General features: G+C 41.2%; 1 protein-coding gene across 1 annotated transcript; it reads left to right on the top strand.

Annotated features, from left to right (window-relative positions):
- Window positions 1-6,730: 6,730 nt before the first annotated feature.
- PPARG (peroxisome proliferator activated receptor gamma) lies at window positions 6,731-64,613 on the top strand. Its single transcript, XM_054640038.2, has 7 exons — window positions 6,731-6,838; window positions 41,063-41,290; window positions 43,776-43,945; window positions 46,856-46,994; window positions 51,605-51,804; window positions 56,382-56,832; window positions 64,026-64,613. The coding sequence occupies exons 2-7, from the start codon at window positions 41,071-41,073 to the stop codon at window positions 64,271-64,273; spliced, it is 1,428 nt and encodes a 475-aa protein (XP_054496013.1). The 5' UTR covers window positions 6,731-6,838; window positions 41,063-41,070; the 3' UTR covers window positions 64,274-64,613.
- The last annotated feature ends 1,216 nt before the right edge of the window (window positions 64,614-65,829 follow it).

The following is a 65,829-nucleotide window of genomic DNA, read 5'->3' as shown; positions in this document are numbered from 1 at the left end:
TCTACAGCATCATCAGCATTTCATGGGCAGGCAGCATTTCCTACGTCCATCCCAGCACCCTGGAGATTTGGGGAAAATATGTAAAAAGCAGGGGGTTTAAAAATAGTGCTTCAAATTAACTCCATCACAACAATGTATAAAAACTATAAAGCAGGACAAAGGTTATAGGAAATGGAAGTACCAAGAGATCTTCAAGCAGTCCTCCAAAAGAAACAATGGGAGGGGGGGGGATTAATTATTTTTTCACAATTATGAGGGAGTGAGTACCTTTCTCATACTCTTACAAGGAAAACACAATCCTCCTCGTGAGCAAATGTCTGATTGCAATCTGGAGGCAAAGTTCCCCAGGTATTTTGAGTAAAAGTTTGTACTTTAGAGTTTTTGGTCTTTACTGGAATCATTGACTTGCTGTGTAAGACAGCAAATTATCCAAATTAGTTACTTCAGGAATATAGCTTTATAACTAGATATATTGCTATAAATTTAGGAATATAGCTTTATAACTAGATATATTCCTATAAATTGAGGAATATAGCTTTATAACTAGATCTATATCTATACATATAGTAGTGATCTACTGATACAATTCTACACAATTATGAGAATGAAACAATTATATAGACAGCAATGACTTGGATCACAGTGCTTTAGCAATGCAATATTATTTCTGTTTTGTATATGAGTAAAATGAGCAGTCCTCCAAAAGAAACAATGGCGGGGGGGATTAATTATTTTTTCACAATTATGGGGGACTGAGTACCTTTCTCATACTCTTACAAGGAAAACACAATCCTCCTCGTGAGCAAATGTCTGATTGCAATCTGGAGGCAAAGTTCCCCAGGTATTTTGAGTAAAAGTTTGTACTTTAGAGTTTTTAGTCTTTACTGGAATCATTGACTTGCTGTGTAAGAGAGCAAATTATCCAAATTAGTTACTTCAGGAATATAGCTTTAGATATATTCCTATGAATTGAGGAATATAGCTTTATAACTAGATATATTCCTGTAAATTTAGGAATATAGCTTTATAACTAGATATACTCCTATAAATTTAGGAATATAGCTTTATAACTAGATCTATATCTATACATATAGGAATATAGCAGTGATCTACTGATACAATTCTACACAAATTATGAGAATGAAATAATTATATAGACAGCAATGACTTGGATCACAATGCTTTAGCAATGCAATATTATTTCTATTTTGTATATGAGTGAAATGAGCAGTCCTCCAAAAGAAACAATGGTAGGGGGGGATTAATTATTTTTTCACAATTATGAGGGAGTGAGTACCTTTCTCATACTCTTACAAGGAAAACACAATCCTCCTCGTGAGCAAATGTCTGATTGCAATCTGGAGGCAAAGTTCCCCAGGTATTTTGAGTAAAAGTTTGTACTTTAGAGTTTTTGGTCTTTACTGGAATCATTGACTTGCTGTGTAAGACAGCAAATTATCCAAATTAGTTACTTTAGGAATATAGCTTTATAACTAGATATATTCCTATAAATTGAAGAATATAGCTTTATAACTAGATATATTGCTATAAATTGAGGAATATAGCTTTATAACTAGATATATTGCTATAAATTTAGGAATATAGCTTTAAAACTAGATATATTCCTATAAATTGAGGAATATAGCTTTATAACTAGATCTATATCTATACATATAGTAGTGATCTACTGATACAATTCTACACAAATTATGAGAATGAAACAATTATATAGACAGCAATGACTTGGATCACAGTGCTTTAGCAATGCAATATTATTTCTGTTTTGTATATGAGTAAAATGAGCAGTCCTCTAAAAGAAACAATGGTGGGGGGGATTAATTATTTTTTCACAATTATGAGGGAGTGAGTACCTTTCTCATACTCTTACAAGGAAAACACAATCCTTTTCATGGACAAATGTTTAGTTGGAACCTGCAAGCAAAGTTCTCGAGACACTTTAAGTTAAAATTTGTATTTTTGAGGTTTTAGTCTTTAGTGGAATCATTGAATTGCTGTATAAGACAGCAAATTATCCAAAAGGAGTTACTTTAGGAATGTGGTTGTGATCTGCTGACACAAATTTCTTTTATGAGCACAAAACAATGGTACAGACAGCAGTGACTTGTCTCACAGTGCTTTAGCAATGCAATATTATTTCTTTTTTATAAATGAGTAAAATGAGACAGAGCTCAGTGACTCCAGTGACCCACAGGAAGTCAGTGACACAACCAGGAATAGAAGCAAGACCTCTCAGCAGCTCAGTCCCATGCTTTAACCACAACCCAGCCACCTCCTTCCCATCTCAGATTAGCACAACCCTGAGCCTTGGTTGCATCAGCTCCTCATTTCAGATGTCTAAGCATGTATAATTGTAGAAATCTGGATTTCTGAAGTTAAGTTACATTCATAAATCTGTCTCAGCTCAATCAGCCAAGAAATTCGGATAAACTGGTTTTAAATGAAGCTCAAAACGACCTCTTGGTTGCTTTAAAAGGATTCCTTCAGAAATGAATTTTGGATGGATTAACACATCTGACACATCAGTTTGTGCTTAAGCTCCTTATTCCTATCTTTTCTTTTGCCTGCCAGCTGTCTGTGATGTGCAGTTTGGGCCCATTTCATCAGAATGGGTCTGGAACAGCAATATCATATCCCACTGCAGAAGAGCCAGGCACTCCTAGAGAGGAAGTTATTCCCTCCAAGATGAAATCAGAGAAGAGTGGGGGGAGACTGAAGGTGAGGAAAAAAAACCATTACAATTAGAGGCAGGCAGGCTGGTGTGATCTTGGCTTTAGTGACTTTAAAGCAGGCATGGGTTGGATTTTGCTCTCTTTTTATCCAAGCCTCAAAGCTGAGGCAGAGGAGGCTCGTTTTTAAGGGGTTCTTGTTTTGACCCGCTCTGCAGTTATCTGTGCAAAATCTGCACCGTGCCTGCTTCTCTCCCTCCTGCTGGATCCCAGCAGAAACTCACCCTGCACTCTCCTCTGCCCCAGGAATGCACTTTCCACCCCAGCTTTTGCCATGGATCTGTGTAAAATGCCACTGATAGCAGCTGAAACTTGCAATTCCCTTCAAGAAAAGAGTGTGCAAGCTGCAGATAGGAGGGTGCTGTGATATTATGACTTGCTTTTTAAAAACATGCCTTCCCAGAGCAAAAAGTGCCAGTTAAGACAGAATGAGATATGCTGAGGCAAATAAGATATGCTTTTTATCAATAAAAGGCCACCAGATATATGAATTAAAATATTGCATTAGCCAAGAGACAGAACACGGGGTAACTTTAGAAAAAGGCAGCAATACAGGACATTTTTAACTTGTTTAAACTCCATTCCTTTAAAGCATTGCATTTTGCACAATCAGGGCTTGCTGCTCAGGCTGTCAGATTTCTGGCTGCACTCTCAGAGCAGGAGATTGCCCTCTAGATGTTAAAAGTTTGGCTGCTTCTCCATTCCATCCCAGAGCACCAGGATGGGACACACTGCGCGAGGGGTGATTTTAAACGTGAGTAATGCACCCAGAGACTGAGCACAAACCCAGGGGAAACATAAAAAGTCAGTAAAAGATGGAATTTGTGTCTTTGCAGAGATGGGAAGGGGTAGAAATCCTTGCAAGGTTGTCAGCGTGGTCAAAAAAAATTGTAAAAATCACAGCATCACCTCCAAAAAATTAATTTTTCTAACCATAAATGCCTACCTGGAATTCCTTAGGAATTGTTTCACAGAAATTCCTTCACCAAGATGGAAAAGAGAAATGAAACCACTCAGGGGAGGTTATTTTGTCATTGCTAACACCCTGATCCATCTGGAGATTCCACAAAGTCCTCATTTCAGTTTCTCATCTCAGTGAGAACTATTTTTGCCCTATGATTCAATTGAATCTACTTCAAATTTTCTGAATAATTGAAACGCATAATGTACAGTCAGTCAGTAATAACTGCAAGCAGAAATAATATTTTTTTTTCCAGATGCAATAAATGCTTCAAAAAGACTCACCCTGAAAAACGGGCTGATTAAAGTGAGTTTAAAATGCAATTCTTTCCCATGAAAAGAATTAACTAATGCTTTTATACCCAATAAAAAAGAAAAAAAAAAACAGAGTATAATTGATCTTGTGGAAGGCAAATTATCTTCTAATTTTAAAACCAGAACTGATGCTGAGAGAGTCTTTTCTGCTTGTCTTTGAACTTAGGGGAGCACTGCCCATGGCTCAGCAAGGCCTGAGCCTGACATTTCATTCTTGTTTCATAACTCTCAGAGCTCCCAGCCAAACTCAGGAATCCTCTCAGATAAGCAGGGGAGAAAGTCTGGATCATCAAAAACTGCACAGCCAAACAATGCAAACAAAAACTTACCAGAAACTGATAAATGTCTTTATTATGACCATTTCAGTACTGGATAAAGCAACTTGATTACAGAATAGATAATACATTTGTACCCTCTTTTATTTCTTTACCAATACAGAAATTATTGGCTTTTTCTGAAAAAAAAAAAAAAGCCCACTCTTTGTTAAGGAAAAAACCAAAAAAAAACAGATTAAAATTATAAATAAGGCATACATTTAATTACCAGAGAAAATGTATGGGCTTCTCATCTCTTCATTCTTCAAATTAAGATTAGCTGTCCAAAAGAAACATTTAATAGGATATCAAATCCTACCTAAAAATCCATGTTAAGCAGATAATCAGACTAAGTAATCTTTTCTTTTCCTATCTCAATCTGCAAAAATGCATATTTACAAAATGTAAGTAATTTTTACATAAGTTATTGCTTTATTTTTAATGAGTTCTGTTCAAAAGATGAACTTGCTAAAGAAAATAATGCTTCGAACAGAACCAGACTGACAGTGTCTTTGTACTATTTCTGTGAAAGCTGTGTTTGGCTGATTTCTCTAGACTGACAGAGATATCTGTCTCACCCATGCAATTTCATTAAAATCCAAACTGTGCTTTGCATTTCTGCCTTTATTAAAAGCCTGGGCTCGAAGCAGGACTGCACAGTCCCCACTGGATGTTATCAATACCTGCCAATTGTTGGAATGCTTCCAGTTGCATGGAGTTGGAAGGAGTTTGCAGGTTAAAACCTTGATTTTGGGGAGGCATCCCCTTTTTTCAGACACTTAAACTAAATGGGGAATTGTCCAGCAGCAGAGCAGCAGTTCTGCTCTCACCAGGGCTCAGTCAGAACTCTGTGAGGGTCCAGCTCAGATCCTTCTCCTTTTAACTTTCTATGGAAACTCTCCCTCAGCTATTGCTGTAAAGTGGTAGAAATATTAATAACCCAGGTATTTAAAATCTCTTTGTTAAGATTGTTTTACCCGCATTTGCCTCTTTGTTCATCCATGGTAATTCTGAGGGTTTGTTTTACTTGTTTTCAGGACCTGGCTTCTAATTCTGAGCCAGGGCATTACTGGAATAGGTTATTACTGCAGTATGTTAAAATAATTTTTAAAATACCCAACCCAAACAATAAAAAAGAACCACTTAAAAAAAATATTTCCACATTTCCAAGGCTAAAAAAATTCAGATGAAAGGGAAAAAGCAGGAATTGAAAAAAAAAAATCCTTGATCTGTCAAGGCAGAGGTAACACCTCAAGCCTATACAAATAGACAGATAATTCTCATAAAAATTAACACAAGGCTTCAAGCCTCTGCAGACAGAGAGATTGTTCTCATAAACAAAAGGCTGGAGGCAAAGTTAGTATCTGTAGGTAGTCCAGGTATTTTGACGTGTTCAACCCTAATCTATAAATTGCCTTCAGTATACAAATAATAAAGCAAATGTGGGCTCTCTTTCAAAACTCTTGATGACTAAGAGACATAATGAGGCAAATTTGGGATCCTCTCAACCTTGCAGTGATGTCCAAGGGATCAAGAGTTTTTCAAGATAAACTGTTGTGTCCCGGGGCACCTCGAGTTCCAGGATGACTCTTTAAAGCCTGTTGATCTTATGCCTTTTTTTCCACATCTAACTTCTTTTTTCAAAGCCTCAGAGGCTGAGATAGAGGAGGTGACAGGCTTGTTGGGGCTTGCTGCCTCTGGAGAGGTACCGAGCACAGCCTATACCGCTCGGCTCTGCATTCCTGGCACGGGGGGAAGAGCGCCCAGAGATTATCTCAAGCGAAAAAAAAAAAAAAAAAGAAAGAAAAAAGAAACAAAAAAAAGTGAAAAAGAATTTGCTTTACCTCCGTTACTGCTAAGAACCTTGTCAGAAAAGCCTTTACTCCTGTCACAGCAGGACACAGCCTGACGTGAGGCGAGCCAGCCAAAGCAAACCGCGCAGCGCAGAGCGGAGCCGGCTGCAGAATGGCAAGGCAAAAGAGAAAGCAGCCGGCAGGCGGAAAAAGTGAATTTTCAGTTACGGGAGATTACAGGGAGCAGAGATCAAACTCCAGCTGCGCTGCGGGGCCGCGCTCTGCCCTCGGCTACACGCGGCCGATTGCGCTGTGCGGGCCGGGCCGGGCCGGGCCGGGCTGCAGGACGGCCCGAGGGGACAGCGAGGAAGGGCAGCGCCTCCTCCTCCTCCTCATCCTCCTCGTCCTCCTCACTGCCCGCTGCCTCTCCCGTCCCGCTCTTCTTCGCCATCCCCGTGGCTGCCCCCGGTCCCCATCCCTATGCCCATCCCTGTCCGCGTTCCCGTCCCCAGCCCGGCCCGTCCCCGGCCCGGCCCCGCTCGCTGCCAGCCCCGCTCGCCGTGGGCTGGCGGAGGCGGCGCCGGGGGGAGGCGGGCCCTGCCCGGGAGGCCGGGCCGAGCGGGGGAGTTTATCCCGCTGGAAGGGAACGGCTTCTCCCGCTGAGAACTGACAGCGCCAGCTCCGTGCGGCTGCGGGGACCGGCCCCGAGGTGAGGGGCGGCGCGGGCAGCGCGGGGCTGAGGGCACCGCGGCTGTGAGGGCACCGCGGTCTATGAGGGCACCGCGGGCTGTGCGGGCAGGGCCGCCGGGGCTGCGGGGCTGCGGGGGCTCGGGGCGGGCAGGGCACGGAGCCCGGGGCCGCCGGGGATGCTCGGTGTGCCGGCCGGCCGGGCGGGCCGGGCCCCTTGGAGCGGGCAGAGCGGAGCGCTGGCGGAGCCCGGGCGGGATGCGGTGCCCGGAGCGCCCCGGCCGCGCTCCAGGCGCTCTCCCGGCGCTCCGGCCGGGGCAGCCCGGGCGCTGTGTCCATGGTGCTGCAGCGGATGGTCGGGGCCGCCCCGCTGAGTGAGGCTGTGATGGGCAGGATGGATGGATGGATGCATGGATGGATGGAGTGATGGATGGATGGACCCGCTGCGCGCCCTCCATCCCTGCTGCCCGTGGGGGAAGCACCGCCAGGGCACTGCTGGGCTCACCTGGCTGCTCTCGTAATGAATGAACAGCTCGTTTCTCTTTTTTTTTTTTTTTTTTTCTTTCCTTCAATTTCCCAATCGCAGAAAGTCGGGGAGCCTCTCACAGCCTGCAACAACTGAGATGCTATGTTGAAATATATTGTGTCTTGATGGCATGCCTCAGGTTCGCAGGAGCGTTTTGTAATCTTCCTGGTGTCATTTCTCCCCAGGGTATTCTGCAGCTAGAGAGTGCAAGTTCCTGTGGTGTTGTAACTTTGTGGCCCTGTGTACGCACGACAATACTATGCTGACTTCACAGGGATGCCTTATTAATATCAGTGATGTAAGGCTGCTATTTACTGTGATCAAAAGCTCGGGGAATTCTCAATTTCTGGATGTCCTGTGGAGTTTAGGTTCCTTTAAATCAGATGGATCAATTTTAATTCTCCTTGAAATAACCAGGGGTTTGAGTTGGATTTGTGGCTTGCTGCCCCATCTGTGAACAAGCTTTTGCTGTAGAACACTGTTACAATGTACCATTTTAAAATATCTATTTTCTGGTAGCAATTAGCCTATCATTTAATAAGTAATTTACCTTTTAAAAGGTTACTATGATTTGTTACTAGTTAACCAAAAATTCCCAGTGTACACCAAGCAATTGTGACATATGATACTGAGTGCTCTGCTTTGAAAAGAAGTTTCACATGGTGTGCTCCCGTTAATATCAGAATTTGGTGCTTCAAGTGATGTGTTTGACATCATTATTCACTTTGGCTGTCACAAAAGAAAAAAAAATTGCTGCAAAAATTGCTCAGAGATTTAATTATGAGATTACAAGAAATCACTCCTAGCAGTGTGTTAAGGCATGTGGCACAATATAAGCATGGGCTTGTCAAGGGGAGAGAAAGCTGAAAAAAATAGTTGGCACTGACTTTGAATGATAACCAATCAGAAATATAATATAAAGGTATTTTTTACACAGACAGCTTTTGAATTTGCATGTTTTTAGGCATCAGTTTTGTAAAATATCTCACTGACTTGTAGTGGTTCAGAGATTCTGTGCTTCTAAACAGCCTTCAGATGGTCTGTGTTTCTTAGAAATGCCAAATTCCTGGATAATACAATGTATTTAACATCAGCATTCAACGAAACATCCATTATAACACAGAATATACAACTAATATTTTTCCAGATATGAATTTGAGTTTCATGTAACGGATCTGAAGCGAAGGCGGTGAAATATTAGAATTTAATTGAAGGATATCGAAGCTATGCCTTTTAACCTTCCTTGTGGCACTGATAAATGCACCCCTTATCAACAGTGCTTCTGAATCTGACTCTTTTGTGGACTTTTTTAAATAACCAGAAGTCCATTTCTAAGTCAATAAAAGAAGTTTAGGCACTGTTTCAATCACTTTTAGTGTAATTTCCTCCTTATAGCAATGGCTAATAAAATGAATTTTGAAAACGATTTTATTGTAAGAACAAGAAAAATTTAAAAGTGGAATGAAAACTCTGTCTTGTACAAAGCCGGACCAAATAATGCAAAGTGAAATTAATACTTTTTTTCAACTTGATTGGTGAGGCCCTCTTCAGGTATTTTTTAAATATAATCTGCTCAGAGTGGAGTTGAAGATCTTTCCTTGCCCTTTTTAGTAGCCTAATAGTGAATCACTGATTGTGTGTGTTTGATATTCAGAATCTGAGTTTCTTTTACAAGCTTCTTCACGAGGATTGTTCCCATGTCCTCCTCTGTCTCGCAGTAAAAGTTTCCAGTGCAGTTACTCAAGAGGAATCATCCTACAATTACAAATTCTCCATGAGGCTTTTGAAGTCATGGCTCCAACACTTTCCATTAGTTATTGCTGCTGGTTTCATTTTTTAATCACTAATAGGTTTGTTAAATCCAGCATGATATTAGGTGCTAAGTGCTAATTATTTCACTCTGTATTTCCATAATGGTGTCGAGTTTGTAACAGCATTTAACAGCAGGATCTGGTTTTCAGGTACTTTATGCCAGATGCTCTTTGTGTGTCAGGTCACTTTTTGTGAACTAAAAGAGGAAGAGTTAGAAACAATCCAAAGCAAGAGAGCATTGATGCACTCAGTCCTACTCCTCACACCTCAGACAGAACTTGGGGGTTCCCAATAGCAGGACAAGTTAAAGGAGCTAATTTACAATTTAAAGGACTCCATTTACTCGGGGAAAAATCTCCTCCTTCCCCCTGTCTTTTTCCCTCTAGAGGCTTTTCCAAGGCAGAATGAAAAATGGAAAAGCTGTAAGATTTGTCTTTGGATTCTCAGGAATATGAAACATCAGTTGATTCCTACATTAAATAATAAACTTTTTCTATTTCTTTTGTCTCTTCCCCCTTCCACTTTTTATTTTCCACAAAGGGAAGAGCCCAGGGAGTTTTTTCCAGTTGTGCTTTGTTTTAAATGTAGGGTAGTCCACCTTTTTCCAGTGGTGCTGCTCCCAGGTACCAGGGACAATGTAGAAAATGCAGGTGCTAAGCAAATTATCACCCTGGTACTCAACCCTGTGGTGAGTGGGCTTGGGATACTCCCAGGTCTTGCAGGTACAAGGAAATAGGAAGGAGAAAATCAATGTGGCAACCATAGGAAACATTAAGTTTCTACTTCAGCATCAGCTCCTCTGCTGCAGCCTGCGCTTCCCTCTTCCTCCTGCTACAAAGTTGTCAGCTCCTCTCACACCGCAGGGCAAATGATAATAAATCTGTCGTGGAGTTTTGCTCTTGAAATTTAGAGGGGAAAAAAAAAAAAAATGAAGCAAGGCCTATTCTGCAGTCTTCCTATCCAGAAACTTTCGCAGAACTGAAGTCAATTTGATGATGTTCACATTTTTCTCCCACTCCACCCACACCTTCCATTATATTATTTGGCCTGTTTGCCCTCTCATAAACCACTCTATAGAACTGAACTAAACAATGACATCATTCCCCAATTAAAATTCGTGATACATGAACTATATAGATATTTTTAATTACCTGTGTTGCAGTAGTACCGAGCAGCCTAGTCAAGACTGGGGCCATCTTCTTACTCAAATGAAATAATTGAATAATTGCCCCTGTCCTCAATACTGTGTGATCTGGGACGTGAGAATGCAAAGAATTCCCCATTTGCAATGGAGAAACAATGCAGGAGTGAGACTGAGGCAAAAAATGAAATTTAAAATTTCAGTGTATACATTTATACTCGCAAGAGTAAATGATGCTGACAATGGTAGGAGATTCTAATCAGCATTATGACAGAAAAAGTTAAGGGTTTGTGGAATAAATCTCCAAATTTGCAGCAAAAAAAACCACCTCAACTTGTAAGCAGTATCCTCTTTTCTTTACTTGGCAGTTTTTAAGCTTTCCTTGGAGACAGGGGAATATCCCCCTTTGACAGGGAGGAGAAGGAAGCAGCTCCAGAGGCAGGCTGTGAATTTCTGGAATGGACTAGCAGGAGATGCTCTGTGGACTTGCATCAGCCACCCCCTTTCCTCATGACTAAGCAGATCTCCTCCATGCCATGCAGGCTGCACATTCAGGACAAAGTCTATGAATTCAAGTCTCTGAATCCCAAAGTCTACTCTGCTGGTTGATAATTAGCAATTTACAAAACACAAAACTGCCGCAGCTCTGGGGATGTACATGCAGCACTGCCTGGGGTGAACATCCCTGTGGGGTTCTGGACTTGCTTAGAGGGGATGTGTGTGTGTAGGGAAGGGATTAACCCTGTGTTAGCAATGGCTTCCTGCTAATCTCAGCAGTGCTGAAAGGCTCTGTGTAATTTCTGATAACCCAGGATAATAAATATTAGGTAATATCCCAACAGAAAATACACAGAACACTCCACGCCAGCAAAGAAACTTCTTGGTTTCGTGGGAGATGCATAGAATCTAAAAAATGGATCAAAATCCCAGCTTCCTTGAGGCCAGTGGTGGATGTGCTGTCTCAGAAGGATCAGGTTTGCAGTGATAAAAGTTCAGTCCTCAGCTCAGTTTGCTCCCTTGCAATTACTGCTGGATTCCTGCGTGGCTGTGGGTTTAGCATGCTCAAAATTGAGGCTCCGGCTCTAAAGGAATTACTGCTTGCCCTGTGAGACTAAATGCCTGAAATTAAATAACCATGAGTATGTATTATAGCCTAAGTCCTACATATTTTTCTTTAAAACTTGTGAGAAATGCCAGTGGAACAGGAGGAGCAGATTCATCTGCCTTTTATGTGATCGATTTCTTAACATATTTCAGCTCCAAATGAAAAGCCAACATTTTGGTGCAGACTTTGCAGTTGGTGTTAGTTTATTCTAGGCTTCAAATTAGGCATGGATTCTCCTTTTGGTCTTCTCACAGCTATTATTATGCCATTGTAAAAGAGTCTGCTTCGTGCTGCTTTACGGGCTGCTGGAATTTCATGGGCTCCATGGGGATTGATGTCTTTCCTCTTTATCACAGATCAGATTGGGACATATTTTAGATTCCCTTTTGCCAGAATCCCAGAATTTTTTATAGACCTCCAGTTCCAACTCCTCTAACTCACCTGTGTGTATAAAATCTGAAATATGTGATTTGCACCAGTCATACTTTCAGCTGTATGGAATATTTAGAGGATTAGGCAGAGCAGTGGAAGTTTTCTTCTTGCATCTCGTGTTTCCCTCCGAGTTTCAGCATTTACAGATCAGATTGGGACATATTTTAGATTCCCTCCTACCAGAATCCCAGAATTTTTACAGACCTCCAGTTCCAACTCCTCTAACTCACCTGTGTGTATAAAATCTGAAATATGTGATTTGCATCAGTCATACTTTCAGCTGTATGGAATATTTATAGGATAAGGCAGAGCAGTAGAAGTTTTCTTCTCGCATCTTGTGTTTCCCTCCGAGTTTCAGCATTTATAGATCAGATTGGGACATATTTTAGATTCCCTTTTGCCAGAATCCCAGAATTTTTTAGACCTCCTGCTCCAATTCCTCTAACTCACCTGTGTGTATAAAATCTGAAATATGTGATTTGCATCAGTCATACTTTCAGCTGTATGGAATATTTAGAGGATAAAAGGCAGAGCAGTGGAAGTTTTCTTCTTGCATCTCGTGTTTCCCTCTGAGTTTCAGCATTTACAGATCAGACTGGGACATATTTTAGATTCCCTTTTGCCAGAATCCCAGAATTTTTACAGACCTCCAGCTCCAACTCCTCTAACTCACCTGTGTGTATAAAATCTGAAATATGTGATTTGCACCAGTCATACTTTCAGCTGTATGGAGTATTTAGAGGATTAGGCAGAGCAGTGGAAGTTTTCTTCTTGCATCTCGTGTTTCCCTCTGAGTTTCAGCATTTACTCTGCAGAGAATTTCATATTTGCACAGAGCAGTCCTGCCCAGAGTTATGATCTCGTCTTAAACTTTTTACACAATACGTGATTACAGCGCGTTGCATAAAATGGGATTTTTTTATGTTATAATATTGCATGAGAAGTCCATAGTACTTGTGTGTTTGTTTAGATTTATTGAACAGAGAGGTTGTGTAACTGCTGTTAGTATTTGTGGCCGTGTAGCAGCAATTCTGAAGTTTGAGAGGCTTTGAACTCAGGTGCCATCTGTGTACAAACAGACTGAGGAACATTTTCACTCCCTGTGCTGGGGGAGTGTTTGAATATTGCTGTGAGCTCACCCATGGTGCTGTGAGAGAGATGTCAGCCTACCAAAAGACTCAGATTGTTCCACCAAAAAAAAGAACTATGGAAAGAAAAATGTTAATTACAGGCTTTAACACTCACACCAAGATCTTCTAGAAGGGGTGGTCAGAAAAACAGGTTTTACTACCTGGACCTGGTGCTTTGTGGTGCTATCTAATACGGGGGCTTGTGGAAAAATGCAGCCACTTCTATTTACTGCCTTTCATAATGTACATATTTCCTCCTGATAGGTTTAGGTCCTGACTTTTTATGTCTACAGTAAATAAAACTGAGAGTTTATCCTGCCATCTCGAATGTGTTTTCCTTGGAGTTGCTGTTCCCTACAGTGGTATTTCAGTATTTCAGCTACAGTATTTTATGCTGAATCTCAGTTTTTAAGCTTCATGGAAGCATGTTATTATGTGGTACGTTGCTAGATTGATTTTGAATCCTACCTATGAATGTAAAAAAAACCAAGAAACCCAAATTTTATTTTCAGTTACACCCAGAGAAATCTATAGATAAGCAAGTACAGAAGTACATGAGGGCAAAAGGTTGCTTTATTAACTCAGAGTTTATCTGTATTCTCTCAACTTATTCAGGATCATATTCAGGGAGAAATTTTGAAGAGGATGCAGCAGAGGGTCTCATTCCCTTCAGGATTAGGAAAAAATATAATATTTATTTGCTTTCTAGCAGTCATTATGTCTAAAACAAAATTCTTACACTGAATTAACGATGAATGCTCCCCTGAAGTTAACCAGTGCTAGGGGATGGATTTATTTCATGGAGTCACTAAAGTTCTGCAAGGCTTTCACTGTTTTTCTTTCCTGTTGTCACTCCCAGATGCCAACATTTGCACTTAAACTGCATTTCTGAGATGCCTTGTTTGTACATCAGGGCATGATAGCGTGTTTGAGGTTTGAAATTATTGGGAATACGAAGAAAAACAGGCAAGTGTTTTATTTCTTTTAAATACCCCATGGTATTGGCAATATAAATGAAGTTTTACAAATGGGTGGATATTTGGGGGGTACTCATATGGAGGTGCAGACTTTTTGATTTTGTCCTAGAACAGGATTAGAGAATGTGGAAACAAAAGTTCTGCAAATGTGCTTTCACTTTCAGAATTTCCAGCTGTTGCTGAAGCTGGTTTGAGATGATAAACAAGATGAAACTTTAAGCCTTATTTCAAACAAAAGGATTTCACATTAAATCAGCTCTCTGAATGAAATAAGCACCGTTTAAAAAGTTTCTTTTCCTGCATTTGGTTTAGATGGTTTTGCATTTACATTACAGCTATTGCCAGAATTGCTGAATTGGCCTGGAGTGGATTCTTTAGTAAAGATCTCATCTAAATAGGAGTTGTTCATTTGACTACAGAAAACAATTCTCCAAATTTCTGCTACAAAAGTTTCAGGTCTTGAATTTACAATAGGAAAAAAGCAAATATTCAAGAATTCCATTGGAAGGTTCAGGCTTTTTTAACAATGGTTTCAATGTATTTTTCATTAGTAAGGCAAGGCAAAATAATTTTTAAAAATCTGATGGAAGCTCAATAAGTTGTTCCTACCTTGCTTCTTTGGGTTATTATTGTTGCTGCTGTTATTAGTATTATTGCTATATTTAATAAATGCTACTGGAAGCAAATGCCAGCCCTGCTTTGCCAGCTTTTGGAGCATAATTTGTGAGGTGAGCTTGCCAGTTGTCTCAAACTGGAATTGTTTTTGTCACACAGAACATTAGGCCATGATGAACAGGAAACTCAAGAGGGTTCCTTGCACAGCTTCCTTTGGGCACTGCCCAGATTTTGTTCCCTGACCCTCGTGTGGCCAACTTCAGCAGGATATTTGTGTCCCCAAAATCTGCTTCAGTGTCAGGCTTTTAGCAGGGATCCCAGCCCTTGGGTAAAACCCACACTTGAAATCCTTGCACTGCTCCAGCTTTTCAGACAGGGTAACACATCAGGTTATGCAAGCTGCATTCTGACACAGGTAATGACATTTGAGGAATTATTTTCTTAGATCAGGATTACTGATTTATTAAGAAATAGTGATTACAGCACAGCTGGCGTGGGCAGGAACTCTTGACAGTGCTTGAAGTGCTGGGAAACCCTTCAGCACCAAGAACCCACTTTTCCTACAGCTGAGATATTTTCTCCTAGACATCTTCTCGAAAAAATTTTGGCAATGAAAATCATAATCCAAAAATAGAATATTCAAGATCCACATGCTTCATTTATATAAAAAACCCACTTAGCAGGGGAATGTCAGAGTGCACAGCAGCAGGTCCCATGATGAAATGAGCCTATCACTGTTTTCATTGGTATCTGTCAATTTTTTCATGAGTCACAGTTTTCTTGAGAAGGGCATTTTTTATGCAAGGCAAGAGTTGCACACAGCACAGCAGCTGTGCTGTACACTGTGAGCTGTACACAACCTGCTGTTTCATCCTTCATGATGTAACACTGAGGATGTGGAAGTCATGTGCACTTCTTGCCATTCTTCATTTTGGTGCCAATTTCGAGTAGGTGAGAGATCAGACAAAAGCCCAGAAAACTGCTCTGTGTTTTCTCCATTCTGCTTCTAAAAGATGACAATATCACCAGTGCCCTCTTCTTTTCTAATATTCATAAAACAGAATTCATGCAGAATAGGTGGAGTAATGGGTGATGTTAAGATTGGCTCTGGCTTTTTTAATCTTGTGAAATAGCAAGATTATCTTTAATCTTAATGGAGGCTACTGGTGTGCAGTGTGATTAGATTAATTGCAGTGGTGGATTAGGGCAGGGATTGAAGGCCAGTGTGGGACTTTGGAGGCCCAGCAGAACAGGGAGTTGGGAAAATGGGAAGAAGCTGTCCACAGTGAATATCAGGAAAGGAAGTTAATTAATTAATTAATTAAAGGAAATTTCAAAGGAAGGCAGTGAGCAGATTAGCTATGCCTGCTGGATTTCTGTATTTATTTAGCCCTTTTTTATTTTTGCCAATGAAAAGTATTTAAAAATGGGGCAATTCTTTAAAAAAATACAGATGTTTGAATTTCTTTCTCAAAGCCTAAAGTTTATTGTTGGAACCTTCTTGATTTTGAATTCTTCTCTCTGGTCTCTTATGAGATTTTCAGCTTTTCTTGGTTTAAGATATGCTGACAATGCCATAACGTGGTCTTTCACTGTATTTTGGCATCCTTGCTCATTGTTCTTTTTCTGCCCAAGTTTGCTCTGTTTTTTAAATCTAGCCTCACTTACGACTCCTCTGAGAACAGGAACTGTCTGATCTGCTAACAACAAGTGACAGCTTTCCTGTCACTGGGGACAGCAGGGCAGGCAGGGAGCGGTGCTGCACTCGAGGTGAGTTCAGAATAACAATAACTCGTCCCTAGCCCCGATTTTCTGTGCTGAGCCTCTGCTGTGCCTCTGACGCAGGCTGGGCAGCAGATTCCTGTCTCCTCCCCAGCAACAGGAAGGCACAGCATACAAACCATGTGGCAATTTGGAGTTTCTGCTCCAGCTTGACCCTTAGACACGAGGGTGACTCTTGTGCTGGCGCTGGTGAAAGAGCTGGACTGGGCATCTCCACGGAATGGCAGAGTTTTCATCTGAATTTTTTTAAAAATTTAAACATTTTAAATTTTTGTTTTAATTTTAAAAAAAAAATCATTTGAATTTAAAAAAAAACACAAACCCACAACAAATTGCTAGGTGTGAAAACAGCAGGATTGTCTCTCTCTTTTCTCCCCAAAGTTTTGAAGGGAGGAATAAAGGGAGGAACAGGGCTGAGGTGAACAAAGGAAGAGAAAGTAGAGAGGGCCTTTAATTGTCCTGGAAGGCAAGCAGGAAAAAGCAAGGAGGAAGAAGGACTTGATGCAGGCATGGTTGCCACTTTCCTGACAATTACTCCAGGAAAGGCTGATGAATGTAGTAATTATACCTGGCAGTGACTCTGTGAAATGAAGGGATTCTCTGGAGTTCAAAACAGCCAGAGTGATAGAGCACTCATTTAGCTATGAATATGGAAATGAAATAAATGAAATAAAGACAATGTAGGCTAAGTGCTAAATAACACTGCTGTCTACTTCCAGGGTGTCATTTAAACAGAGAAAAACATCCTCTGAGTAAGAATTCCTGAAATTAAATCAGAGAAAAAAAATGGGAAATATGCTGCAGAAGGGAGGGCGGCAGTGGGAAGAGATACTGACAGAACCCACAGGATTTTCCTCCCTTCATCTTCTAAAAGCCATTCTTCAGAACAGGTTCCCTTATTGCCTTTGGTGCTGAGCAGCAAATCTGGTGAAAAGAGAGTTTTCCTCTACATCCATGGAGAATGTTGATTATCCTAAAAGCTGGGGGTGATTTTGAGGTGCCAGTATGTAATAATAATGTGATTATTAGGAATGATATGAATAATTATAAATATGAATACTTAAAACTGATTTCCAGTTTGCAGCAGTATTGCCATTCTTGTGTTGTGGAGTCTTGAAGCAGTAAAATATCTCCTGTGCTTTTATGAGACACAAAGATGGATGGGTAAATGCCTCTGTTGGATGGCAGCTACAGGAATTTGATCATTATCAAGAATGGAACTTGTATTTTAGAGTTTTCCATCTGTACAGGGGTTTCTGCACAGATATTTCACTGAAATGAGCTGCAGATTTTGGAAAAAGAGGTCGGTGCCTTTCTTAGTGCTCAGTAAAGTGATGTACAAGAGAAAAGCACCTCTGGTGAGATTGAGGAGAGCCCTGTTCATGTTCAGCTGGGGCTGAGGCTCCAGAGTGCTGAGAACCCCACAGGAACTCCCAGCAGAGCTGGGGGCACAGGTAGGAGCAAAGCTGCTCCACAGTGAAATCAATAACTGAGTGCATTTGAGGGGAACCAAACACAACCCAAAGCAATGAAGTTCCCCAGTCCCACTGGACACAGAGCTTGGAAATCAGAGAGGGCTGGATTTGGGCACAGCTGCAGGAGTGAAGGTTCAATGGATGCATTCTGGAACTGTCCCTGCTCCAGTTCTAGCCCAGCTAATTAAGAACCCCTCAATCACTGCCCTGCCATCATTAGGAGCCAGCAGGGGCCGTGGACCATTTGCATGAGGCCATTTACAAATTACCAAGTTTGCTAAAGGGACAAGCATGGCCAGAGGGAGAGCCCTGGTGCCCTCCAGTTTAAGGACAGGGAATCAGCTGAAACACCTCCCAGAGCTGACAGCATTTCTTTTTAAGTTTCTTCCTGCCCTCAGAGCAAGGTGAGCTGGGCCTAAAATCTACTCCTAGATTTTTAGCCCTAAAAGAAGAGTGATTTTTATTGTGGAGATCTTCCTAAGAGAGCTTGTGGCACCCAAGACACAGATTTCATGTTTGGTAACAGAGTTTCATTAAAAGAAAAATCTCTGCAGGTCATTTTAGTCTGTGTTGCCCATTTATTTGGCTGCCATGTAAATAAATCAAAGAAATAAAGCCCAGAATCTTTTAAATTACTCCAATTTTTTTTTCTCACCCCTGGTGAAACAAATTACAGGAGTTTGTGGCGTGAATAAAGAGCAATAATTTGAGCTCAACTTGTAAAAAAATATAAATCAAAAAATCCAAATGAAGAATTAAAAAAAAAAAAATACACATAGGCAACTAAAAAATACACATAGGCTCAATAATTTGAGCTCAACTTGTAAAAAAAATGTAAATCAAAACATCCAAATGAAGAATTTTTAAAAAATACACATAGGCAACTAAAAAATACACATAGGCTCAATAATTTGAGCTCAACTTGTAAAAAAATATAAATCAAAAAATCCAAATGAAGAATTCAAAAAAAATACACATAGGCAACTAAAAAATACACATAGGCTCAATAATTTGAGCTCAACTTGTAAAAAAATGTAAATCAAAAATCCAAATGAAGAATTCAAAAAAAAATACACATAGGCAACTAAAAAATACACATAGGCTCAATAATTTGAGCTCAACTTGTATAAAAATATAAATCAAAACATCCAAATGAAGAATTCAAAAAAATACACATAGGCAACTAAAAAAATACACATAGGCTCAATAATTTGAGCTTGACTTGTAAAAAAATATAAATCAAAACATCCAAATGAAGAATTAAAAAAAAATACACATAGGCAACTAAAAAATACACATAGGCTCAATAATTTGAGCTCAACTTGTAAAAAAAATGTAAATCAAAACATCCAAATGAAGAATTAAAAAAAAAATACACATAGGCAACTAAAAAATACACATAGGCTCAATAATTTGAGCTCGACTTGTAAAAAATATAAATCAAAAATCCAAATGAAGAATTAAAAAAAAAAATACACATAGACAACTAAGGGAATTGGTTCTACTGCTGAAAGAACTCTTTGGATATGGGCAGAGCCACACTTTTTAACAGCCACAATAATTCCCACATTATTCCTTTTATTTCTCCTTCTGTGTTACTCTTAGCCCTATTACAAACCATTGAAGTTGGAAAATTTTGATTTGATATTAACACCCCAGATATCCATTTTTATGTTTTATTTTCCATTTGAGCTTAAGTTAATACAAAAATTTCTTCTATTTATTCATCTGTCCTGAGCAGATCTTAGTGCAATACTTGTATATGACACAGTCACTGCTCTGAAAAAATAATTTGAGTTTTTTATTGTCCTCCTGTCTGTTCCAAGAGCCAGAGACAACATTGTAACTCACCTGTAAAGAATATATTACAAACTGTTTGCTCTGAAAATTCCTCCTGGCTCCAGTGAAAGCGCAGAGGGCAAACAAAGTTCTGAAATGTGTGCACAAGGTGTGAGACAAGGGGGTTAGGCCTGGCTTTAACTCCTGATTCTGGTCCTCCAGGGCAGCCTAAGCTCTGCTCACCATCTCCTGCCCTCAGTGGGATTGCAAAGGACCACATTGGCTGATTTGCCCCAAATAAACCATGGAACTTTAATTTTGTGGTAATTCAATAGACAGCATTTCACACAGAAGTGTAAAATCTAAAAGATTAATGTGTATTTTAACACCTGGAAATTTGAGAGCTAAAATATTTGACAGTGTTGGCACTGTTTTAAATTTCATTTTTGCCTTAAAAGTTGATAAATATTTTAAGTGTTAAATTCTTTCAGCTCTGTGATCATTGATTGAATTAAAGGAGATGAAATTATCATGTTTTGTTGAGACTTAAAAAGAAATGTCAAGAACCTTGTATGGGTAATTAAACAGGTGAAGCCTTCAAGAGGAAATACAGAATAAGCTATAAGATTTTTCAAAAGAATGAGACATTTACTTCATAATAAAAATTGGGCAATTCAGACACTCAAAGCACAATTTGAGAAGAAAATTTTAATATTTTACCTTCAAATAATTGACTGGCAACCTCAGAAACAGCACAGAGAGGAGGAAGCTGTTTCCCTTTGTAAGGGCATTTCTTGAATGGGGAAAGCATTTATTTCTATATAAAAAACATTAATTTCTATAGGAAAAACACCCCAGCACTCCTCAAGCCCTTTAGTTATTCCTAACTAAAGAGGAATTTTGAAAGGAATTTTTTAAAAACAAAACTTGTCATTTTTTACCTCACTAAACTGAAAGAGGTGGGATTCTGGTTGGGTGTTAGAGGGAAATTCAGAATTAGGAGAGTGGGGAGGCCCTGGCACAGGGAAGCTCCATCCCTGGCAGTGCCCAAGGCCAGGCTGGACAGGAATTGGATCCTCCTGGGACAGGAGAAGGTCCCTGCCCATGGCTGGGGTGGGGCTGGGGGTTTTTGAGGTCCCTTCCAGCCCAAACCCCCCTGGGATGCTGTGAGGCCACCACCCCCTCCTTACGTGTGCCGAGGCAGCAGCACAACCACGGCCACTGCAAACCACAGGAGCAATCCAGAAATGCGGAGTTCTGGCAGATATTTTCCTCTTTTCTCAACCTTTAAGGCACATATTTCAACTTCTCTCCATCCACCTTGGAAAACCTGAGCTGAAATGGGAATTAAACCATAGGAATGGATATCTGGTGTGTTAATATCAAATCAAAATGTTCATATTTACTTAAGCTAAAATGGGAAATAAACCATAAAAATGGATATCTGGTGTGTTAATAGCAAATCAAAATTTTTGTATTTACCTGAGCTAAAATGGGAAATAAACCATAAAAATGGATATCTGGTGTGTTAATAGCAAATCAAAATGTTCATATTTACTTAAACTAAAATGGGAAATAAACCATAACCATGGGTTTAATCAATAATATCTGGGGTGTTAATATCAAATCAAAATTTTCCAACTTCAATGGTTTGTAATAGGACTAAGAGCAACACAGAAAGAGAAATAAAGGGAATAATGTGGGAATTATTAAAAATTATCTTAAAAAGTGTGGCTCTGCCTATATCCAAAGAGTTCTTTCTGCAGTAGAACCAATTCCATTAGTTTCCTATGGTTATTTTTTTTTTTAATTCTTCATTTGGATTTTTGGAATTCTTCATTTGGATTTTTAGAATTCTTCATTTTGGAATTCTTCATTTGGATTTTTATTTTTTTATTTCTTTTTTAACTGGTTGAGCTCAAATGGTTACTCTTCCAGTGGTGACACCAACAATGATTTCAGCCCTTTTTGTTCAAACTCCTCTACATTTTTAGTCAATTCTGGCTGAAAAAAGCCAAGAGTTTCTAAAAGCCTCGGGATGAAGAGAAAGAGCCCAACAAAGACATGATAGAAGTGAATATTTTTAGCTTATTTTCTTTCCAATGACATTGTCAACTGAAACATTATTTTTTAATGGGCATTATATGAATCAATCTGTTAAACAAATATTGGTGTTTTAGGATGCATTCCAAAATTTGAAGTATTCTGCATACCTTTGGGATGTGCTGGCAGCTTCTGGAGCCACTGAAATCTGGGACTTCCTACAAGTTCCTCACTTCAGAATGTGGCTGGATCTGAGTATTCACTACAGGGAACTGGAAGCACCAGAAATCCCACAGGGAAACATTTCCCTTTTGGTAAATCAATCATGGCTCCCAGAGCAGAAGGCCCAGAAAGGCATCTAAACATTTCCACTTTAGTCTCAACTACTTTGTCCATCTTTTGAATTTCCTTCCTCTGTGTCTGAACCACGAGCTGTTATTCAAAAATTGTGTCAAATCATCAATTCATAGAGCCTGAAACTTTTCCAAGAGAATAAAAAAGCAGTTTGTGGCCTCTGGGAGAGTCAATTCCAGGGTTAATTTATAACTAAAGCAAATGTATCTATAAAAAGAAGAAAAGCTCCATAAGAAATATGTTAACAAATGACAAGAAAAAAGAGGCTTGATAAAAGATATCAGGACTTGTTTGGCACCAGTGATTTTATGACTGAGGAATTCAATTATAGGTGTGTTGGGAGTAGCAAATCACAATCCTTTAAATTACTAATGGGAGACAAAGCTCTTTATCATGGCCTGAATGTGCTCACATGAAATGTTCAGTCCTGCCCTCTGTAAATAAACTTTTAGTGCCTGCACTGTGCATCTGCACCAGCCCTGTGTCACCACTGTAAAACAGATACCCCAGTCTGTTGAGTCACTCCTCAAACACTGCTGGAGCAGGAATGATGTTATCCATGGCATTCCTTCCTGTAACATGGGCTGTTCAGCTGGCCCTTTTTCCTGCTGTATTATAGTTATTATAATTATTATTATTATTATTTTTCTGGAGTGCTGCTGGGGTTGTTGGCAGCAGAGCTCGGGCTGTGTGACCCCAGGGCTCGCAGCGATAGGCAGTGAATGCTATCGGCGGGGATTTGTTTGCTCTCTTGTTGGACACATGAGTGTCACAGAGCTCTTGGGCTGCTGATGCAGATAATGACTTTGGACTTGCCCAGGAGAGGCAGATTAGGCCGGGATCAATTGCAGATTAAGCCCTGCCTAGAGCCTGACACCATGGGAAGGCCGTCTGCTGCCTGCTGTGGGAGCAGTGAACCCGTATCAGCCCTGCAAGGAGGAAGGGCTGCTGCTGGAAATGCAAATGTCCCTGCTGGGGAGATCCCCCTGCTCCCAGCTGGGGCAGGGAGGTGCAGAGAGCTCCTCCTGAGCCTTCCAGGGCTGCAGACTCGGAAACTCGTAAAGGTGGCGGGGCTGGTTTGAGGCTCCTTTGAGTCTTTGTGGGGCTTTGTTGGTTTTGTCATTGCCATGACCTCCTAACCCTCCCTTTCTGCTGGGCCATCCTTGCACGAATGTTTTATGCTCACCCCAACCTATGAAGCCAGACAGTTATACAAGAAGTAATAGTAACAAAAATAGGAAAAGTAACAAAAAGTAATTCACTTTATTTCATCATCGCTTTCTTTTCTTCTTTTGGCATCTCTATAGCTGACAAAAAAATGTTGTTTGCCTAGCAAAGGTTCAATGCATAAAGCTTCACCCTGAATATCCAAAAAGCAAAACATGTACTTCTTTTTGTGTTGACACTTCTTTTTGGTTGTCTCTTTATTGGCCAATGGATTTTAATTTTAGGGAGAAAATTATTCTCTCCTAAATAAGAACTTATTAACAGTTGTTGGTTTTTACCATCTTGAGCGTTTGAAAAATTTTAAAATATAAGCAACATCATTCAACTTCTAGTTATTTAACTAATTGTATTTGTTGGTTCCATTGACATAGAGGCAGAAAGACTAAGAAGTGTTGAAGTACCCCCATCTTAAACTATTAAAAATGTTTATTATACATAATATATAATAAGTATGTAACCACTGTGATTGCTAGCTGGTAATCAGCCCATAGCACTAATATTAAGGATTAATTTTACAACCTCCTGCTTTTAGATCAGGTTCATGAAATGCCATGGAAGTGTGTGGATTTCTGACACAGAATCTCTGTTGTGAAGAGGAAAAAGCAGTTCTGTAGAGGTAGATATTCCACACAGGAACAGCAATGTGTTCCACAAAGCCAGTGCTGCCCTGGTGCTCTGCATGCAAGCTCACAGACCTTAAAACTCCTCACAGTTTACTCTCAGATGACACTTAAAAAAAGAAAAAAAGAAAAAAAAAATTAAAAAAGGTGAAAGATTCAGGGAAATACCTTTGTTAAAATGCTGGGGGTTTTTTGGTTAACTCCCTCTCAGCCTCTAGGAATGCACTGGATGTCTGTCAAGCCCACAGGGCTGTCCTTGCTGCAGAAGTGTACGAATTTGTCTCCATGCAGAGCTGCCATTGCTCTTTTCCTTATCTGTGAAGGAAACACAGCAACTCCCACTGGGGAAATTTCATCTTAACTTGATCTTAAAATAAAAAAAATCAAGGGAAAGGTCATATCCTAATAAGCTGTGCAAATCTAAATTCCCAGGGAGCTTCAAAATGACATTGTGTGACTAGGGCATTAACAATTTTCCAGCATGTATTTTTGAACTGCTTACAATAGTGGTTTTAACATCCCAGAACAAATAGTAAAAGCAAGACACAACTGGCAGGATCCAAGATGTGATTCACAGCACGTGGCCCATTGATAATCCAGGGGAGCTGACAAACACAGTGGGATTGGCAACTTTCTCAGCTTCCATTGAGATGGAGGTCTTGGGAGGAAGCTTTTTATTGCTCACTCCATGTGTTGTTGTGATGGCAGGATCAATAGTTTGCAGTCTCAGGTTTTGGAGCAGTGATTCCCTCAGGTTGGCTGAGGAAGGAGGAGCTCGGTGGTACCTGCATGCTCTGGGTGGGGAATTTGGGTTGTTCTGGTCAGGTATTGAGCAGGAGGCCCAGCACTCCTGTTCAAAACAGAGGCTGCCATTGCTGCCCTGCAAAAGGTAAATTAAGTGCACTGGTGGAAATTTTACAGCCAGGTTCAAAGGAGCCAGTGTTTGTCTGCAAACTATCTCGTCTGACTCAGTGGCCATATGCAGAGAAAGCTGTAAAAAATAATCCATAGTTCTGAAGTGAACCAAGCCCAGTAGCAGATTACACCAGAATCACTTCAGAAATCAGAATGAGACCAATTTCTGGTTGTGTTAGTCCTGCACACCACACCACAGAGGTTTCAGCAGCCCAGCCCCTGTTTTGGGAAGGTGTGCCATGAGCCCTACACTGCTTGGAGCCAGTGAACACCTGTCTGCTTCACAAAAACTCTGCTGTTCAGCCTAATTTGTGATGCTGGATTGACAGCAGAAAGGGAAGGTGAGAGATCAACCAGGCTCTACATCCACCCTGGCAGTTTGGGTGGTGGAGTGGAATTAGATCATGGTTGTGCTTATTTCCATGCTGGTCATGTCCCTCTACAGCAGGCACATCCCTGCTGGTGAAGAGTCCCAGAGCTGCTGCAGAATCCCTGCTCAGCTGGTACAGAGTGCAGGGTAAGGTTAAAGCAGATGTTCTCACTCTGTTAGCAAGGGCAGGAAGGGTGTGGGGAGCACTGCAGACCGCTTCTGATCTCATGGACTGATCCCAAAGTTCCAGGGGCAGTTCTGCATCTTACCCTGACATCCAGTGCTCTGTTACACTCCCCCTCACAGGCTGGGATCCACGTGTCCCTTCACAAATTGCTTCTTGCTGATATCCTAAACAGTATTTGAACTGAATTCTTTTTAAACACAGCTGGATCATTAAGGAGACAACCATTGGCATAGAGAAATTTGTAACTACTGAGCTTGGTTTGGCAACTAAAGAAAACTGAGAGCAGTAAATGGAGCTCACCCTCAGTCCACATCAGAGCCACATGTTTGGCTGTTCACACGCCTGCTCCAGGGGTTACAGAAAGTCACAGAAATCACTTTTAGTTCCTCACACCAAACTTGCTTGCCTAGAAAAGGAATCTTCTAAAAAGGAAAATGGGGTTATGACACTAATCATTTATTGCAAAGTTAACTGTTGGTATTCTGGCCCAATTGAAGATAAATTACTGATTTGAAAATAAACCAATCCAGTTATCAAATATCCAAGAGTCTGTGGGCAAAATTGCACTGTGTGATTTGTGGTTTGTGTGTGAGAATGGCACATGTATTTAGATTAAAGCAATATACCTACACATAGTTATTCAAAACAGCACTTCTCAGGAAGTTAATTAATATTTTTCCAGTAGAAATTAGCCATCAATGTTATCAATCATAGTAAATTGTAACTCTAGTTTTTAGTTTTCTAGTTTCTAGAAACTCTACATTTTTGGCTTGCATTGTGGTATATCCTTATATTTAACACAATATGAAACTGAAGGATTTGCTGTTGGTTGCCCTCTTAGGTTCCTTGCAGAAGAAATTCCTACAGCAATTTAAATATAGCAAAAACCAAGACGATGACAAGAACACATGACAGAGAAGGGAACTGAAATTTTCTCAATCTCTTTCTTCCCCTCTTTTTAATGCTGTTAAATTTTAACACAGCTGCTTTGCTGGTACCACTATTGTTAATGTTGCATAAGCCTATAATTATTAATCTTTTTGAAACACTCTTCAAACTTGATTATACACTTTTCTCCTCAAGTGAAAGCAGCAAATGCTGTCAAAGACAGGATGGCAGCTGAGGTTTTTAATGACAGCAGGTGAGTTTCCATGGGCTGGGATCTCTGGGAGTTGTCATCTCAAATTCAGAGGTTCAGAGGATTCGAAATCCATGGGAGCAGAGGTGCCTGGGGCACCCTGAGATTGCCACTCTCCCCACAAGACTTGTGTGGAAAACACAAACTGCAGGGCCTTTACTGCTCCTCTCAAGCACTGGTAGATTCTTTCCAGCTGCAAACACATCTCCAAAAATGACTAGTTAGGAGCAGCAGTTAAAAATAACAGAATTGTGAAATTGGCCAGAAATAGCTTTCTCCTGAGCTGCTCCCAGCCGCGGATCCTCCGCTTTCCGTCGGTGTCCTCGAGTGATGTCACTTGAGCTCTTGGACATCTCAAAAATAGCAAGGCCAGTTCCCATCTCCTTGAACAGGGACTGGGACAGTGGCAGGGACCCTGGGGGTGGCACTTGCCACCTGCTGACTCTGTGGGTCAAAGATCAGCACTATGAAGAAGAATCACGTCACACACGGTTTTTAAAATGTTTGGTTAGTGCAGAGACAAAGAACAGTAGCAAAAGCTGTGGAACTCTGTTAGAATTCCACAGATATTTAACTTGTTTCTTTATTATAGACAAAGAACAGTAGCAAAAGCTGTGGAACTCTGTTTATTGGCAGACACAGATAGTTAACTTGTTTCTTTATTATAGATATTATTTTATATTTATTTCTTTGGAAAAGAAAGAAATTTATTCATAGATATTTATTTTATTTCTTTAAACACTTATTTAACATATATTTAAACAAATATGAATACAAACAGCCCCTGCTTTGGGGATGAGGGACACTCACAGGAGTGACAAGCAGCTCACGAGTGTGGAATCATCTTCCACACCTTGGCAGGTGAAAATGTTCCTTCCTTCCTTCCTTCCTTCCTTCCTTCCTTCCTTCCTTCCTTCCTTCCTTCCTTCCTTCCTTCCTTCCCTTCCTTCCAATTCCAACAGGGATATTGGAAAAATTTTACTTCCAAATAGGTTGACAAAAGTAGGAACAAATCACATCAGATATATTCTTGGGATATTAATAACACAGAGGAAGAATAACCCAACAGAAAATAAGATCAAAGAAATGCCTTCCTTTTAGTTTTCAGACACATTATAAAATCTAAACCATGCCAGATACTTTATTAGAAAATACAGCAGGTTTTTGAAACTGTAACCAAGTCAGGGCTTTGTAGAATTTCCCATTAATGTATCATTATGCAGGTTATATTTAAGTTCTTTTTGAAGTGCATTAACGATTTTGAAATTAAATATAAGATGAAATCGTGTTCTTTCCCCACAAATATTTTGTCTTTTTTATTGTTATAAAAGGGCTGCAGGGGGAATATTCATCTCTTAGTTCAGGTTCAGACAGCACTTCCCCACTGTGTTTTCAGTAAGTTCCTTCTGTGTTCTGAAGGGAATGGTGTCTTGAGGATTTTTCCCTTAAAAAGTACATTTTGAAAAGAATTCAGTATTTCCATCAATTCTGGGCTGTGTTGCAGGGGAGCTTTTATCAGAAAACTGTGAGGGGGGTGGCAGGAGAATTCAGGTCTCCTTCTTCAATTATCACCTAAAGTGAGCTGATAATCCCCTGTCTGAGCCATGGACTGTGGTATTTTGATTTTGAGTGCTAAAGGGGGTTGAGTTTATTAATTTCAAATGGGAGGAAGGAAAATTACATCACTGAGAATAATTTGATTTGCCCAATGTATAAAGTGACATCCAGAACTACTTGGAGTTTGGTAGGGAAGCTGTTGGCTATAAACTTACAATATTAACCAATATTATAAATTATAAAATTACAGTATTAATATTATAATATTAATGATAATTATTTAGTTTAGAGCTCAAGATGAAGCAGTTCTGTTCTGGAGCTTTCTGGTATCATTATTTCAGAGTAACTCAGATCCTGGGTGCTGGATCTAAGGGTATTTGGGATTTTTTTCCCTCTGCTCAGTTGTTGCTGTAGTTTCAGCTACCAGTTTGCACAAAGCTTTTCTGAAGTATGTAAAACAGAAAAATCCTAATGAAATTCCTCTCTTTTTTGCTGAAAGTTAGAAATACAAAAGGAGGTTGTTTTGTGCTAACTTAATTCCCAGTTTTTATAGTAGATGCTTTAGCATTCTTTCTCTCAGTTTGCTATTATTTAGTCAAACACAGGCTTTAAAATTAATATTTCTAATACCAATTCTCAATGCTTAATTTCCTTCAGAAATTCCCCACCTATTTTTTTTTCTGGAATAAAAACTGAGCACAACATTACTTAATATTGTATTTTATACTGACCCCCCCAAAAAAAAAGAACGGAGAAGATTCTCTTGAAGCTTGTAGTCCAGCAGAAGAGTCACAAGTGAAAACTGTTCAAGGTAACTTAAATCTGGAGCAGAAGTGCAGATTAATTTCCTGCTGCTCATGAAATGCTCCTGAGAGTGTTGCAATTGCAGTTACAGCAGCTCAGCCACCCGTGCCCCGAGCCCACAGTCCCAGCCTGAAGCCACCTTGACTTCAGGAGAGCCTGAAAGCTGCCTGGAAAAATTACAATTCAGAAAGAGGGAGCACATGGGAGGCCAAGAACATTGATCTCAACCTGTGATAAGCATCCAGCACTATTGAGAGCAATCACTCTTGAATCACATGTGAAAACATGTCAACATGCTTCAGCTGGGAAATTTTTGGAGGGTCAAAAGTACAGGAGTCAGGTGACAAGGGATTGCTCTGCTGCTGGAAAGTGGCTGAGCAGGTTGGATGCTTTGCAGTCTGTACAGTTGAGAAGGTTAATTTTATTTTTATTTTTTTTCTCATTTAAAAGATGAAAGGGATCCATTTGTGCAACAGATGATAGGCGTGCAAAAGTTCACGTGTGTTTATTATGACATTATTTAATTGTAATGAATTATTACATTATTTATCATGTGTATTTATTAATACATTATTTAACCCTACTCAGGGTAGGGTAGAAAGCCTGCTGTTGGATATAGTCAATTTTGGGGGTCCTTTTTAGTTTATCTTGTCAGAATAATCTTGGGATGTCACCTCTGCTTCCCTTCCAAGCTTAGGAAAATGTGCTTGAAGAATTTGACCCCTAATGAAAATACCCTTCAATAACTCTGTGTAAAAAACAAAATCTGATGATCCCCAATAAATTCAAAACAAACCAATCCAGTTATCAAATCTCCCAGAGTCTGTGGGCAAAATTGTAGTGTATGATTTGTGATTTGTGTGTGAGATGGGGAATTTGGGGACAGCTAAAAGAGGAGAGTGGTGACTGCTCAGCCCTCTTTGCTGCTATTTATCTGCTTTCTCAGGGTTTGGTGGGTTGGAATTATCCTGCCATGCCAGTGGCTGCAGAGGCACACAGAGCAATATTATTTTACACTGGATGTACAGAAATTCTACAGAATTCTAGAGAGGAAAGTGTGTTTGCTGTTTCTCTGAGCTCCTTGTGTTTAATGCAGAAATGCTCAGCATGTTTACGTTCATGAATGAGTTTTGCAACATGGTGCTTTTTCACTTTTACAACTTGGTGATTGTCCAACAGATTAAATATTTTGCCAAAACTCAGTCAAATCACGTGGGCCCTCCCTCCAGTCTTGCTGTATTCAAATAATTTTGCATTTTTAGTGCTGGGAAGATGAGAATGTGATGGAAATGACTCATCCCAATGAGAGAGATGCTTTTTTATGGATTATTTGCAGTGTGTTTAACTTCCAGGAAAAACTTTAAAAGTGGGATTTAATTCAAGGAATGAGTTTAAATTCATGTGGCATTTTTTTCCTCCTCCTCCTCCTCCTCCTCTTCCTGTGGGAGTATTCAGTATTCTGCCATGGCAGGGAACTGCATTTAGGATATTAATAAGTGTATTTCACCCCAGTCCAGTTGTGTGCCTTATTAGCTCATCTCTTGGAAACAATACTGAAGTTTACTGTCTTGTGAACATTAAAAAGCACTGACATGACAGAGTCTGAGGAGAGAAAATAATCCCAGGCTTCTTCCCAACAGAATTCTGCATCCCTAAATTCCCTATTACTAGAACATGGACTGAGAAAACTTGATGTGGTTAGTTCAGTATTAAAATTACAAAAATTCTTCAGGGTGAGTATCAAATTCATCACATCTACAGTGTTTTAAAAGGAGAAGATGAACTGGGTATGGTGCACGTAACATTTACTATGAAAGTTATTAACATTTCAAAAACAAGTGCAAACTTTGTGTTCTGAATTCCAGAAGGGACTACAACCATTGAAGATTCCATCCTCAATTGATACCTCAGCTGTTAATTATTGGCCAAGCACCATTTCCAGAGAATGGAGTCTATTATTAATAAATAAACTGCATTAAGAGACATGTTGATAATGCCCTGATGAGAGCAGATAAGCTCTGGAGCAGCAGATTGTCCTGTCAATAACTGTGGTGCCCACACAGGTTTGTGCTCTGCCACACCACCTGAAATGCTGGAAAATCACATTTTCATACAGCACACCATGTGTGAGCACAGCATAAATTCAATGAACGTTTTTGTGCTGCTTTTGAAGCTTCAGACAGAGCTGTTCCCTGTTGAACCATCAGCAGGCTGCTGGCTGGGACTTGGTGGTGCTGGGAGTTTGTGTTATTAACTCTGGGCACAGCCTTGCCACTGCAGCAGTCGTTTCACACAGGAAATAGAGCATTTTATGAGCCCCTCATTTCTGATGGATGTGTGTTACGACACACATGGATTTATCTGTGTGTAGGAGATGGAATTTAATCATGTATCTTGGCCAAAGGAGTCCTTTCTTAGCCAAAAAGTGTGGTTTTAAAAGAGTTGAACTCTAGGCAGGTGTTTGGATGCCATTAGCACCAATGCAATATTCAAAATGAGCGTTTTGCTCCATTTTGAGCCAAACACTGAATTTCTGTCAAAACTGGAAAACTTTCTGTTGAGTTCAAGGCACATTTGACTCCTGAAAGCACAGTCACAACTCATACAGATGAACCTTCTGGATGGGTCACTTGCTCTTAAAATACTTTTAACATCAAATATGATCTTTTGGAATTCTATTAATTCCTTGTAGTTGGTCAAACTTTTCTTAGAGCCAGCAATATGGCTGCCCAGTCGAAAGAAATGCCAAATTATTAAAATATGTTGAGCCTTGGAGCCAAGCACAGGCCTGAGAATGTTAACACTCTTATCAATTGAATGGTGTGCTGCTGTTCCAGCTGACAAAGCCCTGCTATCTTGTGTCCCACACGGCGTTTTTGGGGATATTTTAGAATCAATGACTTCCTTCAGCCTGGTGAGGCACCTCCAGGGCTGGAGCAGACCTTCCCTCAGCTGCTTGCCAAAGGGGGCAAAGGGCTCTCCCAAGAAGTCAGCCCTTGCTGATTACAAAATCCAAAGTGATTCATTGCCTGTCTATCAGGATCCTATTTTAAATCACAATGATTCATAGAGAGCAACGCCCACATTTTATATAATGAGGCACTTTTACAATACTGCCAGCACAAGGCAGGGACGTGCTGCTTGTTCCTGCTCTCCTCCAATCCCTCAAAACCAACAGGAGCCACATTTCACTTCTGCTCAGGCACATTGTAAATGCCAATTTATGGTCTTGCCCCTCGGAGTCCTACAGAGGTTTATTCTGATTTTATATTACCAACCAGATGATACCTTATTTTTCACATTTTTATGCTCCTGGAGGTGTAATTTCCCTCCCCCCCCCCAAAAAAAAAAATAAATAATCATCTCTATTTTGAAGAGTGGGAGAGATTTTGAAGACATTTTCAAACAGCAGGCATTGGAAGAGAAGTTTTCTTCAGAATCACTCACAAAGCATGACTGGAACTAGGAAAGTGCAATTTCTCTGCTCAGGGATTTCTAAGAACAGTTTGAGGATGTTTCCCACAAACTTTGAATCTGATTTAACAGAAATCATCTCCTCATCTCCCTGTTCTGCCAGTGCTGTGACTGCAGTAGAACATTTTATTTCTCTTGTAGTCAGATTTTACCATCAGGAGCCCAGGTCTGTCACTTCCAGGAATTTGTAGTTAAGTTCTCCATGACTTTGAAGTGTTTTTCCTGTTAAATCTGACCTGCCTGCCCGTTTTTCAGATCCATAAATCAGTATTTCTTATACAGAAATTTCCCATTGTCCAATATTCTCAATTTCTATTGAAGCTCCTTGAGCACAGCCTTGCAATCAGTTTCTTTCATAGCCTGGAATAACCTGAAGTTTCGTGGCTCTCTATCCAGTATCAGAATGCAACAAAGCCTACATTAACAAATTAAAATAGGATGGGAGAATTTGTAGCATATCTGAGTAGCCTGTGGCATTGTTGAACTTGTTTCTCATTTGCAATTATATTTACAAGGGTTTATGTTGCTGCAAGGGTATAAAATGCTGCTATTCCAAGTAACCCAGGCTGTTTTGTGTGAATTCCATGGAATAGAAAATTTATTTAACACTAAACAGCTCTATTATTCCCTGAATGGGCTTTTCTTCCTTGTTTCTATTAACAACTGCCTCTTAAACGTTGTGGTAAATTTTATGGACTGTGCTTTTAGTGAGCACAGCTTGTAGTTATAATTCAGCTATAGGAATAAAATACATTTCCCACTGATTTATGAGTTGCTTTCTTTTGGCCTTTCCAAGTGTTTGGATTTATACAGTTTCTCCTGGTGTTTTACTGTGCAGCCTTGCTGAGAGGATGAATGGATTACCTCCCTTTTAGTTGGCTTTTTGAAGGATGTGGCTGCACGGGGCTCTGCAGCCCTTGAGCCACTGGGATTTCTGAGGCACCCAGCACTGGTCAAACTGGGAGATGGGGCAGAACTGAGCATCCCCAGCAGTGTTTGATTTCTGAGGCACCCAGCACTGGTCAGACTGGGAGATGGGGCAGAATTGAACATCCCCAGCAGTGTTTGATTTGTTTGTTCTCTGAGCTCCCAGCACTGGTCAGACTGGGAAATGGGGCAGAACTGAGCATCCCCAGCAGTGTTTGATTTCTGAGGCACCCAGCACTGGTCAGATGGGAGATGGGGCAGAACTGAGCACCCCCAGCAGTGTTTGATTTCTGGACCATCCAGCACTGGTCAGATGGGAGATGGGGCAGAACTGAGCATCCCCAGCAGTGTTTGATTTCTGGACCATCCAGCACTGGTCAGACTGGGAGATGGGGCAGCAATGAGCATCCCCAGCAGTGTTTGATTTGTTTTCTGAGGCACCCAGCACTGGTCAGAGAGGAGATGGGGCAGAATTGAACATCCCCAGCAGTGTTTTTGTTTTCTGAGGCACCCAGCACTGGTCAGAGAGGAGATGGGGCAGAACTGAGCATCCCCAGCAATGTTTGATTTCTGGACCATCCAGCACTGGTCAGACTGGGAGATGGGGCAGCAATGAGCATCCCCAGCAGTGTTTTTGCTTTCTGAGGCACCCAGCACTGGTCAAACTGAGAGGAGATGGGGCAGAATTGAACATCCCCAGCAGTGTTTTTGTTTTCTGAGGCACCCAGCACTGATCAGACAGGGAAATGGGGCACAATGAGCATCCCCAGAAGTGTTTGTTTGTTTATTTTCTGGACCATCCAGCACTGGTCAATGGGAGATGGGGCAGAACTGAGCATCCCCAGCAATGTTTGATTTCTGGACCATCCAACACTGGTCAAACTGGGAGATGGGGCAGCAGTGAACATCCCCAGCAGGGTTTTTGTTTTCTGAGGCACCCAGCACTGGTCAGATGGGAGATGGGGCAGCAATGAGTATTCCCAGCAGTGTTTGATTTCTGGACCATCCAGCACTGGTCAGATGGGAGATGGGGCAGCAATGAGCATCCCCAGCAGTGTTTGCAGGTGTTTCTGGGTTTGCTGGCACACCTTGAACATTCCTCTCAGCCCTGGTTGCTGCTTTTCCTTTTGCTCCCAGAGTCTGGGCCCTGTGCTGGTTCTGCAGGTTGGACAGTGGGTGGGAGAGGAGCCTTTCTTTCCTCAGCTCTGCCCCTCCTACTCAGTGATTAACCCTTGAGGTGTGGCCTGGGCTGACAAAGCCATTTGCTCCAGAACCCTCCTCTGCTTTTAATGATTACAGAGTGTTTATTCCCTCCTTTCCTAAGTGTATTCTCTGTGTGGATTCTTTTGGGGATTTTCTGGTGGACATGTCAATTTTTTAGGGCCATTTTTAGATGGCTTCAGAGCTGGACCTGAGGAAAGAAGAGGAAAATGTCATCTCTTGTGCTTGGAGTCAGCAGTGCTTTTAAAGTCATCTATGTCAAAAAAATGCCATTGTTGGTCATTTGTGAACTCATTTTTCACTAAGTTACTTTTTATCATGGAGCTGTTTTGACACCCAACATTTGCTAGAGACACTGGGTATTTTCTTCGTTTTCACAGCTAAAATTAAGGTGCAGGGAACTTTCGTTTGCAGTTCTTTATTTGAAACAAACCCATAAAAATTTGCTTCTTCTGTCCCATAGTGAGGTCAGTTTTCATTCCTGTGAGTGTTTTTGACAAATCCATGCTTGAAAAGGAAATTCCCAGGTCTGGTGAAGCAGTGCTGCCCCAGGAGTGTGCCTGGCTCCAGGCTGGGTGCAGGGGAGCAACACTGTGGCTTCAAAAACCTTTGAATTTCCAATCAAAAATTTAACTGCACTTATCCTCTCAGTAGCCTGGACCCTTTTCCCACATCCATAGTGGTTTCTAATGTGTGATTTCTTTGGGAAATTACTGCTTTGAATAACTATTTTAATCCTATCAATATTGCTGTTCAGTGTGTTTGTTCATCATCACATCATTGAAACATTTTTTGTTTTATTCTAACAGTATTTTGAGTGTGCGTGGATAAAAACAAACAAACAAAAAAAAAACCCTTTCTATCTCTCCTTTTAAATAGTAAAATATTCTGTAATGGGTTTTTTTAAAGCAAGGCTTTATAGGTTTTTGGTTGTTGTTCCTTTGCTTTTCCTGCTGCAGTTGGCAAAGCGCTGATTTTGTCAAACTCAGAATTGGGGGCATCAGCCACCGAGGCTCTTTCTCCACCCTCTTTGTGCTTGTTTGTTTGTTTAGGAGCATCACTGGCTGTGCCAGCGGAGTTCTTGGAAAGAGGTTTTTTTTTTTTAGTTACGTTGTGCTCCCTCTGCTGACTCTGCAGCAACAGGACACGGAGAGGTTCGGTTCCTGTGCCGGGAAACGGGGGAAAATCGGGAATCTGCCGGCCGGGAATGGGGGAAATAGCAATGGACAACAGCTTTGAGTCATTGTTTGGGACACAAAAAAAAAAAAATACACAGAGTTTGGTAAATCCAAAACAGAATTATCTCTGCTTGATACGAATATTGTCTATTAGATAAAGTCCATTTTAGTGGCAGTTGCTATTAGTGAAAAATACACAATTTTCATCATTGAGGAAGATATCTCCTAAAGATTGAAAGCTTAGAGCTCCACTATACTCTGGCATAAACAGGAATATTCAAAATCTGTGGAGTAACCCCCACCTGCTGAGAGGAGAGGTGTTCTGTGGACAGCCCAGGGAATGGAGGGGAGGGAGGGAAGGTAATGTTCTCTCACTGGAAAAACACAGAACTGAGGCAAGAATCTGAGGGGGTTTGGCCAGCAAAAATCAAATGCAGTAAGATGGGGTTTTCTCTCAATAACCTGAAGCTCACAGCCCCTCACTGGGAGCTGAGGGCAGCACTGATAAAAGGCAGAATTGAGCTGCTCCAGCATTGCCACACAGAATTTCTGTGTCAGAGGCAACAAGAGGACTCAGTTATTGGGAGGGGAATGCAGAGGGGTATCACAAGACTGTCTGCTCCCTTTCCAGAGCCCTTCTCCTCTGAGACATCAGGGCAGGTCTTCAGCTCAGTGCATGTGGTGCCATTACTTAGGGCAGATGTGGTTTTGCAAGGCACACATAAAATGTGATGTTATTCTTCCAAATGGATCAATAAATTGGATCTATGGGGTACCAAGCTGCCCCTTCACCATCTCGAAATCTTTCCTAAAAGCTGAGGATGATTGTGGGATCTTAACCAACTTTTGTAGGTATTATTTCACAGAGAGTCTGAGCTGCCTTAATGAAATTAATTGGAAAAAGTCCCATTAGGTTCTGCTGGACTTGTGTATGAGTTTACTTGACAAACTCTGACACATTTATACAGGAGAGGAAATCCAATCTGTTCCACAAAATTTGTCTTCATTAAGAAAAACCCACGGATTTTGAAAACCCATGATTTTGAAGTGATTTTTTTCTTTTAAATCTGACCTACCAGCCCGTGAGTATTTCAGATCCATAAATCAGTATTTCTTATCTAGAAATAGCATTATTTAGTTCAGATATCAATTTCTCCATATTTATTCCTGCCCATATTATTCCATTATACCTTCCTTGATTTTAATAATGCTTCAAAGCTGACAGACTTTACCTATTTATTTTTGGCTTCTTCTTTTCTGTAACTCCCGTCAGTTGGGATGTTCTGGTTGCTTCATTAAATACCTGTAGGGTGATATTTTGGTAGTTTTGTCTGGAAAGAGCGTGTCTAGAATGCAGCACAACAGGCCCTTCAGGTTACCTGAGCACAGGTAGTGTTTATGGTAAGGAGCAGCTCGTGATCCAGGATGTTTTTCATACCATGGCAATCTCCTCTGTTAGATTTTATGTTCTCCTAGCAGGGAATAACTGTCTGAGGAGCTGGAGAGCAGATCAGGCAGGAGATGAGGTGATGATGGGATGAGATTTGTGCCTATCAGCAGCACAGTGACCAGGGCTGGCTGTGCCAGGTGAGCTCAGGGGTTCCCTGCACATGGCCCTGAGCAGCTCCACAGGAATTCAACAGGGTGAAGGCCCTCAGCAAGCTCCATATCTCAGAATTAAATGTTATCTCAGCAGCATTATCTCTTTCACTCCTGCTCTTTTGGAGGATTTCATGTCCAAGCTCCTCAATCTGACTTCCCAAATAACGTCTCTGCTGCTGTTCTGCACAGCCTCTTGCTGGCTGAGAAGGGTTTTTGCACTTGAGAATCTTCTAAATCAGAGAAATATTTACAGATCTATTACCTGGATGTCACCCAGGCAGCTGTGAGTTATAAAAGCGTTCTCCAGTCTGTTCATTGGACCTGTCCATTGGATTTTTTAATCTTGGTTTTTGGGTGTTTTAAAACCATGAGCAGACTACAATTAGTTGATTTTCTCTTTTCCAGAGGGAAATGTTGTCATTCCTCTTTCCTGGGGAGGAAAAAAGACAAAGTACACAGCAAAAATCAAGTAAAGCTACATGCAAAATAGAAGTATTTGTAAAATAACCATTAAACATAGGAACAGTCTTCACATTTGGGTTTTCAATAATGCAAGAATAAAAATAGCACAGAAGATCTTTCCTTCATTTGAGTATCTCTAATATAAATTCATCTGAAAATAAAAATTCATTGTTTCTCTTGTCATAGAAAATTTTGTTAAATTGAACAAGATACCCATAATTTGTTTAAATCATATGTGAAGATTGGATCTTTAAAACTGCAACAAGATGCTTTGTGTTTTATACCCAAAACCTGAGCAAACCTGGAAGTTCTCATCATTCAGAACTGCTTGTGAACAAAATTACTGTGGGATCTTGAGAGTCCTGGGATGTTAACCTCTGCAAGGGGTGGAGTTTATGGGCTTTTGACTGAAGATTTGTAAATGGCTGCTGGCTCCAGATTTTATTACCTTGCAGCAGAAAGAGGAGTAGAATAAAGCAGAATTACTCAGTGACCTGCAGTGGCTGATAGGTGCAGCCACAATTCCCTGGTTTTCTCTTCAGGGTGATCTTGGCATTTGTGTTTCCTCTGCTCTCAGCATACAGAGCATGTCTGTGATTTGGACAGACACAGAGATAAAAACAACTGGCAGGGGAAGAACATGAACCCAAATCCCTTCTATGCAGTGATGCTTAAACAGCAGGTTACTCGTTAATTATTTAATTTTATTTTGTCCCTTCTAAAACATCACAAAAATCTAACCCATCACACTTCTAGGCTGGAGATACTTTTACCACAAAACCACTCTGGCATTTTTTGGTCGACTTTGCTGAAATGATTTGGCTGTGCTGACTGGGGAATGAGATTTCTGATAAGGAATTACTACAAGCTCTTAGATTTTGCAGCTTGTGAGTGCCAAGCCAGCCCTCTGGACTCACCTGCTTATCTGAGTTTGTCTAAGCTGTGAGATATCTGTAGCCAGGGAAATTCCTGCACTCTCTGGGTGGGAATGATGCAGGAGTGTCACAGAATTACTCATGTTACACATCATGGCCTTCTCCAGAGCATCCCAGCCATGGGCTGAGTGAAGTGAAACCCAGCTCAGCTCTAAACTGCTGTTCAGCCCACAGGGGTTTGAAACTGGAGCTTTTTCACTTGAAAACACAAAGTGCTGAGGTCTCCAGGTTGTCAGGATGTTTTTCAGAGCTTTGATGGAGAGTGCAGTCAAACTGTTCACTTTGCAGTGGCATCAGGGGCAGGTGATGGAGGCCACTTCTCCTCATGGAGTGGCCCCAGCTCGTCCTTGCCTTTCAGCAGGTGCTGAAGCTCTCCAGGAGCTGCCTCAGAGCAGGGAGGTGGCTGTGCAGGGGCAGCTGTGCCTGTGGGTCCTCCTGCCTCGTGAGGATTTGGTTTCCTGCAGTTATTCCTTGGCCACAGAGCAACCTGGGAGCTCCTGGGATGAACCTGGGCTGTGCCTGTAGCATCCTCCACCCACGAGGCAGAGCAATAACCCTTGATGTCTCTTGTCTAAAGGACTATAAACCAATTTAAAATGTCTCTTGGTTTCTGTATTTTTTAAAGATGAGTCTGGCCATTGCAAGAAATGGACTCTTAAGAAGGAGTCTGTCCTGGTTTATTGTTTTGTTGGGAAATCTGTTTTAGGAAGACATTTCCCAGTGCTCATGGCCGGGGATTTCACTTTGTGCTGACAGAAAATGTCATCAAATCAGAGAATCTCCTGAGCTGGAGGGACCCCCAAGGATCATCCAGTGCAGCTCCTGGTCCTGCCCAGCCACCCCAACACTCTGGGCAGCCTTGGGAGCTCCTGGAGCTCTGGCAGCCTTGGGAATGTCACCATTCCCTGGGCAGAGCTCATGGTTTGAGCCCTGCACTTGAAACTTGACATTTGGGAGATAACACACAACACCAAGGTACCCTGCCAAGCTGCCATGGATCTTCCCCAGGGATTTGTGGCAATTTGACATCCAGTTGTTTCCCTCCTTTCATTAAGGAGAACATCCCTGACATCCCATCCAGTGGGACTGGGCATGGCTGGGGTGCAGCAGCACCTCTGTGTGCCCACTGCAGTGAGAATCTCCCTTCTCACATTTAAGAATTTAGAAGCTCCCTTGTCAAGGTCAAGGCAGAACAACTGCAGGACTGTGCTGGGAGCCCTGAAAGTGGGAGGAGTGCTGGTGCCATTCCTGAGGGAAGGCAAAGTGCCTCCATTTCTGGGCACTGGCATTCAGCAGGGCTGGTGGGGAGGGCAGGCACGGCTTCATCACCTGTCAAGAACAGAGAGCTCCAAACTCTGGAGCACCCCTGCTCCAATATCTTTATTTTGCAACAGCACTTCTGGCTGTGGGACAGAGTAGTTTTGATTCAAAGCAGATCAAATCAGAGTTTCTGTTATCTAGAGGTTAAAGGCCACTCACTTGATTGGGTTTAAAGTCCAAATTAAACAGCCAAAGTGACCAAGCTATTTTAGTTCTGAAACATCTCTTCTATTTTTAGGGTAGAATGTTCTTTTTATAAATAGTGGAAAATTAAACACAGACACTGGTTATAAAATAGCCTTTGCACTTGCTGTAACTCACAGACTTCTTCATGGTTGAAATCTGTCTAAATCAAGGATTTTGGTTCACTTGCTGGAACTTACAAACTTTTTTATAGTTGAAATATATCTAAATCAAGGATTTTGGTTCACTTGCTGTAACTTCCAAACTTTTTTATAGTTGAAATATATCTAAATCAAGGATTTCAGTTCACTTGCTATAACTTACAAACTTTTTTATAGTTGAAATATATCTAAATCAAGGATTTCAGTTCACTTGCTGGAACTTACAAACTTTTTCATAGTTGAAGTATATCTAAATAAAGGATTTTGGTTCAGCTATTTGTCAAAAGAGGACTTGGAAAAATATTTCATATCTCAATCTAAATTCACTCAACTTGCAGGAGATTTTTGCAAATAGAAATTTCTTATTTGTTTTCTGCTTTCAAGGTTTGCATAAATATATATGGAATTTGAAAAGCCATAACTTACATTTCCTCGATCCTTGGGTTCAAGACTGGGATTAAACTTTTTGGCAAACTCAAATGAGCATAGTTTTCAAATATTTCTCATGATTTGGAGGAAAACCACCACTATTTTATGCCAGCTACTTTGGGTTTTTTTCTTAATATAAAAACCCTTGAGATTTTCAGGCACTTGGGAAGAATGGTGCTGAGAATTTTCAAAAATGAGAATTATTTGTGGAAGACTTCTAATTTTGTTGACATGAATGCTATGGAGAGATGTAGTTAAAGTTTTAATTTTGAGCCTATGAACGTGGGACACTTGGAGGTCAGCTTGGGGCTGAACAGAATGGAGAAAAACATCCTAAAATGTCCTTTTCTTGTTGGTGTTTGCAGGGATTACAATGGTTGACACAGAAATGCCGTTTTGGCCCCTGAATTTTGGAATCAGCCCCATGGATCTGTCAGCCATGGATGATCACACACATTCCTTTGACATCAAGCCCTTCACCACCGTCGACTTCTCCAGCATTTCCTCCCCTCACTATGAAGATCTCCCCCTTGCCAGAGCTGACCAGTCAGGCCTGGATTATAAATATGATATCAAGCTCCAGGATTGCCAAAGTAAGCTCTGCCTTGTTTTGAAGTGTTTCCCTCGTGTCAGTGTTTCCTTCATTCCCTGGAACGTGTGCTAGCAGCAGAGGGATTTAGAACTCAGATCTCCTGTGTCAGCAGAGATGCTCTTGAGGGCAGATGGAAAAGGGAAAATGCTCCAGCAGACCTTCAAGAAAAGGGAAAATGCTCCAGCAGACCTTCACCCTGCCAGAGCAGCAGCTGGGGCTTAGGGGAGGTACCATAAAGTGTCCAAAATGACATTTTAGTAGGCACATGAACCCCTCTGTTGTCTCCTACTCCTGCACCTCGTGTGAGCTTTTCCTTTGAACTCAGTGCACACAGTGCAGAACAAACTCCCTGAATGTTGAAGAATGCCCAGCATGCAGAGCATAATCTGAATTATTAATATGTGCAGCTTTTCAATTCCAAACAGCCTCAGAAAGGGATGGAGTAGAAATTTTGGCTAGACCTGAGGCACAGCATTGTTCCAGCTCCATCACAGCTCCTGGATTATTTTTTTTTTTATTACCTGCTGTGAAACATGCTGGTCTTCCACAATATCCACTGAAAAATTACACCTAACTTCCTTTTAAGAAAGGAAGTGACCTATTCCTAAATAAATTGTCACTGCATTCCTGCTCAGAGTAGGATTGTGCTGTGCCTGGAACTCTTTTGAGGATGCACTTCTACTTAGATGTGACCTCATTTTTTTTTGTAGTCATCTGTACAAGAACTCTTTCAGGGGAAATTGTGGTGTTTAATTTATGTGGTACAGTGAAGCAGGAGCTGTGTGTCTCTGCACTGCTGCTGTAATAAATGAATGGACATTTTTCCACCAGTCATTTATTTTTCTTTTGTTCAACTAGAAATATTCTTTACACTTTAATGCCAAGTACTTTTAAGGAGTGCAGCAGAGTTTGGATGGCATAAATTCTCCTCATCTTTACTTAGATAATTTCTTCCCTGTTTATATAGGAATAAATCTTTCTAGTTTGTATAGTATAGCCAATCAGGAAAAATAAAAATATTTGCCTTCTTTAATACTCTGTTACATCATCCCTGATGTAATGTAACTTTCAGATGTCACAGCTCTCTTCTATAACCAGTGATGATTGATTGAAAGACATCACACTTACTTGTTTGAGACCATTCTATATTAAAATTGCTCTCTTTATTAGAAATTTTCAGAAGAGAAAATTCATCTCTAAACTGCACCCAAAGTTGAACAGTTTTCCCCAGGAGAGAGCTAAATTTCTGGAAATATCTGATATAATTTTATAATTTTATTTTATTATATATATATATATATATATATATATATATATATATATATATATATATATATGAATTATATATTATTGGATATTTATTGAATAATATAATAATATGCTATATGGTATATATACTAGATAGTATATTATTATTATAATAGTATTATATAATACACAGTATTATCTTATAATACAATATTATATATATTATATAATAATATATAGTATATGTTCTATAATAATATTATATAATATGCATTATATTATTACATATAGTATAATATACTATATATAATATTATACTATATATTATATAATGTTATATAATATTATTATATACAATAATATATTATTATTGAATAATGTATTGTTGAATATACAGCTCTGTCAGACACTTGAATATGTTTTAAACTAGATTAGACACTCCAGCCCATCTCCCTGTAGGAGTTTCCAACACCTTGAAGGAATAAACCAGGTGGAGACTGAGTAAAGCCTGAATTCTCCATACATTAATTTTTAGTATCCATCTTGAAACCCTTGCACAGTCCAGAGCTGAGAGCTGGATCTGTAACACCTTTGTCCAGCAGCACCTGCCCCTTCCAGCTTCTGCAGCCACTGCAATGCAGCTGCAGCTCCTTCTGCAGCCCTGGTCTGCTGTGGCTTTGCTGTGGGGCAGACCTGGCCATCCCAGCCCAGCATCCCTGGCATGCCTTGTGCTTATTCCTCACTGCTGCTGCTGCCTCAGGTTTTGGCTTTTGTATTTTTCACATTCTGGGCTGCTTTAGTGTGTGGGTCTGGGCTTCACATCAGGGGATGGTGAGCTCTGTGCACAGAGCAGGGAGACAAAACAATTCCTGCTCCAGCTGGGCACCAAGGACAAATGATCCAAATCTCAGCCACAAAAGCATAAAAAATGTGGGCTGGAGAGAGAAAAACAAGCAGGGTGGGACTGCAGGGGCTAAAGCTGGAATTGGGCAGTTAACTCCAAGATGCAAATGGAGCAGAACTGATCCAAGTGAGAGACCCCGTGCCTGGTTGTGCATTTTGGGGCCATTTTGGTTCATCTTGGGTGCAAAGGTGCATCCATGGAGGAGATGCTTTGAATAAATCCCCACTTTATTCTGTAACTCTGCCCAGCCTCTGTTGTAGATCAGCCTTCCCAAGACATCCCTTCCCCCATGAATTCAGCTGGAGTTTACCACTCACCTCTCCCCTGTGCACAGGTGCCATCAAGCTGGAGCCTCCTTCCCCCCCCTATTTCTCAGAGAAGGTGCAGCTGTACAGCAAAGCTCACGAGGAGGCGTCCAACTCGCTGATGGCCATCGAGTGCCGCGTGTGCGGCGACAAAGCCTCGGGCTTCCACTACGGCGTGCACGCCTGCGAGGGCTGCAAGGTGAGCTCCAAAATCACTTGGATTAACATCTGCTACTGTGTTCATCTCAAAAATCACTTGGGACAATCACACCTTTGTGCTTTAAAAAAAAAAAAAAAGTTTTAGGTCTTTGCGTCAATTTTTCTGCATATAATTTATGGGTTAATAAGCAGATGTTTCTTTAAACCTTGCTTTTTTTTTAAAACCTTGCTTTTTTCAAAACCTTGTTTTTTAAAACCTTGCTTGTTTTTTAAAAGCTTAGGGTTTTTTCTTGTTGATTGTATTGATCTATTCAAATTTTTTCATGTGTTTTTTCCCCTTCTTTCAATCATGCAAGTATATTTCATTCCCTTCCTTGGGTGTCATGTGCACAAAGTCTGAATTCTTAGAATGCACCAAATTCATGCCCAACTCCAAAACTTTGAGCAATTAAAATTCAGGCTCTGTTATTCTGATTAATTCGAGGTTTTTACCCATTTTACACATTTTAGGTGACTACAGAGAAGTCTGATGGTATTGAGGAATGTGCTTGCTGCTTTAAAACCCCGCTGATTTTTTATGTCAGTGATATTTAGTGTTTACAATATTTAAAGGACAAATGAATGGTGTAAAAATTGCAGTCCTCAAGAATGAGGGAAGAAATGTCAGAGAATTAAATTATTAATATTTCATTGAATTCAAAGAAAAACATTAGAGTTTGATGTGAAATTCCTATCTTCTCCATTTTCAGTATCTTGAGGAAAATAACTAAAAGGAAAGAACCAATCCAGAGCTTAAATAAAATTCTTAGCAGTGAATTAGGAGCACACATAAAGCAATAAGTACAAAGTACATTACTTAAATTACAGTTAATTATATAAATAAAAGTTGGCATCATGCTTGTACTGTTATTATTCCCTGTGAGGAAAAAATAATTTTTACAAGGAAAAAAGGGAGATAACTCTGGATAAACTGTATTAATTAATTATGACTGATCCAAAAAAACATCTTTAAACTGTAGAAAGAGAAATAAGAAGCATTTTAATTCACCAGAAATTGAACTGCTGTTGGCAGAATTTTTGGTTTGTCATTGTTTTCAACGAATTTTTTACACTGGTAGTGAGCTTTATATTTTGAAAATGTCCCATTTGGTTCATAATCATTTTCCCACAAGCAGTGGGACAAACAGAGCTTTGCTTCCTTTGGAGCCGTGCCCTTAAATGCCATCCCTAATGTCCTTTAAACCCCACTGATTCCCTAAAGCTTCTCCAGCTTTTTGGGAATTTTATCCTTCCATTGAATGGGGTTGGAAACACTAGATCAGAGGATGAACAGGAGCAGAGAGGATGGTGACAGGAGCTGTGCTTCCTTTGGAAATCCATCTCTCACGTGTCCTGGGTGGGTGGAGCAGGGCCAGGATGCCCTGGCAGCTCCCTGCTTCCATCCCTTTCCCTGGTTCCATCCCTTTCCCTGGTTCCATCCCTTTCCCTGGTTCCATCCCTTTCCCTGTTTCCCTGGTTCCATCCTTTTCCCTGTTTTCCTGGTTCCATCCCTTTCCCTGGTTCCATCCCTTTCCCTGTTTCCCTGGTTTCATCCCTTTCCCTGGTTCCATCATTTTCCCTGTTTTCCTGGTTCCATCCCTTTCCCTGGTTCCATCCCTTTCCCTGGTTCCCTGGTTTCATCCCTTTCCCTGGGTCCATCCTTTTCCCTGTTTTCCTGGTTCCATCCCTTTCCCTGTTACCCTGGTCCCATCCTTTTCTCTGGTCCCATCCTTTTCCCTGTTTCCTGGTTCCATCATTTTCCCTGTTTTCCTGGTTCCATCCCTTTCCTTGTTTCCCTGATCCCATCCTTTTCCCTTTTTCCTGGCCCCATCCTTTTCCCTGTTTCCCTGTCCCTGCAGGGTTTTTTCCCGGGTCCCTGTCCCATCCTTTTCCCTGTTCCCTGTCCCTGCAGGGTTTTTCCCTGTTCCCTGTCCCTTCCTTTCCTTGTTTCCCTCTCCCTGCAGGGTTTTTTTCCCTGTTCCCTGTCCCATCCCTTTCCTTGTTTCCCTGTCCCTGCAGGGTTTTTCCCTGTTCCCTGTCCCATCCTTTCCTTGTTTCCCTGTCCCTGCAGGGTTTTTCCCTGTTCCCTGTCCCATCCCTTTTCCTTTCCCTCTCCCTGCAGGGTTTTTCCCTGTTCCCTGTCCCTGCAGGGTTTTCCCCTGTTCCCTGTTCCATCCCTTTCCTTGTTTCCCTGTCCCTGCAGGGTTTTTTTCCCTGTTCCCTGTCCCATCCTTTCCTTGTTTCCCTCTCCCTGCAGGGTTTTTTCCCTGTTCCCTGTCCCATCCTTTCCTTGTTTCCCTCTCCCTGCAGGGTTTTTCCCTGTTTCCCTGTCCCTGCAGGGTTTTTCCCTGTTCCCTGTCCCATCCGTTCCTTGTTTCCCTGTCCCTGCAGGGTTTTTCCCTGTTCCCTGTCCCATCCCTTTCCCTGTTCCTGTCCCTGCAGGGTTTTTCCCTGTTCCCTGTCCCATCCTTTCCTTGTTTCCCTGTCCCATCCTTTTCCCTGTTCCCTGTCCCTGCAGGGTTTTTCCCTGTTCCCTGTCCCATCCTTTTCCCTTTCCCTGTCCCTGCAGGGTTTTTCCCTGTTCCCAGTCCCATCCTTTTCCCTTTTCCTTTCCCTGCAGGGTTTTTCCCTGTTCCCTGTTCCATCCCTTTCCTTGTTTCCCTGTCCCTGCAGGGTTTTTCCCTGTTCCCTGTCCCATCCCTTTCCTTGTTTCCCTGTCCCTGCAGGGTTTTTCCCTGTTCCCTGTCCCTGCAGGGTTTTTCCCTGTTCCCTGTCCCATCCTTTCCTTGTTTCCCTGTCCCTACAGGGTTTTTCCCTGTTCCCTGTTCCATCCCTTTCCTTGTTTCCCTGTCCCTGCAGGGTTTTTCCCTGTTCCCTGTCCCATCCTTTCCTTGTTTCCCTGTCCCTGCAGGGTTTTTTCCGGAGGACCATCCGGTTGAAGCTGATTTACGACCGCTGTGACCTGAACTGCCGCATCCACAAGAAGAGCAGGAACAAATGCCAGTACTGCAGGTTCCAGAAGTGCCTGGCTGTTGGGATGTCACACAATGGTGAGTGCTGGGGACTCTGAGCCAGCAGTGCTTCATCTGGTGAAGAGCACGGGGCATCAGCACAGCTCCTGAGAGTGCTGCTGGAATGCCCACATCTTCAGTTTAGAGAGAGATTGCCCTGGTTTGGGAGCCTCTCCATGATTTAAAATTGCTTTCACATCAAAATCAGACAGGTGGAGATTTGCTTTTCTTGCTTTAATACATAGTGTAACATGAGTTGCTTTTACTCTCCATCATTCCTGCTCATTAGGAGTTCCTCCTGAATATATCCTTTGTGTAATTGCTATTTTTCACTTCACTGTTTCATTTTCTGACCAGACCCTTTTTCCTCCTGGGGTTCAAGATGCCTTTCCTGGAAGCCAAAGACTTTATTAGGAAATATGGATTAGAGAATCTGAAGCTTTGTGAATAACAGCAACTTGAATTTGCTGTACAGGTCACTTACCAAGGGCTGTTGGCATCACTGAATTAGCACTAAAACACAACAAATTGAAATGAAAATATTCATTTTCATGAACTGTACAGTTTTAAAAATCCCCATCCTCCTCCTTTCTAGGGCACCCCTATCTGTGGTTGCCTCCTTTACCTTAAGTAATGGCAGGAAGAATATCACAATCCTGCTCAAGGAGAAAATCCCTCTGAACTTTAAAATTACCAGAGCAATTCATGTGGAAATACTTATGAATGTTTGGGCAGAAGGACATAATGAAGATTCTTTGTTGCCTTGCTTTGGCAAAGCTGAGTAAAAACAGGAATTAAATGTCATAACATAGAGACTTATGTAATTCTAAGGGTAAAGAATTGCAAACATGACTGGGAAAATAATTTCACTGTGGTTTTTTTAGGACTTTCATTATTTTCAATATAAAAAATGAGTGTGCTGTCCCCAAGAGGAAAGCTGGATTGTGGTTTGCAAAGTTAATACATGCACTGAATGTAAATTGGTCTGGGAAATGTTTTGTTAATAGAAAATATGGTTTTCAAATTCCTGGGATGCAACAGTAACACTTAAAAATAAATCTAATTTTGAAATGCTACTGTGGGTATTTTTATAGTAATTTTATAGTAATTTAGGAGGGTTTTATTATTATTATTTTCAGGGTGCATGCCAAATTCTCCCCTGGCCTGGCAGCACAGCTCCCAGTGGTGTCCGTGGGATCCATGGGCAGCTCCGTCAGCAAGGGATGGCCCAGACCATTCTCTGCCTTACAGCATCTAGAACAGCTTTAAAATTCACATTTCAGCTGCATTTTTCCCTCTTTAGCCACTGCCCAGGCAGAAGCTGTGGCAACCAAAGCTTCTGGGATTTGGGGAGGCAGGAAAAGGGCAAAGCCATTTGCCCCAGGGCTCCAAGGAAGGTTTTCCTTTGCTCCAACCAGGAGTTCTCCCTACAAGGACTCAGTGTTATTTATTCAAACATTGCTTTCTACACTTGCCTTTTTCATTTTGCCCGCTCTGGGTGCGTTGCCTTGCACAAAACGCCCTTGTTCCTTCCTAATTTATAAACTAATTTATCAAAAAAAGCTGAATTTCACCTTTGAGGACCGAGAAGCATAAAGAAATGCAACACTGGATGTGTTCCTACCCAGGTTCCTACCCTCAGCCAACAGAACTTTAATATCTTAAATATTCTTTACATTTTATGTAGACTGGAGTTGGAACCAGGAGATTTCACCAATGACACTGAGACACATTTTAATGCTGCATCTCCAGATTGGGTAGGGAAATTACCAGAATTTTAAATGCTTTGAGGCAGAATGTGGGTTATTTGTGCCTGAGGGTTCCAGTCTTGTGTGGATGTATTATTGCAAAATGATCAGGACAAAAGGGGGACTGCAAGGAGACACAGCAGCTACAGCCACATTTTTTCACGTAGAAATGCTCCATACCACTTGGCTAAAGGTTAAAGAAGACAGTGGTGTTCTCATGCTTGGAATATTGTTTTCCTTTCCTTCTCTAGCCACAGTGCAGCTCTGGGCTTAACCCTGAGTGGTGCAGGCTGGGTTCTCAAGTGCCACTGAGCAGCTGCTTGGTTCTTTTTGTGTTGAAATGTCATTTATTTTGTTCTCTTCTGCTAAAAGTGCTGCTGGTAGTAGCTCAGCTACTGGAATGGGAAAAAAACACGTGGCAATGTCTTTGTCATCAGTTCTGGGAGCAGGGGATTGCTCAATCTGGGCACATCTCCACCACCAAAATCAGACAGGTACCCAGCCTGGCTTTACCTTGTGTTTCTAATGGAACAAACTGCATTTATGGGCTAGCTGGGGTCTCCTTTATGCCCAGAAATAATCCAGACAATCAGAAGAGCAGTGCCCTACAGAAGAGTCATAAACAACCATCTTTTTTTACATTTAACTTCTCCAAGAGGTAAAATCTGGGCTGAGGATGAATATTGTAGTTCTTCCACAGAAAGGACAGAATGCAGCACAAGGGACTGACTGTGTTCACTCTTGGCTTTCTGCTCCTGACATTTGGGCAATGCTGGAATTCAAGAAAAGGAGGAACTGCCCAAGGAAAGAGAGAAATCCACGCTCCAGCTGCAGGCTCCTGCCCAGACCTGCAGAGTCTGGGATTGCTGGGAGAGAAGCTGGGAGAGAACCCCCCCAGCCAGATTTCCAGAGCTCTCCCAGGCTTTTCCCAGCCCTGCTGATCCCTCCCCAGGCTCTCCTTTCCCAGCCTGACCTTTGGCAGTGGCATCAGCATCAGCTCCTCCTTCTCCTCCCATCTAAAATCCTCCTTTCTCAATTCCTCCCATCAACCTCTCGCTGCCTGAGCTCTCCCTGGTTTTGTCTCAGCCCCCTGAAAATGACAGTGACAAGGATTTTTACAAAAGGAAACTGCTAGGATGCTCCCACAAAATTGATTTTGCCCCAGATTTTGCCTGCTATGCTAACAAACATTGAACAGAATCTGCTGCATCTGATATCTCACCAATAAAATATATACCAAAGACATTTAGAATAAATTATTCCATGGAAAAATAAATCCTATGTCTATGAAATTGTAAGATAGGAGCTCTTGATTCACAACCCTCCTTGTTGCTAACATATTTAAAATATACTTTATAATGAAATGTTGTATTTAAAATGCATTTGAGTCCTGATCACCTTTTTTTTTGATGGAATGGCCAGTGGGATTCCAGATTATGAATCTGCTTTTGCAAACCTCAGCTCTCAGGAGCAGGCCCACAACAGAATCGTTTCCTGCTGGGTGTTCAGTATAATTTAATATCAAGGGCACCCAAGTAATTCTGAAATATCCAGCACATCTCACTCCCAGACTGAGGTTGCTGAAAGAGGAATTCAGTCATAAAAAGAATCATTTTTTCTACAGACATGAAATAAGACAGCTGATCAATAAATATAATATCGGAAAAATGGAGAGGGGAGATGTGTTCTGGCATAATTATTTATTCTTGGAGAAAAATGTCCTGTTTGCCCATCAACACATTGCAGCAAACTCACAGAAAAGTGGCTGCTTGTTTCCAAAACAAACATCCCCAGTAAAATCATCTCTATATGATCTTAGCAGCACTTTTCCTTTATCCAAGGAACACACTAATCACTGCAAAAATATTCATAATATTTCTATTTCCCCCTAGGGCCAAAATGCAAACTTTGATTTCTTCCTTCCGTTTCTTGTTTGGATGCTCTTTTGTTCTGTTTTGTTTTCATAAAACAAAATAAATTCTGTTTACTGAAATATCATGTGATAAATCAGTCTTGATTTTGATGGCTCATTTGAAACAGTCAGTCCCCACATGGATAAATAGTCTTGCTTAGGAAGTACAGGATGGAAAAGTAGGAGGTGCAGAGGAGATCTGAGCAATTTTGAGCTCATCTGATGAGGTAGAATCATTTCCTGGTTTTTCAATACTGCAGATACACAGAAGTGCCACGAACAACTCAGCCTTTTCCAGCTTTTTATTCCCTGCCCAACCTCCTTCCCCATTCCTTCATTCTGCTGTTGACAATTTATAGCACTTGCTACGTTAAATTCTGCTGAACTGTTTAGGAATTCCATCCTGCAAGGCATGTGAGGGTTTTGTTTCTAAACAAATGAAGAACCTCAGATCCATGTGGTGATTTGCCCAGAACAATACAAGGCTCAATGGTGGTTCCCATCCCGAGCCAACAGAACTTTACTATCTTAAATATTCTTTGCATTTTATGTAGATTGGAGGTAGAACCAGGGGGTTTGCATTTCTAAGCAAGGTATGATAATGGGCCCAGAGATGATTTGTTTGTTTACATTTCTTTAAAGCTCTCCAGCTGTTTTGACTAAATGCAGAAAATTCTCTTTCCTTGCTTGCCTAACCCCGTCTAGAACAAACTTCAGCCCCGAAAGGCAACAAGAACTCAAATGTGCTTCTTGAGGTGCAAGTGCAGGTGCAGGAAGGTGGCAGGGAAGCCCTGAAGTGTGGGTTTTTGTAACTCTTGTGGTGCAGGAAGGTGGCAGGGAAGCCCTGAAGTGTGGGTTTTTGTAACTCTTGTGGTGCAGGAAGGTGGCAGGGAAGCCCTGAAGTGTGGGTTTTTGTAACTCTTGTGGTGCAGGAAGGTGGCAGGGAAGCCCTGAAGTGTGGGTTTTTGTAACTCTTGTGGTGCTCTCAGCCATCAGGTTCGGGCGGATGCCCCAGGCGGAGAAGGAGAAGCTGCTGGCCGAGATCTCCAGCGACATCGAGCAGCTGAACCCCGAGTCGGCCGACCTGCGCGCGCTGGCCAAGCACCTCTACGACTCCTACATCAAGTCCTTCCCTCTGACCAAAGCCAAGGCGAGGGCCATCCTGACAGGAAAGACGACAGACAAATCAGTCAGTTCCCTCTTCTTTCTGTTGCTTCCTTTTTTTCCGAGTAAATGATTCGCCGAGCTGACAACGCAGCTCTTAAAAAAAGCCAAAATACAAAACACCGAGCCTAAAAAAAAAAAACACCAAAAAACCCCACTTTGCTGTTGGCAGTTACACATTTCAAGCTGTCTCTGAAACACAGGAAATGTTTTTAGATAGGATAAGTAAACATTATTTGAAAAAACTCCAAGTTCACCTAATAAAATACTTGAAACCAGGACAAGAATTTGAAGGTCACCTTAACCTTTTTGTATTCCCTGATCCTCTCTTCCCGTTTTCCCTCTCCTTGCCCAGAGGTTATCTCCCACACTATCTGTTGAAGGTGGCTCTCCAGCTGTCAGGAATTGCTGCTCCCTGAGGAATATCCCTTTTCCTAAGTGGCAAATGATTCCAGCCCCAGCACATTCTTATGTGATGCTCGTTCTTATGAAGCTCCGATGAATTCCTGCTTTTCTCTGGGTTATCTCAGGTCACATCAGTGCCCTGTGTTGGTGCAGTTGGAATTTTAGGAGAATGGACAGGAAAATCTTGGAAAAGCAAGGAATAGTGAGAAGTGGGTTTGTGGGTTGCCTTGGAAACTTCATTTGCCATCCATAATAATCTTCTGTATCAGTGAGAGGAGCATAAATAATATCTGATCATGTTGGTAACAGTATTTTAATACCTAAAGAACAAAATAGTTTTCCACAACTTATAACTCTTAGCTTGATGTGTTTTCTAGAATCATTGGCAGAAATTTTATTGTCAGGAGTACAACAGAGAGTGTATTTTATTTTCCTTAATAATTTCAAAGACTGCAAAGAACTCAGAGGTACTTCAGGCTCCAAAAAGGTATTTCTTCCTTTCCTTAAAGGCAGTTAAAATAATAATTTTAATGTTGTCCAGAAATTGGTTGGACCCTCACATAAAAGATGTGGTGGGCACTAACAATGTGAGTAACTTTTCAGCATCAAGTTTGAATTAGCTAAGTTTATTTATTCTGCAGAAACTGCTGTGCAACCTGCTCGTGCCTGAAAGTTCCACCACTGCACTCCTCACCCAGTAAATGTATAATTGCATCAATTAATTCTCCTTTTTTCCTTGGGAGTTTCTAAACTTTGGCACATTAGAAACAGCAATAAGGCAGTAGACAGAATCCAGCTTCTCAGTGCTGCCAACTTTCAAGTCTTTCTTGAAGATACCACTGAAAGACACTCAGGATTTAATGGTTCAACTTTCATGCTTTTATCAATGGATTTGATGCTCTGGAGCATCAAACTGTTCACTATGGGCATAGTGTAAATTTGTGTTATTTTTTAGGTGCTGTATGATCTGAATTAATTTTTGATGTCTGGATATGCAAGTGAGTGTATCAAGACCAGAATGAGTTATTCATCATCTCCTGGGGTATACAGAGCTCATTTGACATAAGAGTCTACTCTCAAGTTCATCTGAATCCTTCTATTTAAAAAAATCTTTGGCTATTTTGAACTCCTTGATTTTCATCTATCATGGATGAGTGGTGTAATATCAGCTTTCTAAAGCACGTGGGCATGGACTAATAATGACTTTTTCTTGTACTTGGTGCTCCCACTAGAAAGAACAGGAAGAAATTGCCCACTAGAACCAAAATATGCATTTTGAAAGCGTCTGCTGCAGTCCTGTTACTCCACTATTCCATGTGTGTGCATATCCATATGTACAGATATGTATTTAATGGCTTTGCTGCTGCCAAAAAATGTCATTACCTGAAACATTCCTGCTCTCCTGGCTTTTCTCAGTGCAGTGTGTTTGTTGTTTCAGTTTCACACTGCAAATCCTCAGTACAAGTGGGAAAATAATTTAATCCCTCCTGGAATGTCATGGGCTGGAGCTGTAAACATAAAACCATGAGAATCAGCATCCCTATTAGAATCTGCAATCAGAAATGACCTTCCATTTTAAAAAATTATTTCTTTAGTCTGATTGTTGGAGTATAATCCCTTGTAATTGAATTAATTAATCAATTTTGTTAACAAACCTATTCCTATCAGGGAGGTTTGTTCAGTGCAGCAATGAACTATTAGTCATTAATCTTCTTGAGGAAAAGATTCTTCAAATGTATTTGAGAAATCCTCACATAACCACTTCTTTAAACCCAGGAACTTCTTTTGCATATTCTAGAAGAGATTGTTTCCAGATCCTAATGCAAGTATTCTGGCACCACTTTTGCTAAGCTGCTTTCAAAATTGATTTGTTCCAGTTGAGTTTATTTCACAGTCAGCCTCATTTTTGTGTTCTGAATTGTGGTTTGTAGCATGGTATTTGTTTTTGCTTTCCCAAAGACAAGTTGAGTGGGTTTAAACATATCCTAATGTGGTTATTTTTACAGGAGTTGACAGCAAAAGGTCTCATTTATCAGTTAATCAATACCATAAAGTTGATATTCCTTGCAGTGTTTCCTAGGATAGAACGTGAAAGGAACATGAAAGTAAATAAAGGAATCAAAATGAGAATATTCTCTGTCTTTCTGCCAAAAAAAAAAAAAAGAAGGTTCCTTTCCACTCATTAGATTGTCTTTTATAGAAGCTGTTATAATTCAGGTAAAAGCAGTATCATTTAAACCTTTTGTTCAACATTCCAAACTTTGAATTCTGGAATTCCAGAAAATTCTATAAAACAAAAAGCAAACAAACAAAGGAAAAGGCAAAACTCTGGGTACTTTAAAATAGTGCTCCTTCCCCGCTTTACTTGGCCTTTCTGTAAATCATTTGAACATTGTGAGGATATTTGTTTTTATAGGTTTAGGACAATTTAACTCTTTGGGGAGCCCTTGACAGATTCCTCAGGACAATTTAACTCTTTGGGGAACCCTTGATAGGTTCCTCAGGATGATTAGACTATTTGAGGAACCCTTGATGGGTTCCTCAGGACAATTTAACTCTTTGGGGAGCCCTTGACAGATTCCTCAGGACAATTTAAATCTTTGGGAACCCTTGATGGGTTCCTCAGGACAATTTAACTATTTGAGGAACCCTTGATGGGTTCCTCAGGACAATTTAACTCTTTGGGAACCCTTGATGGGTTCCTCAGGACAATTTAACTCTTTGGGAACCCTTGATAGGTTCCTCAGGACAATTTAACTTTTTGGGAACCCTTGATGGATTCCTCAGGACAATTTAACTATTTGGGGAACCCTTGATAAGTTCCTCAGGACAATTTAACTCTTTGGGCAAACCTTTAGGTTCCTCCATACAATTGAACTCTTTGGGGAACCCTTGATGGGTTCCTCAAGACAATTTGGGGAGCCCTTGATAGGTTTTTCAGGGCAATTTAACTATTTGGGAAACCCCTGATGGGTTCCTCAAGATAATTTAACTGTTAGGGAACCCTTTAGGTTTCTCAGGACAATTTAACTATTTGGGGAACCCTTGATGGGCTCCTCAGGACAATTTGGGGAACCCTTTGGGTTTCTCAGGACAATTTAAATCTTTGGGGAACCCTTGACAGGTTCCTCAAGACAATTTACCTATTTGGGGAACCTTTTAGGTTTTTCAGGACAATTTGGGGAACCCTTTCGGTTTCTCAGGACAATTTAAAACTTTGGGGAACCCTTTAGGTTCCTCAGGACAATTTAACTATTTGGGGAGCCCTTGATAGGTTTTTCAGGGCAATTTGGGGAATCCTTTAGGTTTCTCAGGACAATTTAACTCTTTGGGAAACCCTTGACAGGTTCCTCAAGACAATTTAACTCTTTGGGGAACCCTTGATGGGTTCCTCAGGACAATTTAACTATTTGGGGAACCTTTTAGGTTCCTCAGGACAATTTGGAGAACCCTTTAGGTTTCTCAGGACAGTTTAACTCTTTGGGAAACCCTTGATGGGTTCCTCAGGACAATTTAACTATTTTGGGAGCCCTTTAGGTTCCTCAGGACAATTTAATTCTTTGGGGAGCCTTTGACAGGTTCCTCAGGACAATTTAACTCTTTGGGCAAACCTTTAGGTTCCTCCATACAATTGAACTCTTTGGGGAACCCTTGATGGGCTCCTCAGGACAATTTGGGGAGCCCTTGATAGGTTTTTCAGGGCAATTTAACTCTTTGGGAAACCCCTGATGGGTTCTTCAAGATAATTTAACTGTTTAGGGAACCCTTTCGGTTTCTCAGGACAATTTAACTATTTGGGGAGCCCTTGATAGGTTTTTCAGGGCAATTTAACTCTTTGGGAAACCCTTGATAGGTTTTTCAGGACAATTTGGGGAACGCTTTAGGTTTCTCAGGACAATTTAACTCTTTGGGAAACCCTTGACAGGTTCCTCAAGACAATTTAACTCTTTGGGGAACCCTTGACAGATTCCTCAGGACAATTTAACTATTTTGGGAGCCCTTTAGGTTCCTCAGGACAATTTAGCTATTTGGGGAGCCCCTGACAGGTTCTTCAGGATAATTAAACTGTTTGGGAACCCTTGATGTGTTCCTCAGAGATGTCTGAGGGGTTGCTGCTGAGTTCTCTTGGGGTTCCTCAGGACTCCAGCGCTCTCGGGGAGGACATTTGGGAGTAACAGGAATTTCCCTTTGTTTCAGCCCTTCGTTATTTATGACATGAACTCTTTGATGATGGGGGAAGACCAGATCAAGTGCAAGCACGTGTCCCCCCTGCAGGAGGAGAACAAGGAGGTGGCCATCCGCATCTTCCAGCGCTGCCAGTTCCGCTCCGTGGAGGCCGTGCAGGAGATCACCGAGTTTGCCAAGAACATCCCGGGCTTTGTCAACCTCGACCTCAACGACCAAGTGACTCTGCTCAAATATGGGGTCCACGAGATCATCTACACCCTGCTGGCCTCCCTGATGAATAAAGATGGGGTTCTCATATCCGATGGACAAGGGTTCATGACGCGGGAGTTCCTGAAGAGCCTGAGGAAACCTTTTTGTGACTTTATGGAGCCCAAGTTTGAGTTTGCTGTGAAGTTCAATGCACTGGAATTAGATGACAGTGACCTGGCAATATTTATAGCTGTCATTATCTTAAGTGGAGGTAAGTGCTCTCTTATTTATGTGGGATTTTAGAGGTTTTATATGGGATTTTATGGAATTGACACCTTTAACTCCTGCCCAAACAGCAAAGTGCTCAGCACTTCAGGCTGGGAGTGAGTGCATTTACACAGAGCTTTTTTTGTTGTTCACCTTTCATTCAGTTCCAGACAGAAACTGAAAATGGAAATGCCCTGATATTAGTGATGGACCTGGAAATGCCTGCTGAGTCATCAGTTCATTTAGGCACAAAACAAAATCAGGGCTATCTTTTGGAAAACAGGAAGGGTGGAATTTCACTGCCAGGAGCTAAAATTCTGCAGGAGATTTTTTGGTTTTTAAACTCTTAATTAGATTGTGTGGCTTGTTAATTGACCACAAACAGCTTTGACTCCAGAACAATTCCAAAGCAGAAGTGGTATTGGGCTTACAGGGTTATGGTGCTTTTCATTGTTCTTCCATTTGTGCAAGGTTTTGTTTGCTTTTAAAAGGAGGGGGAAATGCATTTTTCAGGAGAATTATGGTCACCTAAAAAAAAAAACAACCCAGGCATTGTATGCTTGTTCAGCTTTCCTCAGCTGTATCTTTATACAGCACACTTTGAGCAAAGCATGAACCTGAAATCCCAGGTATCAAACTGCCCACATTCAACAGAAAAATCACTGAATTTCAGCTTTTCTGCAGCCATCCAGTGTGTCCTGTGCTCCTGAGGTGATGTCACTGCTCTGGTTTGGGAATTAGTGCTGCCTACCAGGATTTATTTCCCTTAGACACCTTCAGATTTATTCCAGACACATCGAAGCTCTGTTCCTTTGGCCAACACTCCCAAGGCAGTGATGTTGCACAAATAAAATCTTGCCCTACTGATTTATGTGTATTTTGGCCCAAGGTGGAGCTGCACACATCCATGGCAGGAATGTGCTGAACGCTCTGGATTCAGCTCCTCCGCAGAGCAGCCGAGGATTTCGTTATTAAATTACATTTCAGCAATCAGACACAACCTCGTGCTAGTGTTCCAAAAGCAGCCCTGCTGCTGGGAGGGCACTCTGAGGTACATCTGCATTTAAACTCACCTCCAGTTCCTCCTGGCACTGGGTTTCATTCAGGAAAAAGAAGGGGTCACAGCAGAATTTGTCCCGCTGATTCCGCTCCCAACAAGAATTCCTCCCAGAAATTTCCTTGTGCAAACCTTGGGCACTGTGATCCCCCAGGGCTCTGCATTCATTCAGGAAGGAAAACACCTTGCTGGGGTGTTTTTGGTTGGTTTTGATGGGAGAGGAGAAATGATGCAAGGCCTCTCAGGGCACTGCTCAGAACGTGCCAACATTTTGTGGGTTTGGTATAATGAAATGTGACAGATGAGCAAAGGCATCTCAAAATTCACTCCTCACTGCAAAAAGGGAACTTGTGTTCAGCAGAGCCCTGTCCTCAGCAGGGTTTGGTTTCCACCAGAGGAAATAGGAATGATGTAACCAGTCTCAGGTTTTAGATTGCAGGAGGACAGTGATTCACATACAAGAATGAACTGGGTTGAACCAGATTTATCAGCATGTCTCTTTTTTTTTTCCAGGATAATTTGTAAACAGAGACTTGTAAAGAACTAATGAATTTGAATCAAGTAACTGTAGCAAAACTCTGAAACAAATATGTAGAGACATCAATCCATTTAAATATAAATCAGTCCTTTCTAGGAAGATCCTTTAATTCCAACAAAGACCTCCCTATCTTTTTGCAGAACATTTTTTTTTTCCAAAAAACGTGACAACTGCTTGAAAAAAAAAGTTTATGTTTTGAAGACAATTAAGCTTTGTATGATATCTATTGAACTGGGTGTTAAAATGTCTTGTGTGATATAAAACTGGGTCCTGTTTCTCAGCTGTCTCAGATGTTTCTGTAAGAGCTACACCCTTGCAAAATTGTATTTGTGTAAGAACTATTTGAATACAGCAGGGTGATTTCACTGAGAACAGGATTTCAAAAGCAGAGCACCTCGAGGACTTGACTTGCTGCAGGCACCCTGCAATGCTTAAATCCCCTCACGAAATCCTGTGTACAAACATCTCTAACACAAAACCACTTTGTGAAACCCAGAAAGATCCCAGCCAGGGGCTCTGAATGTCAGTGAATCTGTGATTACCTGGTGAAACTGTGCTAATTCTGCTGGCTCCAGGGGGACTGGCTCTTGTGCAGCTCTAACAGAAGGGGAGAAAGGCAAGGGAAAGATAATTCCAGCTGGAACATCACACATGGAAAGCTTTTCCTTGGGAAGTGTTTGGAGTTTGCCACAAATCCTATAAAACTCTTTAGCCTTTTGATAACCAAACAGCTGCTTGTGCATGTTATCTCAAAAGGCAAAAAGCCCAAATCACAGCAATAAGGAGCTGACAAATTAACTGTAATAGCAACAGATGGGAAATACTCCCACAGTGGATTTCACTGTTCCTGAGCCGCTCAGTGCAGCCTCTGTGTGTCTCAACTACTCCAAATGTTTCTCTGAACTCATTTCTGCAGAGCTGCTCTTACTGTTGGTGCTGTAAAACAAAGTCAATGCAAGCAAACTCCTGTATTCTGAATTAACAAAGTCCTGTACTCCGAATTTAACAAAGTCTTGTATTCTGAATTTAACAAACTCTTGTATTCTGAATTTAACAAAGTCCTGTATTCCGAATTTAACAAAGTCCTGTATTCCGAATTTAACAAAGTCTTGTATTCTGAATTTAACAAACTCCTGTATTCTGAATTAACAAAGTCCTGTATTCCGAATTTAACAAAGTCCTGTATTCTGAATTTAACAAAGTCTTGTATTCTGAATTTAATGCTGGTCAGACAGAGAGACTGTGTGAGCATGGGATTTCACCTGGTCTGTACAACAGAAATGCTTTTGGCCATCAGCAGCAGCACCAAACCCTCCTTACAGCATCCTTCCAGCTGTAGTGACTTTAAAAGACACACTTTGGTTAAATGAGATTTGGAAAGATTCTTTTGGAAGATTTTCTTCTTCTCACCCTCAGTCAGTAGTGAGTGCTCTGCTATACATGGAAAAGAACTGAAGCATCTTTAAAAAATCACATCTTTAAAAAATCACATCTTTAAAAAATCACAAATCCATCCAAGCAGAAAATGAACTCTGCCACAAGAAGGTTTAGGGAGAATGAGCTGGATGGCTCAGTTTGGGCAGGAAAGATAATACTGCAAACCTTATTGGAATAATTCACATTTGTGAGCTGGGCAAACTCACTCAAGCAGGCTGTTGTCAAACAAAGAAAAAGCTCAAAAGGGAATTTTGCAGCGTGGATGGACTCGAATTTTTGTGTATTATCTTCTGCAGTGTTTGGATAGAGCAGGAATGTTTGGATACAGGAATGTTGGGATGCAGGAATGTTTGGATACAGGAATGTTTGGATACAGCGGTGTTTGGATACAGGAATTTTAGGATACAGGAATGCTTGGATATAGCAGTGTTTGGATACAGGAATTTTAGGATACAGGAATGCTTGGATATAGCAGTGTTTGGATACAGGAATTTTGGGATGTAGGAATGTTTGGATACAGGAATGTTTGGATACAGGAATGCTTGGATATAGCAGTGTTTGGATACAGGAATGTTGGGATGTAGGAATGTTTGGATACAGGAATTTTAGGATACAGGAATGCTTGGATATAGCAGTGTTTGGATACAGGAATTTTGGGATGTAGGAATGTTTGGATACAGGAATGCTTGGATATAGCAGTGTTTGGGTACAGGAATGTTGGGATGCAGGAATATTTGGATCCAGCAGTGTTTGGAGCAGAGTATCCCTGTAAACACCCACACCCTGCCAGTCCATGTGCAGTCAAACTGCTTTTTAAATCCAGAGATGTTTCTAAAGTCACTTTTTCTGTTTTCTGTGTGGTTTTTACCTTAAATTTTAGGCCACAAGTCCATGCTCCTGGTGCAAACACTGTATTCAATGATTTTGCTGCATTCTCAGCTCAGCAAACTTTGAAGTTTTATCCCTGGCTATTACCAAGCAGTAGTTCCTATTTCAGTGCCACACAAATCCTGCACTCTGGTTCAATGCCTGCAGTGGTGATCTGCAGTTCTTGCTCTGATTACAAAGCATTTCTTTGTTCTGACAAACTCCTGGTGACTCCAGCACATGTGACAGTCTCAGAAGACAAACCTCAAAGTGCTGAGTCACATCTGCCTCAGCAAAAGAAAAGAGGAGCACATGTGTTCACCCAGCCAGATCTTTGCCTGTTTGTTCACTGAGATTTTTAAATGGGCATTTAAAAGCAAAATGCATTTATTCAAAGATAATAAAATGTAAAGACATGCAGGTGGCCATGTCAAATGTGAGGACCACGTAGAAAAGATTGTAATTATTGCTAGGGACATGAATGAAGCATCCAAATAAACAAACAAACATTTTCCCCTGAGACAGTGTAGAATATCAACTTACACAAAGTAGTACTGCTTGCTCTCAGAACTTTGGGGGTATTGGCCTTTCCCAGTCACTGTGAACATTTTTTAAAGCAGTTTTCAAACCAATTGAAGCAGCTGTATGACAATGAATGAAAACATAAAGAAAATGTGAGTAAAGAAATATAATAAATAGCAGGGAACTGTGGTGCTCTTTTTCCTGCAAGGCACATCCCTCTGCAGCTCCTCACTACACAAAATTCACCTTTTGCTACAAAACCAAATTGCTCTGGAGCAGATCTATATTTAAGAGCATTTTAACAGCTTGAAATATACCATAATAGCTGGATGTTTAAGCTTTGGCCTCCTATTTCCTATTTTTCCTGATTTAGATAAGTTTCTTGGAACAGAAGCAGCATTTCCCCCTGTAAGAGGTTTTTACTGAGAAAGTAAAGCAAACTGTCAACACCCAAAAAACACTGCCCATATCCTGAAGTTCTCATTCATGAAAAATCTCTCTTGCCTTCAATGGGAATTTTCCTTCCTCTTGAATTGGCTTATACAAAAATAACATCTGATGATCTCCTAGGCTTTTGTCAGAGTCATCTTTTCTGCCTCTGGTCCCACTGGGTCATTAAAAAATCATCAGATTGGGGTTTTTCAGGATTTTAGCCACTGTAATCCCAGGCACCCAAACTCAGGGGGCTCCTGCTAAATCCCAGACCCAGTGGAGTTTCCTCCTGGACTCTGAAGCCCAACATTTGAATGGGGATTGGCTCCTGAAAAGCTCACACCCCAAAGCTTCCCACCCCAAAGGAGCAGGGGGCAGAGGGAGCTGGGTCTCGGGGGAAGCCGAGGCCGCGTCTTTGTGCTCTCTGATTTCTTGTGTCCCTGCACACTGAGTCAGGCCCAGCTGGCTCAGAGTTCAGCTGCAGCACACAAGGGGAATTTAAAGCTATCACAGCCCCAAATTGTTACCAGCTTTGAAAGGCTGAAATTCGGCAATTTTCAGAAAGATGTCAACTCGATTCTGCAGCCCATGCAATGCATTCAGGTAATCGAAAAATAAATATCTAATATTTATCAAAAATTCTTTAGGTATCCTTAAAAAACCGCTCAAAAATTCGTAAAAGGAACCTTTTTTATATTTACTCCAGACTTTCAGAACCAGATTTTATGGGGTTATCAGTCGGATGGGATAAATATATGATGTCTGCAAGACGAGCACACTGACAAACAAATATCCAGGTTCACACTCAAAATTATTTTTATTCCTATCTTTGAAAAACTCTGCCTAAACCTCAACTCCTGGAGCGCTGAGTATCCTTTCCTGATCAGTGACCTTGGTTTTCATGGCTCCCTCATTGGTTTTCCTGCCAGCTTTGCCTTTTAGTTTACACTGCAGTTTTCCCCATGAGGTAAAGCCGTGTATTTATAAAGAGCTTTGTTTTCTCCCAGCCTTTCTGCCAGCACGACTCGAGCTGAGCTAGGAGAACTCTCTGCTCAGAAAGGTTACCAAGATCACAGGAAATAACAGCTCCTTTTTTATGGTTTTAATGGAGATCAGCCTCTCCTCCTTGCTGAAATGGAATTATTGCCTCAGGCAAGTGATTTAAGGCTTGCAGTAGGCACTACTTTTTATTGATCAAACTGTGAAAATCATTTCAAGCTACACAGCAAATTTTATTTAAATTATTGACTCTTTTCATGATTTATTATGATAGTTGGGATGTGTTACCCAGTATTAAGTACTTTAGCAGTAACAAGTTCATTGTCATATGTGAGAATTTAACAAAGTTAAGCATCTTGCATTGCTTAGACGTTCAACATTTCATTAACTTTCAGTGCTGGAGAATCAAATAATCTGCAGAAGTTGAGTTTATGCCTTTTTTTTTCTTTTTTTTTCTTTTTTTCCTCTTTTTTTGTTTTTTTGTTTTTTTGTTTTTAAATTTTGATGGGTTCACATCCACTTTAGCAGGAAACATTTTTAGTGACAGCAGCTACATGCAAACCCATCAGTACATATTAATTTTCCAGAAGTGAATTACCTGATACAGATTGTTTATCCCCCAACAATCTCACTCTTTTTTTCCCACACACACTCCCAGTTTATTGTGGAAAATCCACTAATTTAATCCACTGCAGTAGATTAAACCTAGAGAAGTGTCAGTGGATAAACCTAGTTCTGGAGTATAAAACTAGTTCTAAAACCCCTCTGAGCAAATCCCAGTGAAATCTTACAAACTACCCAATGGTCAGACAGCTCTCAGGAAATGCCATCTGTAAAGGCTTCATTTGCTAAGAAATGTGTAAGAAATTAATGCATGGCACTGATGCTGTGATGCTGATAAACTCCCAACCCTTTTTTTCCCCAGACCACCTTGGGGAAATGTTTCCCATTCTAAAATTGGAATCTAAATCGAAATCCTAAAACTCCTTTGAGCAGATCCCAGGGAAAGTACCCTTTGTAAGCAGATCCTTTACAAAGTACCTTTGTAAGCTAAGAATCACATAAGAAATTAATGCAGAAAATCAATGTTTGGTGCTGATAAACTCCCAACCCTTTTTTCCCCCAGACCACCTAGGGGGAATATTTCCAATTCTAAATTAGAATCTAAATCGAAATCGAAATCCTAAAACTCCTTTGAGCAGATCCCAGTGAAACCTTACAAAGTGCCTGATGGCCAGACAGCTCCCAGGCAATGCCATCTGAATTTGCTAAGAATCACATAAGAAATTAATGCAGAAAATCGATGTTATGGTGCTGATAAACTCCCAATCTTTTTTTCCCCCAGACCGCCCGGGGTTGCTAAACGTGAAGCCCATTGAAGACATTCAGGACAACCTTTTGCAAGCCCTGGAGCTGCAGCTGAAGCTGAACCACCCCGAGTCCTCTCAGCTGTTTGCAAAGCTGCTGCAGAAAATGACGGACCTGAGGCAGATCGTCACGGAGCACGTGCAGCTCCTGCAGGTCATCAAGAAAACCGAGACGGACATGAGCCTCCATCCTCTGCTCCAGGAGATCTACAAGGACCTGTATTAATGAGCAGAGCAGCTGTTAATCCCCTGACATGATGTATGTTCTTCAGATTGCACTATTTCTATGAGGGAAAAACTTGGCGTGCCTAAGAGATTACTGTGAAACAGCATTTAAAAAGAGAGAGCTTAGTATAGTAGATCTATTTTATGCATATTGTTTATAAAGACACATTTACAATTTACTTTTAATATTAAAAGTATCTATATCATGAAATTGTTGGCAGTATTTTCAGAATTAATTTTTTTAACTACGTTATTTCTTACAATCGCTTGTCCGAGTATGATCGGTGCTTCACTCAAGCATGCACTTAAATTTTCAACTCAATAAAAACCTTTCTCCTCGAGCATTCCCAGGGAAATGTTTGAAGCATTAACGTTCTGGTTTGTGCTCCTGAGGCAGCAGCACAGTAAAATTCAGTCCCAGATTGGTGCAACCTCCCAGGAGAGCCTGCAGTGCCAAAGGGAGAAGTGTCAGGTGTGAAAACGTTCATGCCTTCCATAACAAGGCTGGGCACTGGCAGAGCTCTGCAAAGGGCTGTAAGGAGAGATCCCCCCACTCCTTTGGGGGCAAACTGAGGAATCAGCTGCCATTCCAAGAGCTCATTAAGGGAGGAATATGCACTGCTCAGCACTCCTAGGAAACACAGACCTTTTGATTCCTCTGCTTGGGCAAGTGTGAGGCAGGTGGAGCAGCAGCTACTCCAATTCCCACCCCACAGCAGCCGGGGCTGAGCTGGAATGGGTTGGTACAAACCTCTTGGCCCAAGACCTTCCCCAGTTATTTGATAAACTGCCATTGAACAGCAGTCAAAATATCATGGAAAATTGCAATGCTGTGACAAATTAACTCCTAAGCAAAAGCAAGGTTTAGATTAATTCTTGTGTAAAGATAGATCTGTGATGGAGACTCTGCACCCTGAGTTCAATCGAGCTCTAGGTGCTCATCCAGGGGTGCTGGGAGATGTTCCTGCTGTTGAGGTTGTTGGTTTTCTTGCATGTGTTCCTCTATAATGTCACCTCAGGGTTCCACAGGGAGCAGAGCACAGCAGAGTGAACAAATTTAACAGAAGGTAAATTTCCTGACAATGTCATTTGGGGGCATTCTTGGTGCTGAGGTGAGAGATTCACATTTCACCTGCCCACCTTTGATAGTTTGTGAATGTGACCCCTGATTACATCAAGCAGGGGGCACCCACAGTGGTGGACCAGGAGAGGGAATACTGGGGGGAAAAGCCACTTTTTGTAATTTATATATCAAAATAAGGAGAGGTCCCCAATACCCTTGGTTTCCTCCCCGTGTCTATATTTTATTTATGTAGCAAAAAATGTGCCTTAAACTGAGTCAAGGGGAGTGGTGATTCCCAAGTGGACAAAGAGGTGATGTAGGTGTGAGCAGGATCTCCAGGGAGCAGAAATTGGCTTTGCTCCTAATGCAGACCTTGAAACTCTTAAGCCAATGCAAATTATGCAATAAAGGAGCTGAAGAGGTAAATATTAAAATTAATCCTTCAGCTCATGCCTGCTGCACCTGGAAAGGTTTCCTGCTGCAGATTTCAGGGA

This window comes from Agelaius phoeniceus, chromosome 11 (genome assembly GCF_051311805.1).
Source record: "Agelaius phoeniceus isolate bAgePho1 chromosome 11, bAgePho1.hap1, whole genome shotgun sequence".
Classification (NCBI taxonomy): Eukaryota; Metazoa; Chordata; class Aves; order Passeriformes; family Icteridae; genus Agelaius; species Agelaius phoeniceus.
Note: the sequence above shows the minus strand (reverse complement) of the source record. Positions and strands in the feature narration are given on the sequence as shown.

Bases quoted from the DNA above. Each gene is read 5' to 3' on its own strand.
- PPARG (XM_054640038.2), top strand. From the start codon at position 41,071: ATGGTTGACACAGAAATGCCGTTTTGGCCCCTGAATTTTGGAATCAGC. The intron at 41,291-43,775 runs GTAAGCTCTGCC...CCCTGTGCACAG, and splicing joins CAAGCTCCAGGATTGCCAAA to GTGCCATCAAGCTGGAGCCT. The intron at 56,833-64,025 runs GTAAGTGCTCTC...TTTTTCCCCCAG, and splicing joins TGTCATTATCTTAAGTGGAG to ACCGCCCGGGGTTGCTAAAC.